Source organism: Mangifera indica, chromosome 10, assembly GCF_011075055.1.
Source record: "Mangifera indica cultivar Alphonso chromosome 10, CATAS_Mindica_2.1, whole genome shotgun sequence".
Taxonomy (NCBI): domain Eukaryota; kingdom Viridiplantae; phylum Streptophyta; class Magnoliopsida; order Sapindales; family Anacardiaceae; genus Mangifera; species Mangifera indica.
This window is the reverse complement of record NC_058146.1, coordinates 16,651,217-16,712,164: the sequence shown is the minus strand read 5'-3', so window position 1 is coordinate 16,712,164 and position 60,948 is coordinate 16,651,217. Positions and strand designations below refer to the sequence as shown.

The following is a 60,948-nucleotide window of genomic DNA, read 5'->3' as shown; positions in this document are numbered from 1 at the left end:
ACACTTCTTTTTAATTAAAGTTAACCTTATAACATGCATGTACCTGTCATTAAACTCATGGAAGAGGTAGATTAATGTTGCTAAACTGAGGCTGTCCCATTGATGGGAGGTTGGCTAGTCAGGTCATCCATTCCTCTTTGTAAATCAAAAGCAATTATCCATAGTTAAATAATATGATATAGGCAAAAGAAAGGTTTAAAAGTATGTGAATGATCACTTAGATTAAAGGCAAAAAAAAATTATTTATGGAATGAATTGAATGTTTATCTAAGTTCATTTTGTTATTTAGAGAATTATATATGGGTATTATCTGTCGGTTAATTGGTAATGTAAAAGCTTCACAAATAGTACCATTTTCAAAAGCTAATCCTACTAGCTTTTGGAATAGGGAAATTATAAAAAATAGCCAAAAGTAAGGGAGTTTAAGCAAAATTGCCCAAAACATTCAGATTAAAGCAAAAATGCTCAACCTTTGTAAAATATCGAAACTACCCTCATATATAAACACGGCAAATTTCCCTGATTCCCACGATAATCTTTGGGCAATTCACTGTTCAACAATAGTGGAAAATTCGAATTTTTTCCCTATCCCATGTTCGCCCAAATTTCTGGCGATTTTCGTGTTTTCTGGCAACTAAAAATGGCAAAGAACACTAGTATATCTTCCGGCCTCTTGTTTGAATCAAGTTATTGTTCATATTATTGAGATTTGAGTGAGAATTTACAATTTATAACTTTAGGGTTTCGATTTTGAACAATGCTTGAAATGTTTTTATTCTTGGTTGTTTTTGTTGAATTGGTTGAGGAGTTTTGTGTTATAGGCTATGTAGTAACGGTGCCCGTATTACTATGTTATAGATTGTAGCAATAATTTGATAAAAGCATAAATGATTCCTCTAGTAAGCCCCTCAATGAATTTATAACCCAGTTTCTTGCCCGTCAAGCCTGTGAATATGAAATATCAATTTTATATCGGTCAACGATGTCCGCAATTATTTCCTTAGGCCGATAAATTCGATCAATCATCACAAACTTTGACCTAATTAATTGACCTAAAGCTCGGGCCCAAGCTTGTTTGTGATGTGGTATGATTTGATCAACTGAACATGTGTGGGTAGGATTCATAAAGTTGATTTGCCACACTTCACCGATTGTAGACTTGGTTGCATGTATATACCACTCACAATTTTCAACCTTGCACTTAATTTCCCATCGTTTCTTGTCAGACTTCTTTACCATGAATTGAAATCCTTTAAGTAAGGCAAATTGCTTCACAACGTCTTTTAATTGAACTTTATTGTAAAAAATATCACCAACTTTTACACCATTCTCCTTTCGGATCGATCTGAAACCACTTGATGATGTTGATGGCTATGAAGGAAAATCAAGAAGCCGTCTAAACAGATCAGTGAGGACATTGTCAAAAAATGGCCCAGAATAATTTTCACCACCTAAAATAGGATCTTCAAGCTACAAACTCTCCATACATTGGTAACTGATGCCATATACTCGGGCTTTACATCTTCTAAAGGAATATCAGACGTATCATTTCCATCAAAGTCACCCTAATCGGGAACTTTATCTTTATCTCCATGAGCCCATGAGTTTGCAATGTACAACAAGTCATTACTAAAATCAATCAAATTTACCAAATCGCATTCTTTTTTGACCCCACTAATTTCTTCTTCATCTTCATCTTCTTCCTCTTGCCCTTCAATTGGGGTACATATAACAAAAACAGGAATACATTCTTATAAGTACTGAGACATATCAATAAGACCCTGGATATCTTCATCATTTTGAATCTATATGGGGTAGTCGAGCTCAATTTTTCTTGGCTTCATTCATAGTTGAAGGTAGTTTTTCATTGGATCAATACCGCAAGACTCTTTCAGAAGCTTAATAAATCCCTTGAATGTTGTTCCATAAGGAATTTTAATCAATTGTTTGGATCCTCCAATATATTTTATTGTGTTGTTGCCACCTTGAATCCATTCTCCATGGTAACAAATCGATGCATAACAATCCATTTTAATTATCAATCCTATAATGACAAATTTTTGAAAATAATTATTTATTTATAACAAAAAAATATGTAATAACTATGTAAACATCTTTGTTTAATATCAAAATACCCCCTATACTTATCTAAAATTTTATTTAACCCCCTATACTTATCTAATATTTTATTAAACATCTTTGTATAATATCTTGTATCAAAACGTATCTATCTATTTTTAATATTTTATTAAAAACGTTCTTACAATGTTTAATATCATAAAACCCCTTATATTTTTTTAATATTTTATTTAACTTCCTATATTTATCTAACAATTTGTTTAACAACCTTTTATGTAACCTTATATCAAAATGTATCTATTTATTTTTAACATTTCATTTAAACCATTCTTACAATGTTAATGTTTCATTTAATACCCTCGTATGTTTCCTATTATCAAAATATATTTATTCATTCTTAACATGTTTTTAAAACCTTCATGATATTATGAAATATCAAAATACCCCCATGTTTTTCTTAACATTTCATATAACCCCCTATAATTATCTAAACTTTCATTCAACAACATTTTATGTTCTCTTATATCAAAAAAATCTATGCACTCAACCTGTTATTTATTTGCTTCATGTATTATGTAATTTCAAAATACCCCTATATTTTTTAAATATTTATTTTGCCCCCAACAATTACCTAACATTGCATTTACCACCCTTTTATGTTGTCTCGTATCAAAATATATCTATCTATTCCTAAAATTTCATTTATAATGCTCTTATAATGTTTAATATCAAAATGCCCCCTATTTTAATAATATTTCATTTGACCCCTCATAATTATCTTTTTATTTTTTAACACCCTTGTATGTTGTCTTGTATCAAAGTATATCTATCTATTCTTAACATGTTATTTAAATCCTTTATATATTGTATACTATCAAAACACCCCCATATTTATCTAACATTACATTTAACCCCCCATATTTATCAATATTACATCTAACCCCTATATTATAACATATAAACTAGATTTAATAAATAAAATTAAGTTTTTAGGCTAATATTGGTATAAATACCTTTTTCCCATGAATAGTCTTTTTTCGAATCGAATTCAGAAATTTGATCTTCTTTCGTCTGAATGAACCCCTACTAATTGATCTTGAATAAAAATGAGAATGAGAGTGAGTGTTTAAGTGATATGAGCAGTGTGTGTAATAAGAGTGAGTGAGGAGGGTTTATATAGATGAGGGGAGGAGTAATTTTGGTATTTTAGAAAAAGCTATGGGCATTTTTGCTTAGGAATAGGGAATTTGGGTATTTCTGCTTAATGGAGGGGTATTTTGGGTATTTTTTATAATTTCCCCTTAATAGGATGAGGGGAGGGGTAATTTCGGTATTTTAGACAAAGCTATGGGTATTTTTGCCTAGGAATAGGAAATTTGGGCATTTTTGCTTGAAAATAGTGAATTTGGACATTTTTGCTTAATGGAGTTGTATTTTGGGCATTTTTTTAATTTCCCTTTGGAATAATTTTTTTTTAAAGATTTATTATAATTTTAAAAGCCCTTTACCAAACACTTTTTTGTTGAAATTGGAAACTACTTCGACAATAAAGCAGCATGAACCGAACATTTCCACTTCCTACTAAGTGATCATTATCATTATCATCGTAAACACTAATTTATGCTCCATCATGTGCTTTGATATGGGTAGTTGAGACAAAAATTAGAATACATTTATCGAAGTAATTAGATAAGTCAATAAGCGATCATTATCATTATCATCGTAAACACTAATTTATGCTCCATCATGTGCTTTGATATGGGTAGTTGAGACAAAAATTAGAATACATTTATCGAAGTAATTAGATAAGTCAATAAGACACTTGACATCTTCATCATTTTGATTTGTACAGGGCATTTGTCATCGTTACATTTTAGTTTATGCATAAATGAATGTTTTTCAGGATTTAATTGGTATGACACTTTTCACTTAACAATTGGATTAATTCCTTAAGTGTTGATTTCTTTGGAATTTTAATTACTTTTCTATCATCTCCAATATATTCTATTATGTTTATTAGAAAATTTCATACTAAATCACCTTTATTTCATGAGCAAAAATTCAATTTACTAGTTTTTTTAGGTAATAGGGTTGTAATGTGTCATACTTTTAGACTTTAAGGGATTTAAATTATATAATTTATATGGTTAAAATATCTATTTATTACACCTATTTTGGTTACAAGTATTTCAAAATTTTACTTGAAATTATATCTAATTATATATAATTTATACCCTACTTCATATCTATTACACTCATTCGATTAATTCTATAATTTATATAATTTATATGGTTAAAATATCTATTTATTACACCTATTTTGGTTACAAGTATTTCAAAATTTTACTAGAAATTGTATCTAATAATATATAATTTATCCCCTACTTCATATCTATTACACTCATTCGATAAATTCTCTATATTTTGTAACTAATAATATCTCACCTAAAAATCAGACTAAATTTGTCAAATATCAATTTAGCCCCAAATTTTTGAGTAAAAATTTCATGTATACCTTACATTAGAAAATATCATTTCACGCCCCACACATTGTCTATTATCTTAGTGCCCCACATTGTAACTGCAATTATAATATCAAAAGAGCAATACTATGTGTACCCACTTTGGGTACATAAATATATACACACTCATATGTGTCATCATATGATTGGTTATTGTTTTATTTTTAATTCAAAATCATCCAATCACATGATAACACATATAAATGTGTATATATTTATGTACCCAAAGTGGGTACATATAGTTTTATTGATATCAAAATACCCTTTATATTTTTCTAACATTGCAAATTTTAAGCATAGTTTTAAGAAAGTATTTAAAACATAACATAATTAACGGATAAATGAATTTTTTGTTAAAATTATATAAATATATCAATATCACAAACCAATTTTCTTCTAATCGAATTCAAAAATATTAACATATTTTCTTCTAAATGAAATCATAATGTCAAATATTGAATGAAAATCAAAATGTCAATGCATTGGTAAAGTTTAGAGTTTATATAGAAGATAGTATAGATATTTCTTATGTTATTTAAAAAATATTTGGATATTTTTTTAAGTAATTTCCATTTTAGGTAATTGGATTTAAGTGCTTCAAAAGTGGACAATTTTCTTTAGGATATGTAAAAATGGGTATTTAATTTAATTTTCTTATAATATATTAATAAAAACTTTATGTGAAATCATTTTTAAAATATTTTATTCACCGATGTGGATTTGCTGCTTATTGCACCCTTACAATACAATTCCGTGTACTTACCGTTACGAAATTTATAACTATAACAAATAAATAGATAAATAAACAAAAACAATAAAATATTAGAACACAACACAAAATAAGATTGGTATCCAGCGGCCGAGCAGGTTGAATTCACAACTTCCCAATGATCATGACCGTTGGATTAAGACTGATTTGCCCATGTGATGACATGTTTTTTGGTGTCCATAATTGCAATACAAGTAGTCCCAATCATCCTTCCAGCACATCCAAGTCGTTTTGCCCCACTTCCAAGACGTTTTGCAAAAGAAGACAATTGAAAGAAACGGTAACATGTCTGTTTCATTTAATTTTTCATTACTCATTCTTGAGATATTTTTTCTCTTTTTAAAGAAACTCTCTCTCCACAAAAGAAGACCGTCTGATTATCAATGACTTCCAAGTCATTATATATTGGACATTGATGTGACTCCAAGGATATCAATGACTTCCAAGGATTATCAATGACTCCACAATTTAAAGAAACCGTTGATGTGATTATTTCCAGAACCCCAACTTGAAGTTGTCTTCATCTCTCTTCTCATCACTGTCTCTATATATTACTCAATTTCTACTAACACTTCCAAGTCATTTTGCACCAGTCCAAGTCCCGTCCAAGACGTTTTGTAAAAGAAGATTTTTTTTCTCTCTCTCTCTACAACACAAGGTGTAATTGAACAATAATTGATGTATTTTGATAGTTTTTATAAATGGCATCTAATTTTGTATTTTTATTTAAAGTGTTAAACCTTAAAAAAAATTTATTATTTTTTATTATTTTTATTAAAAATATCAAACTAATTGGGTTTATTAATACCTTTAATAGAAAATTTGATTTTTGTAGTAAAATTTGAAAGATCGATTCTTTTAATAATAACATTTAAGACTTCAATCTTTTTAATTAAAAAAATTGATCCCCTCAATTAGAAAAAATATGATAATTTAATTTTTTTAAATGTTATTATCTTTGTTAGGATTATTTAATATGTGTGACATTGAGTGTAGTGTCTCTGTAATATTGTTCCATTATTTAAATTTTCTTTTTTATATATAACCAAAAAGTTGAGGAAAACAAACAATGAATTATGTCTAAAATATATAAATAAATTATGAAATTATTTGTGCAATGAATTAAATGTTTATCTAAGTTCATTTTATAATTTAGAGAATTATGTATGGATATATTTGTCATTAGATTTACAAATTTTGAGAATTATTTTTAAAAATTTATCATAAATTTAAAAGCTCCTTAGTAACACTTTAATTTTTGGAATTGGCTGTTGTTTGTTGGTAAAGCAATATGAACACATGTCATGTTTTGCTTGGTTAGTGGAGGCAGCACCTTTGGGCCGTAAACGGTTTGAGTTTATATAATAAGCTGTTTTTATGGAAAAAAAAAAAAAGGAGATATTATTAAATAAAAAAAGAAATATTATTAGATATTTAAATTAAGTAAAAAAAATAACATTAGATATATATATATATATATAAGTAAAAAGATATTGGGGGATTTTTATTTTAAAGGAATTGCTATCTTTCAAGATAAAGAAAAAAACAAAAACATTGCCCCACTTCCAAATCCCTTCCAAGACGTTTTGCCCCTCATTCAAGTCCCTTCCAAAACATTTTGCAAAAGAAGACAAGCAAACATACGACAACAATGCCCTTTGCGTAAAGGAAACGGTGACATTTCATAAAATTAAGATATATTGTCTATTATTTTTCCTATTTTATAAAATTAAGATTTCATTTCAGCTTCTTATTTTATATTTAACCTAACATTTTCACTCCCAGCTCAGCCATCATTATTATCAATATTGTAAACACTGATTTTTGCTCCACCATATACTTCGATACGAGTAGTTGTAACAAAAACAACAATACATTTATCGAAATAAATAAGTCAATAAGACACTTGACATCTTCATTATTTTTTATTTGTACAAGGCATTTGTCATTAATACATTTTGGTTTTATACACAATTGAATATTTTTTAGGGTTTGATCGATATGACATTTTTGACTCAACAATTGAATTAATTCCTTAAGTGTTGATATCTTTGGAATTTTAACTGTTTTTCTATCATCTCAAATATATTCTATTATGTTTTCATCACTTTCGATTCATTCTCCTCCATATTGAATTAAAGTATAACCTACCATTATTGATCCTATAATGACAATATTGATAACAAAATTTATTAGAAAATTTCATATTAAACTGGATCAACATGATCATCTTTATTTTGCGAGCAAAAATTTAATTTATTAGTTGTTTTTAGATAATAGGGGTTGTAATGTTTTACACTTTTGGACTTTAAGGGATTTGAATTATATGATTTACATGGTTAAAATATCTATTTATTACAACTATTTTGGTTGCAAGTATTTTAAAATTCTACTTGGAATCATACGTAATAATATATAATTTATCCTCTATTTCATAGCTATTACACTCATTCGATCAATTCTCTATATTTCATAACTAATAATATCTCACCTAAAAAGCAGACTAAATTTATCAAATATCAATTTAACCCCCAATTTTTGAGAAAAATTTCATGTATGCCTTACATTGGAAAATATCATTTCACCCCCCACACATTGTTTAATATATTAATACCCCCACATTGCAAAATGTCATTTCATGCCTATAATTGTAATATCAAAATACCCTCTATATTCTTCTCATATTGCAAATTTTAAGCATATTTCTAAGTAAGTACTTAAAATATGACATAATTAACGAATAAATAAAATTCTTGGTTAAGATTATATAAATACCTCGATATCATGAACCGATTTCCTTTAAATCAAATTTAGAAATATTAACTTGTTTTCTTTTGAATGAAATCATAGTGTCGGATATTAAGTGAAAATCAAAATGTTAATACATTGGTAAGGGTTAGGGTTTATATAGAAGATATGAAAAATTTTTTCAATATTATTTAAAAATATTTGGATATTTTCATTTAGGTAATTTCAGTTTTGGGTAGTTGGATTTAAGTTCTTCAAAAGTGGACAATTTTCTTTAGGATATGCAAAAATGGGTATTTAATTTAATTTTCTTATAATATATTAATAAAAACCCTATGTGAAACCTTTTTAAAAATATTTTATTCACCGTTGTGGATTTACACCGTATTGTACCCTTACAATTCCGTGTACTTATCGTTACGGAAATAATGGAGTCAAAAGAGAAAGCTGCACATGTTTTTAATTTCTTTCACGTTGTGAGAAAATAATACTATTGGAAACTTGGCTTTGAAGTTTCCAATATATAGACTCCAGTTAACTCGTTGGCAGGATGAATGAGACAAGTCTCACATCAGACACAAATACATATAAAGGACAATGACCCTGTAACTGACTCAGACTTTCAAAGTTTAAGAATTTCCACAGTGGAAGCCCCTCAGAAGCACATGAAGGCCAATGGTGGGTGGCTTAATGACTTAATCAGCAATTCACAGGACTCTACATAATCCTTTCCATCTTAAGAGTCTAAAGAAGAAAAAAAATTATATCAGAAAGAAAAAGAAACAGAGCAAAATGTTGACTATGGGAGAGTTATGGACCACTCTAGGCTCAGTTATAGCCAGTTTTATGTTTGCATCAGCTATTTTCAAGCAATACTTCCCTTGATCTGATTCCATTTTCTGCCAGATATCTAACAGCAACAGGTTCCTAGGCAACTTTCTGTAACGCGTGGCTTACTTTAGATTTTCATGGTTGGTGGAATAAAAGTAATGCCACTTGCATAAGAATAACATGTTGTTCAAAGATGGCAGGCTGGAAATAAGTTTATATACTTGACTTAGGACGGGATGAATAGACAACAAAGGCGATGACAGAAAAAGAAATGAAACGGTGACATCCCAGTACCGTTTCAAAGACAATTGAAGGAAACGGTGACATCTTTGTTTCATTTAATTTTTCATTACTCTTCGCATGGCTTGGTGGAAATATATTGACTCATTCTTCAGATATTTTTTCTCTGGTAATAAGAAGTTTTTGAGGAATTTAATAATAGGCTTGTGGCTGTTTAAAAAATAAACATATAATAACACCAGTCTCTTTCATAAAATTGCACTTTATAAATAAGACACTAATTACTACACCGTAAAAAGTCTAATATAGCGGTTGATTTTCGTTATCAAATGCATATATAAACTGTGACTTTTATATTTACTACACCATAAATATTGGCATTGCATTAGGTCATAGGCAATGGTTTGTATTCAATTAGTAAACAGTAAAAGTAATCGCTGCATTAATAACCCAAATACAACAAATTGGGTGTGATCTAAGCCAATGGTTTGTTTAGTGATATATTTTTATATTTTAATCCCCAATGCAATCGTTTAAATTACTAAAAGCAACGATTATCAGAAATATTAGACAACTATTTGCACTAATTTAAGTAATGGATTATTTTGTTTTTAAGCGATGATTATTTAACTAAGGTAGTAGTTATTAAGAACATTAGAAAACCGTTTTAAATGTTTTAAGTAACAAATTGTGTTATTTTTAAATGATAACTATTTAGCTAATATAAAGGTTTATAATAATGCAAAGACAATGATTTTAATAGTTAAAACAATAATGGTATATTTTTGTTATATCGATGGTAAGTATTAATACAACGGTTTTGTTTTGTTTTTTTGCTTAATTTTAAATAAACAATAAATGCCTAAAGAAATTAAAATAGATAATCAAACAAGAAATAGAAGAATAAAAAACAAAGTCATATATTACAACAAAAAAATTTTTAATTCAAAGTTAAAAAACCAAATTTGTATAATAAATACTCAACATAAACAATTTTAACACACCTCATCATATTCCAATAAGATAATTTATGTTTTCGATGAAATATATCCTCAAAAGCCTGTTAAATCACAAGCCTTACCAGCAATCATAAAGTAAAATGCTCACTCTTCTTTCTACCTATAATCTACCTACTAAAAAGAATTCCTTAAAGATATTCATACTATCTGCTTACTCTTTTTACCTGTAATCTACTTTAAGCCTATTTTTGTTACAGATGTTCAATTTCTGTAAAATGACTATAAATTGCTCTAGATGCTTCTTGGACTGCATGGTTATTTAAGTGACAATTCTTTTCACAGCCTTCTTTTGAATTACCTGTTAGACTGGGTAATCAGACCTTGATTTTATCCTCAGCGTTTTGGCCCAGAAGAATTGGAAAAACTGAGGCCAATTATTAATTGCTGCAGTCAGGATCATTAAGTTTCTGATTACTGTTGCATGTCAATTATTTTTTGAAGATGTAAATCTGTTTAGTGGTTTCAGTGAAGGACACATTAGATTTGAGGAATTTTCCCGATTCCCATGTCACCACGTGCATCTCAGTTAGAAGTTCCTAATTTTTCGTTTTGGTACTGCCTTTACTGTTCGGAGACTTTGGTAATCAATTATGGAAACTAGTGATTCTAATTCTGACAGGGTTTTTGATTTTTTGACTTGGACAATCTAGAAACTTTTAATATGCAATATTTTGATGGGAAATTATAAAAAATGGGCAAAAATAAGGAGGTTCAAGTAAAATTATCTAAAAAATTCAGATTAAAGTAAAAATGTCTAACTTTTGTAAAATATCAAAACTGCCCATATATAAACACAACAAATTCCCTTTGTCCCCATTGTAAGTTTATTGTTCAGAAATAGGGGAAAATTCGAAATTTTTCCCTGTCCCACTGTCGGCCTGATTTTTGACGATTTTCGTCGTTTTTGACCACCGAAAATTGCACAAAACACTAACATATCTTTCGTCATCTTGTTTGAATCAAGTTATTGTTCATATTATTGAGATTTAAGTGAGATTTTGCGGTTTGAAACTTTAGGGTTTCGATTTTGAACAATGCTTAAAATGTTTTGATTCTTGGTTGATTTCGTTGAATTGTTTGAGGGTTTTGTGTTATAGCCAATGTAGATTTGATTTGTGTTGAAATTGGAGGCCAAAACGACGAATTTTGACGGGAAATCCCTTTCAAAATGTTCGGTAGTCCGACAATAGGAACAATGTTTCCCACTGTCGGACGATTTCTCCTACTGTTGAAAGTGGGTTAGGGGGCTTAATTAGTGTTTTCAAAATATTGGAGAGCTGTGTGAGAGTCCTCATTCCACTGTGGACGTTTTTGAAATTAGCCACGTGACAGTAGGCTATTACGACGCTGTCGTGGGATGGGGGGAAATTTAACGTTTTCAAAATTTTAAGGGGAAGGGGAACAGGGGGAGATCTACGGGGGTCCATCTGAAATTTTACACTGAACAGTGGGCAGGGCTTGAAAACCGTGGGTTGGGTGGAAATTAACTTTTTTAAAACTATAAGGTTTATATGAGACCGACTTTGAACGGCCATAACTTTTGATCCGGGAGGAGTTACGGGGCCTGTGATATATCAACGTGAAGCTTGTTTTGAGCTCTATAACGACAACTAGCTTTGCTGGTTGCACCGAATTTGGAGGCCAAAATAAAATTATTTCAATATGTATTATGCAGTTTTATTATTTTATCAAATTTAAGATTTTCGGTTTTTATGATTTTGAGTTTGTTTGTGACCGGACTAGACTTTTTTCATATGACATTTTCAAATTTAATATTTGTAATTATGATGTGCTTTTCTAGACATGTTTTATGATGTAATTACGAAATTTTTGATCAATTTTTTGGTTTTATCATTCATAAGCTATTTGAATGTGTAGTTTTATAAATTTAGATCTGTTTTTTAGATTTTCGAGTAATTTTTTTATTATTGACATTCTAAGGTATTTCAATATATCTATTTATTTATAACTTGTTATTTTCAATATAGTTTTCACAAATTGATTTTTTCGATTCGAATTTAGAAATAAGAATTTCTTCTTTCCGAATGAACCTGTAGTAATTAATATTAAATAAAAATGAGAGTGAAAGTAAGTATTTAAGTGATATAAAAAATGCATGTAATGAGAGTGAGAGTGAGGGGGTGATGTACTTTATGTGCAAATGTGTATGATGTACTTTATTTAATTTTCTTTTTTATTGTTTTCTATTTCTTTACTATCAAACGTTAGATGAAATAAAGAAATACTCAAACAACTCATTCTAACAAATATAAAATGAAGAAATAATTTGTACTAAAGTTATTATATCACATATCATTACAATTACACATTTGAAATAACAATAAAAATATATCGGTTACATGTAACTGAAGTATAATAATGATGAATCATATAACTAACAAAACTGATTCCACTGAATGTCAAGATCTTGTCTTTTTGTCTTTTTTAGATAAACGCTATGGGGCAGAGGTCAGCACGGGTATTGGGCTTTTACATTGGGTTTGTACGTGTCCATGGCAACGGCTACAAATCCTCGGTGTCACATTTTCTCTCTGTGAAGGACATCGATTTCTGTTAGAGGGATGACCCCGACGACGACTATTGAGGAGGGGGAACAAAATAACCATTCCTTCTAGTGAATGCAACCAATCAGATTGATTTCCAAGAGGATTGACAAGTTCTTGATATATTGCACAGTAGATATCGATCTGAAAAAATGGATGGACCCATGCATTGACTTTCGTGAGCCTCATATGTCGTGCAACGGTGATGACATGCTTACACGGAATACGTGAAATGGTGATCCTGTCTAGACACAACAATTTTTTTGTTTTTTTTTCAAATTTTAATGGGTGTGCTACAGTTTTGTACTGGGTCGGGCTGGTACACATCTAACCTAATTTTTCAATCTCTCTCTACATTTTCTTTCAATCCTTTTCTACATTTTTTTTTCATTCAATATTTCTATTTCAATCTCAATTTCTCTCTACATTTTCTTTACTCAATTTTTGTGTTTGGTTTTTTAATTAAAAATATAAAATTAAAAAAATAATTATTAAAATTTACTAATATAAATTTTTTTTAAATTAATACAACTGAATGTCGTAAATTATAGGTCGATTTTCCAAATCAAATTTTATTTATATTTTCAAATAATGTAAAATTATTTTTTATTACTAATTGTTATCTCTAATTAAAAGGAAACTCTTTTTTATAGGTGATGTCGCGTTGAACTTATTTTCTCTAACTAGATTTTCTTGGCTTACTCCGACGCTTAAAATTTGAGACAATTGTTGATTGTACATTATACCAACAAGAATTGATAAACTCATGTGCATACCCCTGAATACTGCAGTTTCATAATTTTTGTTATACCTGTTACTTACACCATTCCCTCAATGTTTATTAATAATATAGTTTCTTTTTTGTTTTTCTAATTTTGTTCATTATTATTTCTATTTAAAATATTTTAATAATTAAAAAACTTAATTTGCTCTAAACAGAAAATGTGTGCAAGCGATTGGGACGACTTCTCTTTGTAGACTCAATTGACCAGGAACAAGCGCAATATAAACACTATAAGAGAAACAATGTATTTATTATAGTCTTTGCATTAAATCCATTCACAGTTAATTGAATTTACAAAAGTGAAGTTGTCCCAATTGTTTAAACACCTTTTTTGTTTAAAACATATTAAATTTTTTTATTATATTTTTTAAAAAACTAATAATTAACAAAATTATAAAAACAAAAAAAAAAACTAAGTTGTTAATTGATAATAACACAATGGTTGCAATAGTGTATGAAAAATAGTTGTCCCGGCTCAAACGTTAGGTAAGCCAAGAAGACATAGTTAGAGAAAACAAGTCCATCACAACGTCACCAATAAAATAAAAATTTTTTTTAATTAGATATGACAATTAGTAATAAAAAATGATTTTATATCATTTGTTAATATAAAAAAAATGTTATTTGGAGGATTGACTTGCAATTTATAGTCTTTAGTTATATTAATTTGGAAAGAAATTTATATTAGTAAATTTAAATAATTATTTTTTTTAAATTTATTTTTTTATTAATATAATTAATGGCCAAACCGCCTAGCATCATATAGGGCCATGCCATAGGCTTCACATGATGTGTAGGCTGGCCTGACACTAAGACCCATTATCATGTGGGTCTTGGGCCTGACATGATTTATTGTCGTGTCTAATCTTGTTGCATGAATCATGTGATTTTTGGTTTTATTGCTTGTTCTTTCCTTATCAACTTAGCATTCCTACATGTTTGAAATTCAATCTTTGGCTATAACCATTTGAAAGCTCACATGTTAAAATTTTGGTTTCATGTTTATCAACTTCTACAGAAGCATAACAAAGTGGACTTCGTCTCTAGATGAAGACGTGGTATTCATCTCTAGATGAAGAGAAGAAGACGATTCATCTTCTTTCAATGATGAAGATCATTTTGCTATGGTTTTCGGTATCGACAAGGAGAGGGAGAGGCAAGCCAGCTGGTGAAGACACCAGAAAATAGATGGAAGAAAGATAAAGAAACCTTAGAGAGGGAAATGTAATATTTCAAAATTTAATTTAGAGGGAAAATAAATAACATTATATTATTTTTAATATATTTTCACCTAAAAAAATAATTTTACCTCTGAAACTTAGCTGGTTCAGTTAGTTTTAACTACCCACAGGTGGGTGTTTAAGTTTTTAATACTTAAAGGGTATTGATTTGGGAATGCAACAAGCTTTGGGTGGGAATAATCCTTTGGCCTTAATTCAAAGTTGAACATATAAAAATTTATTTTAGCTTCATTGGCGGACCCACTTATATTTGATTTTTACTTCTTAAATGGTGAAGAATTGATCATCTCCTATTTGCCGTTTGGTGAGTTGTATTGGATTGTTTTTTTCTTCTTTGACTGTATTGGAGTGACTTTTTCGTCCCCACCACCAGTTTACTCTCATGGTCTCCCCCATCTCCATGCACCATGTGTTGAATATTCTCCAAATTGTAGAATATCCATCAGAGAAAATCTCATCATCAACAATAAACGCACTCCTTAATTAAAATCCAAATAAACTCAAAATAAAAACCTCTACCACAACATAACAAAGTTGTAAAAAAACAAAAAGAATCTTTTCAGATCTTTTGTTAACGACCTCTGGTCATCTCTTCCCATGGTCAGTCTTGCTAGATGCATTAGCGTTCCTCATGCTTCTACTTCTAAGACTTATTTGTCATATAAACTTTTGCTTTCTTTTGTTTTTATGAAATTTTGAATTAATGAGCAATGGTTTGATGGGTTACAGTTGTTTATGGCAATGGTTAGGGTTCTAGAATTTCAAATGCATGGATTGAATTATAAATTTTAAATTTGTAAAATGATCATAAAATTGTGTTTAAAATGCTAAGATGAGACCTGGAAAGTGTTGTTCTTTTTTTTTTAAAAAAAAATTTTTTGTATTAAATTACTATGTTGCCCTTGTAACATTAATTTATTTAACTGAGTTTGTTTTAGAAGAAAAATATAATTAAAAAAATTATCTTTAGGCTAAAACTTGGGTGGGATTATGTCAATCACTCAATTTAAGTATGATTATTTAAATAAAACTTTAATTATACAAAAATCTAAAAAATTAAATATATGAAAGTTAAATTTTTAATTAAATTTTAATAATTAAAAAAAATTCAAAATAATTGCCAATGTCAATGATTTATGGAGTTGTCTTTGATAAAGCATTTGATAACATTGCTAACATTGTGCAAGTATCACATACTTATATTAAATATCATTTAATCTCTCGCTTTTACTTGATCATATCATGCATGACTCGTATATTAGATCCTAACCATGCATGGAGGAAATTTTTTATAAACAACTGGATTTAACTATTAATTGATTATGACCCTATTCAATCATAATAAAATTCACACAACTCATAAAAAATGTGATCAATTCAATCTATTTTACAAATTAAACTTAGAACTGCATAAATTCAATTGCACACTTACGACATCTTCATTTTTAATGTAACGTAAGTAAATCTATACACTTCTTGAGTGGTAAAATAAAGATGAACATTTATCAACTTTTTTGCTATTTTTTTTGTGAAAAACTAAGTAGACTGCTTGAGATCAATGACTATAAGATGGTATATACGATGACTGTTTTATATAGAGGGAGTATATGGATTTTGAAATATGTTGAACTGAATAAAAGACAATTTTTATAAAAGAAGATAATTTCATCCAGCATTCATCTTTTGACTACAAAAAAAATATGCCAATTGATTTTGAGATTATTGTTATATAAACACATTAAATAATAATTATTTTAATTAATTACCTCAATTTAAACCATCTTAATTTAAATTTTATCTATGAATATTGTACTTTTATTTTGGTCCTAAAAAGAAGGCCAAAAGACTTATTTTTACCCAAGGTTTGATAAAATCTTAAACACTTATTCGTTAATTTTTAAAAAATCTAATATCTACTATTCTGTTAAAATTTATTGCTAAATTTAAGGATAAAATTATTATTTAACTAAAAATATTTAAAAAAATTAAAAATTTATCATATTTCTCTCTTTTGTTTAAAAATCTAATAATTTTTCCTACTTAAAGTTTAAAAAATGACAATTTCTCTCATAAGGTTTAGAAACTGTCATTGGAGACAACGAACTTCGTCATCTCTAGTTACGTTCTTTCTCTCTCAACTTCTCTCTTCCTTTCAATCTCTCTCTGACAAAGACGACTAGGGATGGGAGGGAGAGAGTAGTGGTTTCAAAACCTTAAGGGGGCATTTGGTTTGAGTTTTTTAAGATTATCTTGGTAATTTATCTTTTATTCCTTTATTTGGTTTGTCATTAATAAAATATTACAGTAACCTTCTATTACCAATGTTGACGTGACAAGTAATATAAGTGGTAATCTGATTACCACATTCACCTTAGGTATTTAAAGATTAGCGAGGTAATCTTGATTTTATTATAATTATATTATTATTTATTAATTTTTTGAAACAAAAATAAATTTATTTTTAATTAATATGAAAAATAATATAAAAATATTTAAAAATAATTATATTCAAATACATTTAAGTAAAATAATTTACTGATAATCTTTTATTACCTTTAACCAAACACAATAATTATTTATACCTACCAAATTTTATCAAATATAGTAATCATTTATACTCAGTAATCTTCTAAATAATCTATCTTTAAAGTAATATTTATATTTTGGAAATAAAACATTACCCAAACCAAACGTCCCTTAAGAAAGAAATGATTACTTTTCAAATTTTGGGTGAAAGAAATTATTAGATTTTTAAATTAATAAGAAAAAAATATAATAAATTTTTAGTTTTTAAAATTATTTTTAGCTAAATGATATTTTTACCATTACCTTCAAAAACAAATTTTAATATAAAAATTAATTGATAGAAATTTGAGATTTCACCAAATATTGAGTGAAAATAAATTTTTGACCTAAAAAGAATTATGTTCAGGGACTTCTGATAACTTGTAAAAACATGTCCATTTAATGATAATTATAATCTTAAGGATTTGGAAGGGAATTGACATTAAATCATTTTCATATAACCAAGAATGTTTTGGAATGGAAAGAAAAGGCAGGAGAGTTTGTACGTAATTATTTTTACTAAAAATTCAAAATATATTAACCAACAAATGAATCGGGACAAAAAAATTTATTTAAATTTATGAATAAATTTTCTTGAAACACTCAACCAATCATGTATCGACAGCAATAATCCATTTCCGCAAAGTAAGAGAGCTTTAGGCCTAGTCCAAGTCCCTTTTTTCCTGCCCCTTCGCTTCTCTTTTGAAACGCCAAAAATGTTCAGAAAGCCTCTTAACTTTGAAACCATACACCATGTCGTCACCAAGGAAAATCATCCTCCGGAGCTCTGACGGCGAGCCGTTTCAGGTCGACGAGGCCGTGGCTCTCGAGTCTCAGACGATCAAACATATGATTGAAGATGACTGTGCTGATAACGGCATCCGTTACCTAATGTCACCAGCAGGATCCTCGCTAAGGTTATCGAGTACAGCAAGAAGCACGTGGAGTCCAGGCTCACCGAAGCTGCCAACAATATGATTAACCATCAACTCAACAGTATCGCCGCTGCTGAGGAAGACCTCAAGAACTGGGACGCTCAGTTCGTGAAGGTCGACCAGGCCACTCTCTTTGACCTCATTCTGGTCAGTACCCCTTTATTCCCGCGATCTGTTTATCTTTTTTGAAATTAGGGTTCATCTTCCAAGTTAGGGTTTCTTGATTTTTGTTCCCTGACTTAATGGAGTAATTTTTGTGTTCTGTATTGCCGTTTATGGAAAAATTTTCTTGATTTAGATATATGTTTTAAATTACTCTTCTGGTGTGTTGTATCTTTTTGTTGTTATGGGGGCTTTTAGTGAGTTTTATTCAATAGTTTGATTAAACTTTTGAAAGCTGAAATATATCCTTTGGACAATTTGTTGTTGTTCGCGGGAGTTGCAGTTACACTGTTTTACGTGTGTGATTCTCTGGTGTTTATGAAGAGAAGTAGTGGTTGGTCTTTTGTTTCTTTAGCTGCTTGAGCCTGAAATTTTGATTTGATGCTGAAAAGACATTTGGGGCCTGGGAGTTTAGTGGGGAGAGAACCTGCATTGCCGTTCAATCAGGTTGGAGAAATTATTTTGCAGATGGTATTGCATTGTAAATGTAGTTGCGTTGTGCCAGACTTGATTACTCTACCTTCTTGTATAACATTGTGTCTACAATTTTCTTGGTGTTTTTAGGGTGTGTTTGAGGTCACTTATGGGTATTGGCACAGCTATGTTCTGCTTCAGTTTTGTTTGATTTAATGCTTTGAGGTTTTGTGACAATTCCTATATGTTTGATTTGTTTTGTTCTGCAGGCTGGGTTCTTATGAATATGTTTTAGTAATATGTCACTGGATGCTTTTCTGTTTTATTAGCTAGTAGTTCAAATGCTTTCTCTGTGCCATAGACGTATATAACAAACTTACAAACTTCTTAAGTTGTAAATAATAGTTCAATCCAATCTGGTCTAGCAGTGTTTGGACTTAATGCCTTTCTGCTAATCTGACCTAGGGATTGTGTTGTTTGATGATTTCCTCTAGGAAAAATGTTAAATATACTCTTTCTGAAATGTTTGTTGCTTTAATAACCCCTTCTATAGTTGAAGTTGGTTTGAGGTTATTAATCATATCTGACGGTGCAGGGGTGATGAGAAGTAGTAACTTATTGAAAGTGTCATTTTTAACTTGGTTGAGAAATAGTAGAATTATATGAGCTAATTTATTATTAAATTAAGAATAAATTTAATCAACAAGAAGATGAAATTACTGAACAAAAATTGACTTAGCATTAGCCACCATCTTGTCAAAAAATTGGACTGACTTCAACTTGTTGAAACATGTGAATGATGATTACTGAACTCTTCAAATTTTGTTGAGGACACTCATCTGGGGAAGGACTGCACCCATTAGCCCCACCAAAATTGTAATTCTTATTCGGAACTTCTACATGACACTGCATCCTTCAATCAATCACTCTGTAATGAAATGTGTAGATACATAAATAATGCTGTTTAGTGATGTATCCTATATCCTTACTTGAATTGGTTTTGATGCTAACTTCCCATCTCTTTCTCACGCAGTTGTGGCTGCTCTGAGACAACAGTCACCAAGTTTGATTTCTGCATGATGACCTCCCCTTCGTTTCCCTGTCACTCGCAAAAGAGCATTCCAGTTTCAACTTGTGAACAATTTCTTTCAAGTCTACAAGACTACATCCGGGTATTCTTCCCATCCTTCTTTCTTTCATTTGCTCTTTCACCATAGCAACATCCTCCTTTCGACCTGCTACATCATAGACATTCAGTAGCAACTGATAGTAAGAGAAATCATGAGGATCCATGTCTATCAAAGTTTTTGCTATTCTTTCCCCTAAAGCCACATCTCCTTGGAAACGACATGAGCTGAGTACATTGACCCACACCAATGATTCTGATGGCAATTCCTTGTCTTCAAGCATCTTCCTTGAGATTTCCTCAACCCTTTCTGTAAGCCCTGAACCAGAGTAAAGGTTTGCCAGACACCAATAATGTGCAAAATTTGGTTTTATCTTATACAAATCAATCATCTGATTGAAATAACTTCTTCCTTCTGTCAATAGTTCTGCTTGTGCACAAGCACAAAGAACACCAATGAAAGTGATTTCATCTGGAGAAATGCTCTTTCCTTCTGCTCTGGTTTAAGCTACCAATGCTGTAAATAATTTAAGCCCAGCCTCTAGTTTTTTATGAATACAATGCCCAAAAATCATTGCATTCTAGCAAACTAAATTCTTAATTTCGTCCTATCAAACACTCTTTGTGCTGCGTCTACCTTATGGCATTTACTATACATATCAATCAGTGATGTATCAAGAATCCGATTAGATTTTTCTGAAGTCCTTATGATAAAGCCGTGCACTGCACCTTCTTCCTTCAATCGTGCTAACTTACCACAGGCAGTGAGCACACTAACCATTGTAGTATCACTTTCTCGAAACCCCTACTCTTAAACATTTCCCTAAACAACTTCAACGGGCCGCCAGGGTTTCCACTCTTTGAATAAACATTGTTCAAGATATTCTAAAAAGTCACATTTCACTTAGTCATCGCATCAAACGGTTGATGTGCAACTTACAAATTTCCCACTCTTACAAACCCATCAACCATTGAATTCCACAACTCAAGTCCTTCTAGGATATTTCAGCAAAAACCTTTGCAGCACAATCTATAAGTCCAAAACAACCATACATATGAATCAAATAGTTCCGCACTGGCCAAACAAAATCAGTCCCATTCTTCATGGCCAAACCATGACACATTTTCCCTCTTCCAATACATTCCACCTTCGAGCAGGAGCTCAAGAGAGGAACAAAGCTATAACTATTTGGCACAAACCCATTTTTAATGATATTAAAATAAAAAAACCATAGCTTGTCCGGCATATTACTATTGGAGTATGCTTTAATAACAACATTAACACAAAAAGTAGCAGGGTTGACAATGCATTAAAAAAGCAAAATAGTGTAATCTCTATTTCCAAAATCTAAAGAATATTTTAGAACTCTGATTGGCCAAAATGGGTTGCTGGAAAAAAGACCAGAAATAATCAAGGGAAATTAAAATTTTTATCACCATTTTATTTCGTGTATACAAAAATGTCACATTTTAAAACTTTAACAAATATATCACAACAGTAATCATCTTCTTCAAAATACCATTTTTTAATCTTTCATGCACAAATTCTTACTCTTCTTCTCTGTAACTTTTTTTTCTCTTCTTCCTTTTTTTCAAAGTGATAAAGAAATAAATCATGCAGAGAGATCCTTACTCTCTTCATCCTCATCATCAAAAATAAAAAGAGGAAGAAAAAAATTGAATTCTTCGGATTAAGAGTTCTTCTAAGTGAGGATATAAAAAAAAAAAGAGCAACCTACAAAAAAACTCAATCACATCCATTTTATACCCTGGAAGAAATGACCATCGAAGAAGATCACATTTAGTAGGATTTAACTGAAAAAAAATTAGCATTTAAGGATTAAAACTGAAAAAAAAATTTGCGTTTAATCAAAAAAAAAGGGAAATTGAAATTTTTACTACTATTTTATTCTGTGTATACAAAAGTGCCACCTATTCTAAAACGTTAACAAATATACCATAACAGTAATCACCTTCCCTAAAATACCCCTCTTTAATCTTTTATGCACAAATTCTCTCTCTTTTTCTCTGCAACTTTTTTCTCTCTTCTTTCAAAGTGATAAAGGAATCACTTTCTCTTCTTTCTCATCTTTAAAATCAAAAGTAGGAAGGAAAATATTGAATTCTTTAGATTAAGAATTCTTTAAAGTAAGGATTTAAAAAAAAAAAGAGCAACCTACAAAAAAACTCAACCACATCCACTTTATACCCTGGAAGAAATGACCATCGAAGAAGATCACATTTAGTAAGATTTAACTAGAAAAAAAAAAAAGCATTTAAGGATTAAAACTGAAAAAAAAATTTACGTTTAATCGAAAAAAAAAAAAATGTTGGCGTGAAATTCTGGGAATTAACGGTCGGCGTTAACGCTAACCCTGACGTGTACATATAAGGGCGCCAACATTTATATGTATATAATATATTTATATTAATATATATTATTATATTAATATATTAATTTTATATATTATTATATTATTATATTATATATATAATATATAATATTATAATAATATATATAATATATAATATTATAATAATATATATAATATATTATATTATTATAATATTATATAATATAATATATGTATATATTATGTTGCCGCCAACCCTGGCATTATATATTATATATTAAAATATATAATATATATATATATATATATATATATATATATATATATATATATATATATATATATTATAATATCAACTTTTACCCTTTATATGTATATATTATTATAATATTAATATTAATATTATAATATATAATATTAAATAATATTATTATTTAATTTTATATATAATATAATATATATATAATATGTTATTATATATTATATATAATTTGAAGAATTCTTAATATTATAAAATTATATAATAATATATTATTATATTTATATTATATTTTTAATTAGAATATTATAATTATATTATAGTATAATTAAATGATTGACGCTCCTGAAGTGACATATGCAGAGAATCTCTGTAATTTTATCTTCTTCATCTGAGGAAGAAATCTCAATAGCATGAAAATAAAATATTAGTATTAATGGAAGGAATAAGATATGTGATTGAACAATAAAACCTGTGAGAATCCATTATAAAAGATTCAAATTGCACATAAGGGAAGAAGAGACCAAAATTGTTAAATTTATTAAGAGAATTAACATCTGCTGTAAAAAATTCATAGCAAAATCATCCACGTCCAGGGTAGTGTTGACTTAACCCCGTATGTTATTTGTTTTCTTTATAAATAACTGAAAATTAAATAAGTATGATATTTTCATGTTCATGTAAAATTTAACTTTATTATGATTTTATGTTGTTAGATTGTTTAATGCTATTATTTCATGTTTCTATTGTTTAAAGTTGTTATTATTGTTTAATGTTGTTGTGATGGCTATAAAAAACCAAAATACAGCTGAAAAAATTCCAGATTAATGATGAACAACGCCAACCCTTGGCGTTGTTGGCGTTTAACGCCAACCAGATGTGCCCCACTGAATTTATTTAATTTTTCTCTGTTTTCTTCTATTGCACACAATTTCTTTACTTTTTATGCTTGTTTTTTCATGTTTTCTTTTATTGCATGATGTGTTGTTTTCCTTGTATTGACAGAGAGTTAGATAATATATTATGAAATTGCCACTGTTATTTTTTTCATGTGTTGCCTTGATACATTTTTGTACATCAGTTGATGATATGATAGTTAAATACGTATATATGAAGTTTGATTTCATTGGTATTGTATTTGAGGCTTAATTTGAAAAAATGGTAGCATAGTGTAATTTGAAGTTTATGTTTTTTAGGTTTATTTTTAGTTAGGATGAAAAAAGCTACATTTAAGATTCGATATGGACGTCGATGGGTTGAAGGTGATGATAATGTCACAAGATATGTTGGTGCGAATGAGAAAGGGATTTGTATTGACACAAATGTTGATTTTGATGGATTCATTGCAAGAATCAACTCGTCTAAGATTTGATCAAAGACAGTCAACTGTGCGTGTATTTATAGTAGGTGATATGGGTTCAATAGAGATTGTAGACGATGATGATGTGGAGTTTTTGATGGTTGTAGCAAGAAATTCACAAAGTTACACAAAACTTTTTGTTACCGAGAGTCAAAATGATGGAAAGGCCAATCAACAAAGCGAAGATGTTCATGATGAAGAAACGGCAAATCATTCGACAGATGAGTGGGCACATCCACAAAGTTTTCAAAAGTTTGGAGGGAATTATAGTGTTGATTTTGTAATGATGAGAACATGGATGAGGATTATGATGTAGAAGGTAATGAGGAGGAGGATGATGATGATGAAGACAGAATTCTCGGAGTTTGATGACGACATATAGGTGTTTCGAGCCAAGACGCTGGCAGAAGTCAAAGTCATGCTTGCTATAATGAAGCTGAATGTAGCATAAGACGTCATAACTTTATGAATATTAGAGCATATCCAAGTCACATCCATACGCCACACACCCAATGTTGGTTGTCAAAGTTGATCGGAATAAATATCTGTAGACCAATGAAGAGAAATAAATACTAATAATTAATTTATCGTAAACAACTTACAGTTGTACACTATTTTGTTAACACTATTTTATGGTCGAAAGAATTCTTTTGTCTGAAGGTGCGAGATGCCATTGATTTGATTTAGAAAAAACGTAGGGCACTCTATATTTGCACCCAATTGTTTAAACTAACTATAACACTGTGGGAGAACAACAAATTGGGTGGAAACAGTTGTCCAGTTATCATCTGGATAAGATTTACAGAGTATACCTATAAAAGTTTCAATATGTTGTGTTCACAGATTAATTACATCATAAGTTGAACGTGATAACTAATAGAAACAAATACAAAGGAAGGGTACATATCGTGTTTTCCAACCATTACCCTAGTGTTACAATTTGGGTCCACCATAGTTTGGGCATATAGGAGGTCGTTTCGATTGGCCCCCCGAGGAAGACGCGTTGACTGTCATTATCAAACGTTTGATTGTACCATAATGTAAATTCTGAATAACACCCAGCCAACTTCAGGTCTAAATCACAACTCGAAGTTACTGGTTGTTTGTTTTTTTTTCTTTTTCTGGATTTGTGAATAGACTGACCAACTGTTTCCCTTTTTGCAGTACACGTTCGAAAGTTGACACTTTTTTAGTTGTTGGCAGCTTCTGAGTAGTTGTTGGTTGGTTTTGCACTTGTTGTCGGACTTTCTCGTCTGATGATTCATTTAACTAGAAAAAAGTTAAAAAATTTATGTTTATCATAATTTTATAATTAAGCAATTGAAAATAGAAATTAAATAATACAACTAATTAAAAATAAAAATTAAGTATGGGGGATAATGACATGTACTGATTCGGATGTCTGAATATAAGAACCCTCAAGTCTTGTAATTTGATTATTTAATTGTATTTTTTCCTGCATCTCCCCTTGAAGCATCGATGTTTGTTGTCATTGGTCGTGCATCTCCCCCGAAACATCAATGCTTGTTGCCATTGGTCTTGTAGCGCCCTTCGAAATATCGATGTTTGTTGTTACTATTGCTCTTGTAACTCCCCCTAAAACATTGATGCTTATTGTTGTCATAGGTCCTGCAACTCCCCTCGAAACATCGATTGTTGTTGTTGTCATTGGTCTTGCATCTCCCTTCGAAACATCGATGCTTGTTGTTGCCAATAGGACTGCATATCCTCATGAAACGCTGACAACTGTCGCTCCCACTCCGCGCGCATCATTACACCGTATTGGTCCAATTGTTGTTGTATCTGAGAGCTGATGTCTCTTTCATGTTCTATTAATATTTGTTGAAGACGGTCGTATGAAACACTATTGTATGATGTCCCATGGACCGAGTGTCTTGCAGACTTGTTTACAGGATGCTCATGAGAATGGGGGGCGCGAAAAGTAGACCCTCATGGTGGGGAAGCAGGTACATAATTCTATTCTACAATACCTACAGAATTATGTATAAATTATACTCATAAAACAAATCATGTATAGCTTTACAGGGAAATATTGTCCGATTTACTTGGGTCTTTCTATTAATATAACTTGATGAGAAATCACTAACAAATTTTGAATATTTATCTCTTATAATTTTTAATCTCTTTGTTTTACATTTTAAATTAAATGTAAATTATGCTAGATTACATAAACTAACCCACCAAAAATTGTTAAATGTTTTATACATAAAAAAAGATAAAAATTGTTAAATTATGCTAAACTACATAATACAACCCTAATGACGAGAAAAAAAAATCTTTGATCATATTATTAATTTAACCCAAAAATAAAAAATTTGAAAAGATATATTATTAAATTTGATAAAACAAAATCTAATCTGTCTTCCTATTATTACGTTGTAATTATCGCTATTAGATGAAACTATATATTAGATTTTCTTCTGAACGAGAAAATCATTGACAAAGTCAACATCTCTCTCTGTTTTTCCAAATCAACGAAGTGCGAGGCATGCAGGCTATTACAAACATTATAATAACTTTATCTTAGATAAAGTTACTTCTAACATTGTTAGAGATACAGAAAATGTCTTTTCTCAATTTGATTGGTGGAGATCGAATCCATATAAATATAGAGAGCGTTTGGTTATAAAGATGTCCTATTTTAAATCGTACAAATCTCAACCTTGTGAACTTCTTGCTACAACCATAAAAAACTCTACATCATCATCATCTACAATCTTCATTGGACCCATATCACCTACTGTAAATACACACACAGTTGACTGTCTTTGATCAAGTCTTAGACGAGAGCTGATTCTTGCAATGAATCCATCAAAATCAACATTTGTGTCAATACAAATCCCTCTCTCATTCCTACCAACATATCTTGTGACATTATCATCACCTTCAACCCATTGGCCTCCATATCGAATCTTAAATACAGTTTTTTTCATCCTAATTAAAAATAAACCTAAAAAACATAAAAACTCTAAATTACACTATGTTCCATTTTTTCAAATTAAGCCCCAAATGCAATACCAATAGAATCAAACTTCATATATGCGTATTTAACTATCATATCATCAACTGATGTATAAAAATATATCAAGGTAAAACATGAAAAAAATGACAGTGGCAATTTCGTAATATATTATCTAACTCTCTGTCAATACAAGGAAGACAACACATCATGCAATAGAAGAAAACAGGAAAAAACAAGCATAAAAAGTAAAGAAATTGCATGCAATAAAAGAAAACAGGGAAAAATTAAATAAATTCAGTGGGGCACATCTGGTTGGCGTTAACGCCAAGGCTTGACGGAAACGCCAGGGGTTGGCGTTAACGCCAACTTGTTCATCATTAATCTGAAATTTTTTTTCAGCTGTATTTTGGTTTTTTATAGCCATCACAACAACATTAAATAATAATAACAACTTTAAACAATAGAAACAATATGAAATAATAGCATTAAACAATCTAATAACATGAAATCATAATAAAATTAAATTTTACATGAACATAAAAATACCATACTTATTTAATTTTCAATTATTTATAAAGAAAACAAATAACATACAGGGTTAAGTCAACACTAACCTAGACGTGGATGATTTTACTATGAATTTTTTGCAGCAGATGTTAATTCTCGTAATAAATTTAGCAATTTTTGTCTTTCCTTCCCTTATGTCCAATTTGAATATTTTATAATGGATTCTCATGGGTTTTATTGTTTAATCACATGTTTTTTCCCTTCCATTAATACTAATATTTTATTTTCATGCTATTGAGATTTCTTCCTCAGATGAGAAAGAAGATAGAATTACAGAGATTCTCTGTATGGATCACTTCAGGAGCGTCAATCATTTAATTGTACTATAATATAATTATAATATTCTAATTAAAAATATAATATAAATATAATAATATATTATTATATAATATTATAATATTAAGAATTCTTCATATTATATATAATATATAATAACATATTATATATATTATATTATATATAAAATTAAATAATAATATTATTTATTATTATATATTATAATTATAATATTAATATTATAATAATATATACATATAAGGGTTGGCGTTGGCAAGGCTAACCCTTATACATATATTAAATAAAATATAATATATAATATTATAATATATATATATATATTATATATTTTAATATATAATATATAATGTCAGGGTTGGCGTTGCCGCCAACCCTGGCTAATAATATATGTGGCTAATAATATATATATATATATATATATTATATTATATAATATTATAATAATATAATATATATTATTATAATAATATATTAATATTATTATATATTATATTATAATATTATAATAATATATAATGATATAATATATTATATATATTATTATAATATTTTATAATATAATATAATTATAATATATAAAATTAATATATTAATATAATAATATATATTAATATAAATATATTATATACATATAAGGGTTGGCGTTGCTAACGCTAAGGGTTGGCGTTAACGTTAACTGTTAATTCCCAGAATTTCACGCCAGCGTTTTTTTTTTTCGTTTAAATGTAATTTTTTTTTTTAGTTTTAATCTTTAAATGCTAATTTTTTTTCTAGTTAAATCCTACTAAATGCGATCTTCTTTGATGGTCATTTCTTCCAGGGTATAAAGTGGATGTGGTTGAGTTTTTTTATGAATTGTTCTTTTTTTTTTTTAAATCCTTACTTTGAAGAATTCTTAATCTGAAAAATTCAATATTTTCCTTCCTGTTTTTTATTTTGAAGATGAGAAAGAAGAGAGAGTGATTCCTTTATCACTTTGGAAGAAGAGAGAAAAAAGTTGCAGAGAAGAAGAGAGAGAATTTGTGCATGAAAGATTAAAGAGGGGTATTTTAGGAAAAGTGATTACTGTTGTGGTATATTTGTTAAAGCTTTAGGATAAATGACGCTTTTGTATACACGGAATAAAATAGTGGTAAAAATTTCAATTTCCCAATAATCAAATGGGCTTGGATCTGAAATAGTTGTTTTATGTTTTGGCACGCTTTGAAGAGAGAAATCGTTCTATCTCCAGCATAAACAAAAGAAGAAGAAGACAATGAAGAGAAATTGTAAGGGTTGCTGGAGGGTAGTAGAGATCTAAGTCTAAAGAGTTGTGTTAAAATTCTTGTCATTCATTTGCAATTTCGTTACTAGAACTGACACTTGGTAATCGCCAGTAACACATTCCACTATTTCTCGTTAGCTTAGATTTGATATTGATTCAGTTCAACTTCAGCAAATTAGAAAACAAAAAAATAGATGTAAAAATTACATTGAAGGTTAGTTTTATAAATTTTCTAACTACTTCAGTCCATGAATGCCATCAACTGATCAACATATATTATTAAGGCCAAATAACTCTTAATTTTTTTAAATGACCATATAAATGGCTAGCCAAAGGACTTATTCCCACCTAAAATTCATTGCATTCTGAAATTAATATCTGTTAAATATTAAAAACTTAAACACCCATCTATTATGGGTTAAAATTAACAGAATTAGTTTAGTTTTATAAGTAAAATTATCATTTAACCAACAATATATTAAAAATAATAAAACATTATATATTTCTCTTTAGGTTTAGAAAACTAATAATTTCTTCAAAATTAAACTTTAAAATGTTATATTTTCGCCTTACGGTTTTCTTTTTTTTTTCTCCCTCATATTTTCAACATTGTCAACGACTAACTTCTCTCTCCCTCATTTTTTTCGGTGTTGGTAATTGGATGAAGAACGTCCTCGTCACTATACAAAGATGAATCGTTGTCATCCATAATTGAAGACGATTGTCTACGTCTTTGGAGGTCCAATGACGAAGACACTCTTCATCTGGTTATTGGCATTGGAAAAAGGGTGGGAAAGAGAAGCTGCCTAGTGACGACGGTAGAGAAGGAAGGAACAAAAAGAAAGAAACCATAAGAGGGAAAATATAATATTTCAAAATTTAACTCTAGGAGAAAATTATTAGTTTTTTAAATCTTGGAGAGAAATAGATATGTTAACTAGTTTTGTGTATTTTAACAATCTACGAATGAATATTTGAGTTTTCAATAATTAACCAGACACTAATTTAGGAATGTAATGAACTTTGCGTGGGAAGAAGTCCTTTGGCCTAAACGGCTTGACAGAGACTTATTTCAGTGTAATTTATTACACACTACTCTAATTCAGTTTTCTATATTGCAACAAAAAGAAAAACCCTCTAGATAAATTTGCAGACGGTGTGTTTTATACAACATCGAAACGACTATATTTTAGATAAACAATTGGTTGAGTCAGACTCTATTTTTAATTGTTAGTTTTGACGCTACAATCGAATCGATTGAGTAAAAAATGAAATGGTGAGGGTAGGCAAAACCCTTTTGAAAGATACAGGGAGTGGACTCAGGAAAACACTCTCAGAAATTCTAGTTTGCCCACTTTCCAAACAACCCCTTAGGTGATTTATCTTTTCTCTTTTTATTCATTGTCAAAACTACTTGTTATGTTGAAACCTTTATTTATTTGTTTATTTATCTTTGGTAGGGTATGTGAACAAATTGGTTCAATCATCAGTGATTCCATTGGTGTTTTTTTCCTGTGAGTTTTAATACTGTTGTTTTTTATATCAAGTTGATTATACTTGTTTATGATGTAAGTCTAGTTTTGAGATAGTTTTGTGAAATTAGACATGACTTTGGGTTTTCTAGGATTAGGTTAGCTAATTGTTTTTTAATTTTTGTAAACTCTAAATTAAAAACTTCCCATCTAGGCAAACACTCATTTTTGTTAAAAAATATTGAGTGTGGTAATAGTTAAGTTTATTAAATTTTAATCTGTTAGTATTAAATATAGCATATGAAGTTCTTAGGGAATGCCATTTGATTTCGTGAAAGATGTTAAAGAACTGAGTTTTAAGCTAGTTGATATGATGCGACGGTTGAGACTAAATGCTGATCTATATTCCCTGCCTGTCACTACTTTATTATTGTTGCTGCCCAATCCTTCACACTCTTCACACACTTGACTCTCTTTCTTCTGTTGTCTTCTTCCTCTCTTTTGTAGATTCTCTAAGTTTGATCACCTGGTAATTTCCAAATGTAGCAAAAACAATATTTCACATTTCACAGGTGCCACATCCCTCATAGTAGCTCTACCCGTCATTCGACCCACCCAATTGCACAGCCTAGGTGATTTGTCTAATTTTGGTTTGATAAATATAAGAAATCTGTGTTAATTTTTGTTTGCTTGTTACAAGAGATCTGGATTTGTGTTTCATTGTTGCTACTATAGATGTGTGCGTTTAGTGGTGGTGGTGGCTTTGTGTGATTTTAGAACTGCTTTTTTAATCTAATTTTTTAGTTTACTGATCTAGTTTTCTTCTAGAAAACTTGAATGTTGATTGACTAGAAATTTGGGTGTTATATCTTGGGAACTTTATATAGGTTTTTGTGTTTGGTTGCTAAAGAAAATCTAGAAGCAGTTGAAAGAACCAAAACCCATTTGGTTGCTAAGAAACTCTACAAAAGTATTTGAGAATGTTGAAAGAAAAAGAGAGACGAAGTGATGAAAGAGTACAATGACAGTGTCTGTACATTTTTAAACTATACACTATATTTTTCTAAGCATTTATGTCATTTACTGTAAACATTGGATTTGCACTAATCTTTGTTATTTCCAGGGTGCAATTTCCTAAAATTCGAAACTGCAGGACCTATACTCTAGTGGACTAAAAGCCAAAGGGTTGATAAAAGTATTTCTTTCTTTATGCTTGATGTTTATTGCGGTCATGTATTTGATAGATAAAGGATGAAATTCCCTGCTTGGTGCCAAGGGATGGAAAAATATACTTGATTCTGACGATGACATGCTAAAAGATAATGCTGGTGCTTCAGATGCTACAACAAACAAGGAATGAGATATCATGTAGCACAAAGGTTACTAGTTTTTGATGAAATTTAATGTCTTATTAAGGGTCATAAGATGTTGAAACTTTCTTGTTTCCGCTATAACTATCGTTGAAACTTCCATATATACATCAATTTCAACTACTCAACCGTTTCCACGACATGTTATTCTTATGGTTATTGAAAAAACTTGTGAAAGAGCTCGCGAGATCAATGAAATATGACCCTTATTTATGGCAAATACTTGGATGTTCAACATCAATTGAAGCTTGTGTATGTATTGAATTCCTGTCGGATAGACTCACTATGTAATTGTTAGTAGAAACAACACATGATAAACCAGTCTTAATATATTATGCTACACGCTTTAAGTAAAATATCTAACCTACATATTAATCTGTCATTGAGTAAGCTTCTCTCTGCCTTGGTCGAAATGAGTCAAACCAATGGTAGAAAATTTCATTGAATAGATGTTTAATCTATTAAGTGCTTTGTCGAGGTAGCTAGGATAATGTTTAACTAAATTTTTATAAAGAAAGGAGATTCAGATGATAATGTATAAATCTAGGCTGTAATGCAGAGATAATAGAAAATAATGAAATTTGTGATGAGACAATAAGTACTGAACCTCTATTTATATGATAAATAGTTTTGAAAGGTCAAGAGTAATTCTCTTATTTAGGTGCAACTGCTTTGTGTTAAAATCTCCCATTCAGCTACTTTTCCAAAACCATTCAATATAACTGAGCAACAAAAGACTTTGGCCCTTTGACATTCTAACTTCAACTACAAATCTGCTTATTAACTATCTACTACAAATGTTATGTCTTCCTCTAAACCAAATGGTTCTCAATAAGTTAATCTCCTTTATCTACAATTTGGTCATTCCTGGAAGGCAGCCAAGAAGCAAAGCTGCATCATCATATCAAGTGATTGCATTTGAATATTTGATGCTCAAGAGAAGGCCAAGGATGCTACTTCAACCCCTCTGGCCACTGCAAGCTTAGCTGTGAAGATAATGAATGTGAGTTGTGGTGTTAATCTTTGTTAGGATTGAAGGAAGGAGAGGACTATAATGTTCTCCCTTGCTTGCATAAGTTTCACAAGGCATGCATGAATAGGTGGTTCAGAGCATACTAAAAGACTAATCCCATATGGCGGTTTTCTATGAATGAAGATGAGAAGTTACACTTGAGGGAGGAGCTGAGCTTACTGAGGAGATGGTGATATGATTTCTTCCTTCCATGTTGCTGATTTTTAAGTTATGAAACTTCATTCATTTTCAATGAATTTAGAGCGCAGATATTATGGCACAACCTCATTGATTTTCAATGAATTCACAACATTTGGAAGATAAATGTAAATATACACATTTTCCCACAATTTTGCTTTCATTGAGGATAAACTAACACATATCAAAATGAAAAATCTTGTGCGGTAAAGTTTTGTTGTCAGGAATTTCGATGAATCGAACTCAGATATCCTGAGCGAAAGCCAAACACCTTAACCGCTGTAAGACAGTAGAACTCAGAGCGATTGCACATCAAATTTTATATATAATGTTCTAAGAAGCAAGTGATTTCTACTTGGGCTAACTAGAATAAGAGGCCCATATAGTTACTCAAAAGTCCAGAAAACAGAATCATATAGAACACGGATGAGGCCCACTACTCATCTGTATTGCTAAAGTGAATATGGTCAGGGCCACATGAACTGTTTGTGGTCAGTATTTATTTTCAAAGAAAGAGTGACACTTATAGTCCCATGCTTTTACCTCGTCAAGCTCATTTCTTAACTTTTTTATGCCAAAACAAGCCTCATCCATGTTCAAAGAATATTTAAAATTCATTTTTCTCTTAAATTGAAAATCAATTTAAGAGACCGCTATGTATATTGTAGGTAAAAATTAGGATAAAAAATATTTAAAGTAGCAAAGAAATAGCTCAGCACTGGCTGAATTACAAGACAATGCACATCTTTTTTTAAAAAAAAAGCAATAATGAATGAGCAATTCATGTGAACACATAAAAGCCCACCTGGTTTTAGTGTCTGTATGCAAAAACTGTCATTTAAAGTTTCAACATTGCATTTGGAAGGTTAGACATGACTTCTATGTTTACTACAACAAAAAACTCAAGAGACAAGTTCAATTCACAATGTTGGAAGTGGAATTGCTTCAAGGTAAAAGAAGATCACAAAGAACAATCAAAAGGCTGGAGTCCATTTGATCTTAGTGTATGAAACAAAAGGCTGGAATCCATGAAGTTTCCCAATCAAAATCAAACAAATGATGTTAAGTGTCCAACAAGTACTTTTATGAAAGATAATTGTATGCTCACATGTTATTTTGCTGATAAGAATTTGAGCTTTCTTAGCATGTTTCAGATTCTTGTGTGCTCTTCTACCATACAATATTGACTTTCATCCTATGGATACAAGAAAGGAGAAAAAAAAAAGAACGAAATGAATAGAGTAGCAATTTACTACCTTCAAATACATAAGTACTTCAACAAATATTTCTACAACACGAGTTCAAATGCTGTTAAAAAGAGAAAAAGGAGTACAAATGGTTCAACTCTATGTGAAGATTAATTTATTAAGTTCACTCTCTAAAATTTTACTAATTCTAGAATAATACTACATGTTCCAATTTGATGCATCGCCAAATATCATTTAACTTATATTCAATTTTCTGAGATACTAAAACATTCAAATGATCCTTCATGTCAATATAAATTCGCCATTAGTAGTCTATAAACTAATAGACCAACCATATTGCACTAACACATAATATAAATAGTTTATTAATGCTAATACTGAATTTGATCCACCCATAATGGGTTGATCCGATCCATTCGGATTGAAATGTCTAATTAACCCTAACAGAGAAAATTGTCTTTCTGCTATAGGAGTTAATAACAGTTGAGATTTCAAAGTTTGAATTATTAACTACTGCTTAATATTAAAAACAGAAGTTACGTAACTTTTGGAGAAATGAACTCTAGAACGCTCTCTACTTTTTCTTCTCCCTTGAAAATAACCAAAAAACTAAGATCAAAGAATACAGAAAGAACAAGGGCAAATTGTGTTGTGGATTAATAATCCCAATGGGTGGATCATCAAACATTATCAAAGAACATACATATTGAATCCGGGTATGAATTTTCTTGAATCCAGGAACTATTTATTTCCGCTTTCAGCTAATTACCTTTTTATATTCATCAAGCCACTTTCTGCATCACTATCTACATCCATATGAACCCCTCTGTAGATTTCTTCAAGCTCATGTTGCCTCTTGAATACCAACTCTTTCATCTTGCTGGCTTTCAGATTATTTAATCGTTCTACCTCAACCTCCGCCTAGCAACAATATAGAACACAGTGGCATAAAATACTACAATGGAACAAATAAAAAACATTACCTACATTCTACAGCTTCCAAACACAAATTAAAGACAATAATAATCACTTGCTCAATAACATCTAGAGCAAGACATCCTTGTCTCACAACTTCATCTTCATCAACTGAGGAAGAAACTAAACTAGTAACATGGTCAAATTTTCATTGCTCAATGACAGGTGTCTCCAAGAGGTTTCGCAGCTTTATGAATGCACTAGCTAGACTTTGAGGCTATCCCAAACAAAAATATCCAAAACAGGGGAAAGACTTATAGTGTTATCTGATAATTTGTAATTACAAAAGCAGAAATACACTATCTGAATAGAAAAGACGGTGAAAAAGCAAAGGAAACAAATAAATAAGCAAAATAAGCAAAGGAAACATGAGCAGGGAAGAGTCAGAAATTGAAGGGAAAACAACAGCAAAATAATGCTCAATATAAGAAGTTGCAAGACAATAAAGCTATAACTCAAGACACAGAAATTATCACTTCAGAACCCAAAATATTAATCAAAAAGCCCAAAAATTTCACACAGTTCATGCTGTGAAACACAACAAATATATTATCTTTTCTTCTTTGGAAATTAATGTTGAAGTATTTATCAAGTGAATGAACTGCCACAAATCTCCTATCAACTAATCCAATCAGAATGCCAAGCAAATAACTCATAGAATGTAAGAGAGACTTTTAGGAATACGGAAATGGGAATATTAAAAAGTACCATTTCATCAGTACCACTTGAATCACCATCAAGTGGTACTGTGAAAAGCGCCTGCCTGAAATGCAAGTAGTTCAAAAAGCTATAACTCAGATGTAGCAGGCAACATCTAAGTGTTGTTATCTGAATTTGTGAAAAATGTTTATGATGTCAGCTAATAATATTAAACAGATGTGGGCATATGTGCACCTGCCTGGAATGCGCCCATGAGTTGCGGTGGAGCATTGGAAAGTGTCCCATATGTCGCGTTCCAATAGAAGATGTTGTGCGTGCATATATGGATTCATAGACGACCCCATGAACGGCCGTCATTCCAAAAACTTGATACAAAAAGCAGGAAATTTCAGGTGGATTTTCATTTTGCCCACAGTTCCAATCAATATGTCACATCCCAATTCTTTTCAACACACGAAGGGGGTCATCATACTTCTAATTGGACATTATATATATCGAAGTTCTTCTTCTTTGTTTTGTACATATAAATAACAACAAAACCTTAACTTTATACATAGATATAAATAACAACAGTCACTTCCATACAAGCAAGTGCCAAAAACATTTTCCTTCTGGAAGTATCCTCTGCTTGATATAGTACATAAATTTTAGGCTATCCCTTAGGATATATAATTTTGTATAAGGATAACAACATTTGTAGTTATCGAATAATTACCTTTTCTATATGAAACATTTTTTTTTTAAAGGATTGAACTTTTACAATTTTCTATTGAGTGAATTAAATTTTTATTTTTTTTCTATTGAAGGAACTCAATTTTCATAATTCTTATTAAAGATATCAAAGTAATCATCTTACTTCCAAAACAAAATAAAACAAATGCTCATAATTGTGTTTATTAGTACTTTCAATAGAAAATATTGCAAATTTGATCCCCTCTATAAGAAAATTCAAAAATTTGGTCCCTTTAATAGAAAAAATGTGATAATTTGATATATTCAAGTATTGTTATGTTTTCTTTAGATATGTTGTTTGAATAATTTGAGGTGTGTAACATTGAGTGAGGTGCCTCTGTAATATTGTTCCATTATTTAAATTTTTTTTTTTTTTAATACATGGCCAAAGGTGAGGAAAACAAGTAATGAATTGTGTCAATAATTTATGAAATTAAATTAATTAAATGTTTATCAAAGTTCATTTTGCAATTCAGAGAATTATGTATGGGTATATTTGTCATTTTGTAATGTAAATTAGCTTTACAAATAATCCCAATTTCAAAAGCTAATCCTACCAGTCTTTAAAACTATTTTTCAAAAGCTCTTTACCAAAAACTTTTATTGCTTGAACTGACAACTACTTCGTCAATAAAGCGCATGAACACATCTCATGTTGTATGGTTAGTGAACGGGGCCCTACTCGCTGATGAGAATTGTGGAAAGGATCAGGAGGCTAGTTAGAGATAGAGGGGCTGACCTCTCAAACTTCCCACCTCCAATTGCCAATAAAGCCATCGCTTGAAATTGGGGCCTGCTGAACTGCAACTTCAAGTGTTGAGGCTTCGGCTCTTTGGAGGTGGCATGTAATACCCTCAGGTATATTCCAGGGGTAATTATGTCTTTTGACCCTGTTTTGAAATTTTTCTCATTTTAAATATATATATATATATATATATATATATATATATATATATATATATATATATATATATATATATATATATATATATATATATATATATATATATATAAATGCAAAAAAGGGCAAAAAGGGAAAAGAAAAAAAAAAAAAAGAAAGACAAGGTTTATATATAAAGGGAGAGTAAAGTCAACAAAGGCATATCATCTCATTTTTTTTTCTATCATCTTCTTCTCCCGTAAGAAGCTCCAGCAGCCAGCCTCCTTTCATGTTCCTTTCTTTGCTTTCTTGAAGCCAAAGGAAGAAGTTGAAGGAATATTAGAAGATAAAATAAGAAGAAAAGAAAAGGAAGCACTTGGAAGCTTTGGTAACCAAAGATCTCCTTCCTTCTTCTTTCATCTATGTTTATATGCATGTTATGTGAATATGTTAGAGTGTTTTGGTATTGATTTAAAGTGATCTTGGTGATAAAGGAAGCAAAACAAAGAGGAGGAAGCTAACTTTCAAAGATTTGGCTTAAATCAAGGTAAGGGGTTTCCTCCTTGTTATGTGATATGTTTTAGGGTTTTGGTTCCTTAGATCTATATTATATATGTTGATTTTGATGTTGAGGAATGTTGTTTTGCCATTTGGGATGCCTATGTATGTGATTTTGTTCATGGCAGAAAGTTACAGAATATTTACAGTTTTTGCCACTGAGTTCGTCCCATGTTTTGGCTGCCTTATTGAATGAATTATGAGTGCTATTATATCTTGTTGGAAAGCTCTTTGAATCCTCTTTCCAATGATATATAGATTGTATGAATTAGAGATCATTTGGACTGTTAAAGATTGTATAAACCGAAAGGACTGTTTTACTAAAGAAAAACAGGGGAGGCAGTTTTTGCCACTGACTTTATCTGCTGTTTTGACTGCCTGATTGAATGAATTATGAGTGCTATTATAGCTTGTTGGAAAGATCTTGGAATCCTCTTTTCAACGATATATAGTTTGTATGAATTAGAAACCATTTGGGCTGTTAAATTGTATAAAAAGTATGCTGCCCTGCTAAATGTCTGTTCTGTGAACAGTATTTCGTAATTTTATCACTGAGTTTAGCTCACGTTTTGACTGCCTTATCTATTGAATTATGAGTGCTATTATAGGTCGTTGGAAAGCTCTTTGAATCCTCTTTCCAATGATATATAGCTTGTATGAATTAGAAACCGTTTGGGATGTTAAATTGTATGAAAAAGAAGGTTGCTCTGTTAAATGACTGTTCTGTGAACAGTGTTTTGCAATTTTGGGCAGGAAAGAAAGAAGGAAAGAAGGAAAGAAGGAAAGAAAGAAAGAAAGAAAGAAAAGGAAGAAGAAAGGAAAGAAAGGAAAGGAAAGGAAAGAAAAGAAGGAAAGAAAAAGAAAGAAAAATAAGAAAAAGAATTTAGGACTCAAGATTTAGGGGTCGTCCCAAGAGTAATGTCTGGTGAGTTATGAATAAAATTAAATGGAAGCAAATTTAGTAAAATATAAGACCCGTATGTATGCTATAAACTATGAGGGGGCACTTTACACTACACCGCCCGTAGTAGGGCACGTCCGCAGTAGGACACGTCCGTAGTAGGACATAGACCCCTAGTAGGGTCCGCTCGCAGTAGAGCATGCTCGCAGTAGAGCTTAATTTAGAGTCAGAAATAGTGTAGTGAAAGAAAAAGAGCTTGAGTTTAAAAAAAAAAAGTGCCAAATCCCTATAGTTAGCTTCCAGAAAGTATTAAATAGACACCAGATGGGACAAAGTATAACCCAAATAGTAAAGAGTGAACTAAATTACCCCCTCAATCTCTTATAGAGGTTAGGATGTGGGGTTGAGTCCCAAAAATGAGTTTGAACAGGAAAAAAAGGATAGTTTACTTAATTTTTCCCCTTACTGAGTGTTCTTATCACTCATTCCCTTTTCTTTCCTGACTGCAGGTACAAGTGATCGAGGTAGCTGCGAGGCAGGGTCAGGTCAGCGTAGGTAGATCCAGCTGGAGCAGGTTATCTCTGGTTTTTATTACATGCATACAGTGGCATGTTTTTATCGATTTTTGACTTTTTGAGATTATGGTATAGTTGCATATGATTACTCCTTGTTTTCAGATGCTTTCAGATGAGTTTTCATATGAGTATATACATCTTTTGTTCGCTTCCAGATTTTCAGTTTTCTTGGAATACTTTCTAAACACTTTTAAAGATGCGTTTATTGTAAAGAATTTTTTAAAAGAAAAAAATAGACGCTACGAATATTAATTCGTAACATTCCTCCTTTGGTGGGTAGTACTTCTAGGGAGGGATGTTACATGGCAGCCTTTTTGCTAACAGGGTATTTTTTTGCAGGTGCTTCTCTTTTCCTTTTGCTGGTTCCAACTTGGGTGGTTTGGTGCGGGTTGCTCTGGTCTTTTTGAATGAATGTTCCTCTCCACCGCCTCATCTCTTCTGCTGCTGGACTTTTTATGGCTTCTTCATCCCTGCGTTCTCTGTTTCCGGCCTGTTTCCATCTCATGGTGTGTTTTCAGCCTTTTCTCTGTAACTCCCTGGTGGTCTCTGGCTCTCTGCGGTTCTCCTCTGCATCGGCCGAACTTCTTCCAATGTGTTCTTGGGCCCTGTGGAGGCGCCGTTATGCTACTGGTCTATTTTGGCTCGGGTTGGCTCTCTGCGGCTGCTTTAGTGCTGGAATTCTCTCATGTTCTTTTGCCTTTCTCCTTCTCTGGAGTCGCTGATCCCTGCATCCCTCTCCCCTGTTGGTTTTCTCCTGCATTGGAGTTCATTGGATATGTTGGCCTTTGTCTGCCTTACTGCTGCCGAATTTGTGTTCTTAGCTGCCAGTTCTGCTGGCACCTTCCTATCCTTTCTCTCCTGGAGTCTTTCTTGTCTGTCCTGCAGCGTTCCAGCAGTGTTTTGCGTGGATGGTTCTTGGTTGTGGTTCCACCTGGTGGTTTGCTGTCCTGTGCCTAGTTCAGCTTCGCTGTCTGAGTTGGTGTCCTCCATACCCGTTGCTGTGCTATCCTGATGTTTTCTGCTCTGTTCTTGCTAGAGCTCCCATCCCTGGTTCTGTTTGTTTCGGCTGCTGCATCTGTCCTTCCACTTGTACCTTCTGCAATTTTTGCAAGCGGCTCTTTTTGGCTTCTGGTGGGCTCTTGTGGTGGATTTCTTGGCTGCCTGGTGTGTGAAGGCGTTGGTGTTTCAGTGGCTTCCAAGCCATAGAGGATTGTTGTGTAAGTGAAGTGTGTGGATCCAGTGGGCTCTCTGTAGGATAGGTTGGAAGTGTTGTCTCATCGTGATTGTGTTGATCTTTATGTTGGTTCTCTAAATGTATATATATGTATATTTAAGTGTCAAAATAATAATTATAATAGATACTATAATTCATCTCTAGTGAAAATAGGAAAATTTCAAAATGCCTATACTTTATCATGACTACATTAAGATCCATCAAATTTAAAAATTCATTACAAGAACTTCTTTTTAATCAAACTTGACCTTATAACATGCATATACTTGTCATCAAACACATGACAAATGTAGTTAGTTGCCAAACTCAGGCTGTCTCATTGATAGGACATTGGCTAGCTAGTTCTTCCATTCCTATCTGCAAATCAAAAGCAATTATCTATAGTTAAATAACATAACATAGACAAAAGAAAGGTCTAAAGATATGTGACTGATCACCTAGATTACAACTTTATTCTCATTGAAAATAGAAAGAAGTTAGCCTAAATTCAAAACCCATTTGTCTTTTCTTGTTTCGATTTCTGCAAGTTGGGCTCTGGTTTTCATGAGTCTTGTCACTACTTCTTTCATAGTGATCCTATCCAGAGGTGATTCTTTTGTACACTCCATAGCCAAGCTTAAGATACATGACACACATTCTTCCTTGCTTGAGAAATGTTCATCATCCCTTGTAAGCAAATTTGTGTCCACGACTTGCATCACTGTGTTGCATAATGATTCACTAACCCACCTCCTCAAGTTTATTTCTTCTGTAAACATTTCATTTGTTGGCTTCTTCTTGGTAAATGTTTCCATTAGCATGACACCATAGCTGTACACATCCCCTTGTCTAGATACCTTTCCTTCTCTCCCATATTCTGATCACAGTTTTTATACATGTACACTTTTATTGCTACACATAAATAGTAACGAATCGAAGTTTTAATAAAAAATTACAACAAATGGATGTATCGAACTACCATATATTTTTATTGAAAGAACTAAACTTTGTATTTTTTTAATTAATATAATTGAACTTTCAATTTTTTTCTATTGAAAAACCAAAATTTCAAATTTTCTTATTACATGACTAAACCTTTACTATTTCCTATTAAGATTACCAAACTGGCTACCTTGTTTCCAAAATAAAACAAAACAAAATAAATTTAATTGTGTTTGTGTAATACATTTAATAGAAAATATTGAAGTTTGGTTTTTTATATAGGAAAATTTAAAAGTTTGGATCTTTCAATGTAAAAATTTGAAAGTTAAGTCTTTCAAATAGAAAAAACAAAATTTGATCGTTTCAATAAAATAAGTTGATAGTTTAATATCTCCATATATTATCTTCTAAAGAAAAATGAAACAATTACCTGGTGCCATATAACCAATGGTGGCAAGGGTCTTTGTTTGTGTCATGGAGTTTTCTTCACCTAAGAGCTTTGCAATACCAAAATCACTCAAATGTGCGACCATATGTTTGTCTAGTAGAACATTGCTTGGCTTTATGTCACAATGAATGATTGGGATTGAATAGCCAAAAAGAAGATATTCCAAAGCTAAAGCAACATCGATCATTATATTCAATCTATGAGAAATGTCCAAAACATTCTTCTCATAAAACAACAATTTCTCCAGGCTCCCATTAGACATGTATTCAAGTATCAAAGATTTAAAATCATCATTTGAATAGCTGCTGATGATTTTGACAAAATTTCGATGACGAACAACTCTTATCACTTCACATTCAGTTTCAAAACTTGTAAGAGCTCCTTCAAAATCCAAGTGGAATACTTTTACTGCAACCTCCATTCCCTCATCTAATCTTCCTTTGTAAACTGAACCGTAACTTCCTTTGCCAAGTAGGTTGTTCTCACTAAATCCATCCGTTGCTCTCACAAGTTCCTGATAAGAAATTTTTCTCCATGTTCCTCCAGGGCAAAAATCAACATTGGTAGTTGGCCTTGTTCTTCTTTTTTGGATCAACAAAGACATAAGAACTAGGACAACTAATGAGACTACAATGCACGTTGGCAAAAGAATCAATAGGAAAACCTTTTTAGTCCTTGATTTTCCATGAGTGTTTCTTTTGCATGGTGGAACTTGTAGTTGAGGAGGCCCACACAATGCAAGATTCCCCATAAACGATTCAGCTGAGAAATTTTTGAAGGACCCTCCTCTAGGAATTTCCCCACTTAGTTGGTTGAAAGATAAATTTAGATATTTGACGTACATGAGATCCTCCAAAGACTTAGGAATCACACCAGAAAGGTTGTTTCCAGACAAATCCAATAATTCCAGGCTTTTCATGTTGCCAAATGTTTCAAGAATGGAGTCTTGCAATCTGTTGTATCCCAAGGAGAGAGATTGTAGATTTTCTAGGCTTCCAATAGTAATTGGAATCTCTCCTGAAAATAGATTCCTTGACAAATCTATAGCTATTGTAACCTTAAGGTTTCCAATATCTAATGGAAGATACCCATCAAGAAAATTTGATGAAAAATCTAAGTACAAGAGATCCTGTAGGCTCCACAAAGTTGAGGGTATTAAAGAAGTTAACCTATTTGAACCTAAAAACAATTTTCTTAGTGCAGTGAGATTGCCAATACATGTAGGTATGGCTCCATTGAACTTGTTTCCCATAAAATTCAACTCATCCAATTCATGTAAATGACAAAGTATATCTGGGATGAGTCCTTCCAATTTATTATTTTGAAGATATAAACCTTGGAGATTCTGCAATCCAACCAAGGTAACTGGAACTGGTCCAATCAATTCATTATCTTGTAATTCTAGACCTATCAAGTTTTTCAAGTTTCCAATTTCTTTGGGAAGTTTGCCACTAATGTTGCAATCATCTATCCAAAAATGTTCCAAAGAAAAAGAAAGATTCCCTATGGAACCTGGAAGCATGCTATTTAGTGGATTTCCGCTTAAGCTTAGATATCTTAAAGTCTTGCAATTTGTCAAATTGGAAAGAAAGCTTAGATCAGGAGTAGATGTGAAGTAATTATGTTGTAAATAAAATCTTTCAAGATTTTTTAAATTACCAATTGTGTCAGGAATAAAGCCTGAGAATGAGTTTTCTGCGATATCTATAATGGAGAGCTTGGAAGCATTGGTGATGAAATTGGGAAATGGCCCAGTGAAATTGTTTCCCCACAAGTAAAGACCCTCAAGGTTTGGAAGCTCTGCAATTGATGGAATAATTCCGGAGAGTTGATTGTTGTACAATGAAAGTATTTGCATTGTTGAAATGTTGAATATAGTAGCTGGGACAGGGCCAACTAGGTGGTTTAGTGCAAGATTCAACAGCTCAAGACTATGGAGATTGCCAATTTCATACAGTATCTCACCTAAAAATATGATAGCTCAAATTAGTGAATTGGATTATTATAACAAAATGAAATTAATTCATTTTAACATGTTAATTTGAGAGAGTTTTATTATTTACCTCTCTCAAATTCAAAGCTGTTACTCGAAGGTGATGAGTTCCATAGCTCATAATAACATGAAGTTTAGAGAGAGGTTTATTATTTACCTGATAATTTGTTCGAGCTTAGATATAGATACTTGATTAATGTCAAGTTCCCAATTTCTCTTGGAATTGTTCCTGTTAAGTAATTTTTTAGCAGCGATAATCGCTCCAGTTTTGCAAGATTACCAAGCTCTTTTGGAATTTCTCCTACAAAATCATTATATATAAGCAATATATAAATTAGTAATATATTACTGAATGACAAGGAATATAAAAAGAATATCTGTAGCATACCTTGTAGTTTGTTGTATCCAAGATAGATCTCTCTAAGTTGAGTCAAGTTTCCAATTTCTTTCGGAATGGCTCCTGTGAAATTATTGAATGACAAGGATAAGTTTTGCAGGCTTCTGCATTTTGATAAGATCGATGGTATTTTTCCTTCGAACATGTTAAAATGCAAATAAAGCAACTGCAAATTGGGAAGATTATCAAAAATACTTGCAGGGAGTTCAGCCGACAATCTATTATGACTCAAATCAAGGTATTTCAGTCTACGTAATTGAGCATATTCCTCAGGGAGAGAGCCATAAAAGCTGTTGTTTGTGATGTCTAGCCTTGCAAGGAAAGATAAATTTCCCAGTTGAGGAGGAAGGGTGGCTGTGAGACCCAAGTGAGAAATATTCAAAGCTGTTACTCGAAGGTGACGAGCACCACAAGTTATGCCCATCCAATGACAAACAGAAGAACTTGTGGACCAATTGCTGGCCAACAAATTGCTTGGATCATGGCTTATACTAGCTTTCAAGGCAAGAAGAGCTTGTTTGTCCGTGAAAATGTCGGTTACTTGTGCATGAACGAAGGGAAGTGTCAAAAAATGAACTGAGAAAGCTAACAAAATGCTGAGAAATAGAGATTTCTCCATGAGAGCACAACTTAGATTTGTCGAGTGTGGGCTTGTTGACAGCTATTATAAAGCACTATGAACAGATGTCATGTTACTTGGTTAGTGGACGGCCTGCTCCCAAGTGAATAGGTTCCCCCCATTGATCAAGACATAAAATGCTACTTGCATTAAATTATTCTTAAAAGTCAGATATGTATCAAAATAATTCTATGCAAACAATCCAACCAAAAAGACAAAACCTTTTCCTTGAAAAAATAATCAATGATCATATACAAATAAATAATGATAAAGATTAAGTAAACCTTACACAATCGTAATAAAACAAAGGAAATGTAGACAAAATAAAAAATCAACATCTTTCTCTATATAAATATTAGGAATCAAATAAATATGTGAAGATGATAAAGATAAATTACAGTGAACACAATTCGATTGCTTTTGACTTTATTGTGAATGATTTATCTGTGGAAGTTCCACCAAATTCAATTGATTTCTTCTTTAAAATATTCAATAATTAAATACAAACAAAATACAAAACCTTGGGGGCAACGAACAAAAATTATTTAAAACAAAATGTGTATATCAAGAACAATCCAAAAGAAAAAAGTCAACAATTTTTTCTATATGAATAATAAGTATCAAATAAATAAGTGAAAATCCGATAATCCACCTGATTATGCCGGTCAAGTTGTAATATAATAATCCTTAGGCAACTTTCATGACCAGTCTTAACATAAAGAAACGAATGAGTTAGGGCCATCCAAGTAAAGGGACAAGCAACTAAAAATTCTAGTTACTTAATGATAGGATTAGAAAATAATGCAATTGAAATCATAATTCAATTGAAATAATAATTAAAGATTATGATAAGATTATGACAGGATGACGATATAATGGAATTGAAATCAAAATTAAAGGTTATGATAATATTATGATCGAATTAATTAGAAAAAAATCAAAGAATTTAATAAGTTTGAATCAGAATAAGATTTTAGGTTATGAGGGAATAAAAGAGGCAACAACAGACGTAATAAGAGACAGAAGAAAATTATTGTCTTTTAGGCTGTAAATCGTGTCAACTTGATATAATATGAGAAATATTTTGTGTATATATTTTTATATATAAATATTAATATGTTTTTATGTAATTAGATATTATTTTATTATTAATTTAAATTTATTTAATTATATTATGATACATTCAAATTGTGTATATTTAAATATCAAAATATCCATACAAAATTTTATTGATATAATATTCTATTTTTATGAAAAATAAAAGATATTATTAGATAAATAAAAATAAAAAAATATTATTAAATATTTAAATTAAATAAAAAAAGATTTGATGAACATATATACGTAAAAAGATATTGAGGGATTTTTATTATAAAGGAATTGTTATCTTTCAAGATAAAAAAAAAAAAGAAATGAAAAATATTAATTTTATATAATAGAAAAATAATAAAATTATGTGTATCTATTTTAGGTATACAAATATATGTACACTTAAATGTGTCATTATATGATTGAATACTCTTAAATTATGTATATATTTGTGTATCCAAAATAGATACGTATAGTATTACTTAATAGAAAAAATAATAATAACAAATCAAAATTAAATCAAATATATGGATATCTTCAATAATATAGGAGCTCGAACATGTCTTATATTATGAACAAACTTAGCCAATTTTCAAATGCACTCTCACAGCTGTCGTGGCAGGCTTCTGAGAGAGTTTTGAGATATTGTGATACCCCTAGGCGAATCCCACATCGACAAAGCACAGGAGAGATGTTGAGTCTGTATCCCACATTGGTTAGTGGTGGGCGAATTTGATTGGTTAAATAGTCTGTGAGCTCTTTAATTATTAAAACGCGTTTTGGGTTGCAAAGCCCAGAAGCAAACCCATGGTGGACTATGTGTCCAAAGTGGACAATCTCTTAACAGTGGGCCGGGTTATTGGACCAGGGTTGTTACAAATGGTATCAGAGCAACTCCGCGTGTCCTCTTGAACGATGGTGGGGCAAACCTCAACGAGGACGCTGAGTCCTGTAAGGGGGGGTGTATATGATACCCCTAGGCGAATCCCACATCGACAAAGCACGGGAGAGATGCTGGGTCTGTATCCCACATTGGTTAGTGGTGGGAGAATTTAGTTGGTTAAATAGCCTGTGAGTTCTTTAACTGTTAAGATGCGTTTTGGTTTGCAAAGCCCAGAAGCAAACCCATGATGGACTGTGTGTCCAAAATGGACAATCTCTTAACAGTGGACCGGGTTATTGGACCAGGGTTGTTACAGATACATTAAGGATACTTTGGATTATGGATTTACTTTCAAACCAAATTTAGATTTGATATGGAAGCATAAACTAACGTTGATCGGGCTATCTCAGAGTGGTTTTTGTGTGTTTTAAGGTAATAAATTGATTCAATGGACTTTTGGAAAACAGATTCTGAGCATAGAGCATTAACCCAAGTAGCTGCAGAAGTGGCTTGCATCAGGAATCTATTGGAAGAAATTCAGTTTCCTTGTGTTAAGCAAGATGTTTTGTGGCGTGATAATTTCAGTGTTAAGAGTAACTGTTATCTAGTATGTTACATTTGAGTATCAGAATTCATGAGTAACAAATATTCTTACTATACCACAGACCACTGACGGATTTGTAATGGTTAGAAATAAATTGAACATTATAAATGTGCCTTGGATTATTTGAGGTGTGTGACATTGAGTGTGGTGTCTTTGTAATGGTGCTGAATCAACTCACTCTTATCTCTAGGAACATCTCGCTGCTCCCTCAGTACTTAATAGACGATATTCCAGTTGTCCTCAACACTCCGTGAAGGGGGCAGTTATCCCTAAATTCTGTGCCTCAAGTTTCTAGCAATTCTTCTTGTCCTCGTTCTCAATCTATAAAACCCATAATCTCATAAATTGTATAATCAATTCTATTTGTAGGAATTTTAAATCTTACTTACAGTGACAAGCTGACAAGGGCAATTCGTGTGGCATGCAGGACTCATTTTAATTTCTTAGTAGACAATCATAATCTAGATGTTTGGGTTCCTAAAACCTAGACTTTGATACTATCTGTAACATCTCACTTGAGAAGTGCTATCTTTTGGGGGTAAAATGCTACTACATATAGTCATGCTTGTTTCATAATCTCAATGTACATTTGTAACACCCCACCTTGAATATCCTATTCTTTGGGGTTATAATGCTACTAAAATCTATTATGCATGGATAACCATCTCAATTTAAATGTCCCTCACCTTTTATGAATGTGAAAGAGGATTCTGGCTTGAACTTTATTAAATAATGTATTATTACTCAATATGCTTATTAGAAGAACTATGATCGGTTTATGAGTTGGTTATTAGTCTTTATAAGTGAAAGAATGTTTAGTTTTTATTCCAAAATGTAATACTTCTAATGAGATTAGTTCTTAAAGTTGGAATGGGAATTAGTGTACCATGCAAATACCAGCACAAATATTAATTCTGTAGAAAAAATGAGACATAATGTCCTTAAGAACACAAGTCTAAATAGTATTCAACCATCCATGGGGAGTATGCCAATTGTGTGGGAAGAAATCAAAATCAGGTTACTCCCAGTAATAGTGAGGCTACTTTCCACTTTGATATTTAATCATTGGTTTCAGAAAGCACAGCAGTGTTTTCAATTCAATGGTTTCTTCCCAAGTTGAATCCGCTTCGTCTTCGCTGTTTTATTGTGTTTTGAGAGACTCTTAACAGCAGGGTAGATGGATGCCGAGAAAGCAATGCCAGAGCCGCTGAGTTTCCAAAGAATCTTAAAGAGCTTGTCCGGGGTCATTTTCAGAATCATATTGGAGGTTTTTGTCAGTTTCAGAAGTCCCCAAGTGTTGGAAAATCTGGCACTTCTTCTCTTGTTCAGATGTGGGAGGCCAGCTTAATCAATCCAACAGTGTGAAAATGAACCAGGGCTCAGAATCAAACTTGAGCAGGACATCTTCAGGAGAAAACATCATTGAAATTGGTGAAAATCCTGAAAATGTTGAGAAAAATGTTGAAAATAAAGCTGAGAATGCATCTTCTGGTGTTGATGAACCAATACAGCAATCTGAAACCAGGGATACTTCGACTGGTTCAGAGCAGCAATCTGATAAAAGAGCCACGAATAAAACTGGCTGCTGGAATTGCTTTGAATGCTGGAGAGAGGGAAAGGCTTCGAGTGGCCGATATTGTTAAGAAATTGTCAAGTGGTACTGATGAAAACAATGGCGAAACACTTGCCAATGCAAGCGAATCATCATCGAAAGAGCAAAAGGGCATTTCACTGCCAGATCAGGCAGAGCAAAAAGTGAAAAAGTCCTTTCAGTGTCTGCGAAATGCACCATCGTTTGCATTCAGGACAGTGTTTCGCCATCGTTTTCATCATGACCACTTGAATCATCATCAAGTGTTACTATGAAATGCGGCTGCCTGAAATGCAAGTAGTTCAAAAAGCTGTAACTCAGATGCAGCAGGCAACATCTAAGTGTTATCTGAATCTGTGAAAAATGTTTATGATGTCAGTTTCTAATATTAAACAGATGTGGGCAATTTCCTATTAAGTGAACTAAATTTTCAATTTTTTTAATTGGAGGAACTCAATTTTCACGATTCATATTAAAGATACCAAAGTAATCATCTTGCTTCCAAAACAAAATAAAACAAATGATCTTAATTGTGTTTATTATTACTTTCAATAGAAAATATTGAAAATCTAAAAATTTGGTTCCCTTGATAGAAAAATTTGGGAGTTTAGTCTCTTTAGTTGGAAAAAAACCAAATTCGATCCCATCAATTGAAAAAAAAGTGATAATTTGATACATTCAAATGTTGTTATCCCTTCTTTAGATATGTTATTTCAATTATTTGAGGTGTGTGATATTGAGTAAAGTGTCTCTGCAATATTGTTCTATTATTAAATTTTTTTTTTTTTATACATGGCCAAAGTTGAGGAAAATAGGTAATGAATAGTGTCTATAATTTATAAATAATTTATGAAATTATTTATGCAATGAATTAAATGTTTATCCAAGTTCATTTTGCAATTCACAGAATTATTTATGGGTATATTTGTCATTTTATAATGTAAATTAACTTAACAAATAATCCTAATTTCAAAAGCTAATCCTACTAGTCTTTAAAACAATTTTTCAAAATTTATTATAATTTTAAAAGTTTTTTACCAAAAACTTTTAAGCCTGAACACATGTCATGTTGCATAGTTAGTGGACGAGGCCCTACTCCCGGATGAGATTTGTGGAAAGGATCAGGAGGCTAGTTAGAGATAGAAGGGCAGACCTCTCAAACTTCTCACCGCTGAATGCCAATAAAGCCATTGGTTGGAATTAGGGTCTGTTGAACTGCATCTACAAGTGTTGAGGCTTCAGCTCTTTGGAGGTGTCAGCCTTTTTGCTAACTGGGTATTTTTTTGCAGGTGCTTCTCCTTTCCTTTTGCTGGTTCCAACTTGAGTGGTTTGGTGCGAATTTTAACTTAAAATTTATTTAAATTCCCACACACTGCATAGTTGTCCTTATAATTTAAACAAGCCAGATTCTTTCTTAGGCTCTTCTACTAAAATTCATAAAGCAGCAACTCCCCTTCAATCTCTTCGGATTTAACACTCAGAAGACTTTCAAGGATTTTAGTTCTTAAACTCAAAATTTATACAAACATAAGTAGGGAAGAGTCAGAAATTGAAGGGAAAACAACAGCAAAATAATGCTTAATGTAAGAAGTTGCAAGACAATAAAGCTATAACTCAAGACACAGAAATTATCACTTCAGAACCCAAAATATATTTTTTTTCTTCTTTGGAAGTTAATGTTGAAGTATTTATCAAGTGAATGGATTGCCACAAATCTCCTATCGACTAATCCAATCAGAATGCCAAGCATATAACTCATTGAATGTAAGAGAGACTTTTAGGAAAACGGAAATGGGAATATTAAAAATTTGAAATTATTCTCCATCCAGATAGATTTGACCAATATAGAAAGTTTCATAAGCTGGGAACTGAGTCAATAATATATGCAACCGATTAACCATAGATGACCAATCAATACTATTTGTTTTAGAACATCAGTTCTGTATATATTAAACCATGAGTATAGTTTATTTTAATGAACTTTTCAATAATTTATCCTACAAATTAAGATGAATAGAATATTAAAACAATGAACTGGGTAAAAGATGGTTGCAGTTCACAACCTGGCATGTTTGAGACAAAGCCGCTCCTATTCTCAATGCTTTCAGAAATGAATGCAAGACAAAGAAACTTTTAAGTCAAGTCTAATATATTTGAGCTATATGCATCTGTCATTGCCAGAGAGGAAGCAACATCAGTATTCACAAATCAAAGAGGTTGTAGATAGTTTTAAATTTTGGGTGTAAAAGTAGTGAATACCTAATCCAAACAAAACATTCATTTTTAATACCCTAAAAATCGATACCTTTGCCATTGAGCCAAAAGTAAACCTAACAAAAAGCATTAAACAATTCATTCAAAAAAAAAAAAAAGGCAAATCAGGAAGAAAGATAAAGAACTGCTATAAAGCACCAACACAACTATGGTGTAAATTCAAATCAAAATTAAAAGGAAACGAACGTCGCACAATTGTTGGATTATTGGAACAAGTAAGAACAGATGCAAATGATATATTGGAAGCAAGTGAAATTGAGACTGAATGTTCTGGTCTTTATTCATCCATAGCAAGCTATTTACACATGTCTGAGATAACAAATTAGCCTAAATTTGATGCAAAAATCAAGGATTGTAACAGCAAAAAATATAAACAAATTATAGCTAAAAATAAGAAAAAGCATTTCAACAGTTTGATGACCAAGTCTCTTGAAATCTGCATATTCTCATCTTATTTTTTTTTTAAATTATATTTGACTTGGTCTTCTAGCACCTAAAATGCCATGACTTCAACACTCCTCCTTGGCGTCTAGGTGACAAACACCTATCTTTTGCTTAAGATTTTCAAATCTTTCCTTAGGTGACGACTTAATAAAGATATCTGCAAGTTGATCTTCAAAATTGCAGTGAACAAATAACATTTCATTTGATTGTTGAACTTCTCTGACAAAATGAAACTTAATTTTGATTTGTCTTGTTTGACCATGGAACATTGGATTTCTTGAAATTGATACTGCTGAAATGTTGTCCACCATGATCTTAGTTGCTTCTGTTTTTTCTTTCCTAAGTCTTCAAGAAGTTTCCTGAACCAAATAGCCTGATTTATGGCAGATGTTGCAACTATGTATTATGCCTCTGTTGTTGCTTGGGCTGTGGTTTCTTGTTTCTTAGAACTACATGTGAAACTTCCAGAACCTAATGAGAATATGTATCCTGAAGTGCTTCTAGAGTCATCAACACTGCCTCCCCAATCACTATTAGAATAGCTTAACATCTCTACCTTATTTTCAGCAAACTTAGAGTACATGGCACCAAGGGCAACAGTCCCTTTGATATATCTTAATACTCTTTTGGCTGCGGTGTAGTTTTCTCACTTGGAGAGTGCATGAACCTAGAAAGCACATTCACAACATATAATATATCAGGTGTAATGGCTGTGAGGTATAGGAGGCTACTTATTAAACTTTTATGCATACTTGTGTCTGCCTTACTTGAGTTGTCTTCTTTACTCAACTTATCACCTATTGTCATAGAAGTGTATACTAGTTTGCAGTCTTACATTATGAACTTTTTAAGAATATCCATGGCCTACTTATGTTGACAAATGAAATTCCAAAATTAGATTGCATAACTTCCATTCCTAGAAATTACCTTATGATGCCAAGTTCTGTCATCCCAAAGACTTTCTTCATTTCATCTTTGAACTCTTGTATAAGCTGAGAATGACTTCCTATTACAAGCATATCATCCACATAAATGAAGACTATCAATTGATATGTTTTATCATTTTTCACATATAAGGTAGCTTTACGTGGCTTTTGTTGAAACCAAGTTGAATCAAGTGTTCATCTATTCTTTCATACCAAGCCCTTAGGACTTGTTTAAGGCCATACAGGGCCTTTTTTAGATGATACACACAATCCTCCTTCCCTGGTATTACATATCCATTTGGTTGTTCTACATATATTTCCTCATTGAGAAATCTATTCAAAAAGGTTAATTTAACATCTAGCTACTAAATTTGACAAGGGTTATGAGCGGCAAAGGCAATAAGTAGCCTTATAGTGTCATGTCTTGCAACAGAGGCAAAAGTCTCATGATAGTCGATACCATGTTATTAAGCATAGCCTTTCACCACTAACCTAGCTTTATGTTTGCATATTGAGACATCAGGGTTGAGTTTTGTCTTGAAAATCCATTTGACTCCTATGACTTTGTGGTTTTTTGGTCTTTCCACCAATTGTCATGTCTCATTCTTATTGATCATCTCCGATTTATCTTGCATTGGTTTCATCCAAGCTTGAGAGTTATTTTCTTCATAAAAACTTGTAAGTTTAGAGACTGCCAAATTGCACCTCTGAAGAATGTCTTTCAATGATCTTGTGCCTCTCACTGGTGTTTCATCAATGTTGTTTCTAAGATCTTGATCATCAAAGGAGAAATTTGGTTGCACATTTATGTGTTCTTCACAATCCTAAGTTGATGCCTCATCAATCTTTACATCTCTGCTCAAAATAATTTTTTTATCTTAAGGGGAGAAAATTTTGTACCCTTCAATTGAAGTGTCATAGCCAACTAGTATGCCTTTATTAGCTCTGTTGTTTAGCTTGCTTTGTTTAGACTTTGGAACAATGAAGTAACATATACTTCTAGAGACCTTTAAATGTTTCATAGAGAGTTTGATATCATGCTAGACTTTATACAGTGTTCTATTTCTCAAGGCTTTTGTTGGTAGTCTATTCAATAAGTAAATCGCAGTATTGGCAGTTTCTACTTAGAACTTGCTTGGCATCTTCTTTTCTAAAAAGAGACATCTAGCCATTTCCATGATGGATCTTATTTTTCTTTTAGAAACACCATTTTGTTGTGGTGTATGGTGTGGTCAACTGTTGTTCAATACTAACCATCTTACAAAACTCAGTAAATGGGTTAGAAGTAAATTCACTGCTATTGTATGACCTTAAAGATTTGATGGTTTGACCACTTTTGTTTTCAACCAAAGCATTGAAGTCCTTGAAAATAGAAAGAACTTCACTCTTGAGCATAATAAAATACACCTAACACATCCTAGCATAATCATCAACAAACAATAGAAAATATTTGTTGCCATTCAAGGATTATGTTCTCATTGGTCCGCATACATCAGTGTGGATTAGTTGTAGTTTTTCTAAGGCTCTCTAGGCTTGGTTTTTTGGAAATAGAAAGTTAGTTTGCCTTCCTTGTTGACGTGCTTCATAGACTTGAGTTGTTTGGCTTGCTAAAAGAGACAAGGATAGTGTGATTAAGTGACCAAACCTTTTGTGCCATAGTGTTGTGTCTCCAACTTATATTCCAAGATTGATAGACTCTTCTTCATTCCAATCAAGGGTAAATGTTTTCCCTTTCATCTTGACATTCAATAATGTAGCACCATTAGGTTCAAATATGGTGCATACATAATTTTTGAACTCCAAGGAATAAATTTTTTCTAGCATTTGTCCAACACTTAACAAATTTTGGCTAAAGTTAGGCACATACAACATATCAAAGATCAATTTGATGCCCTTGTGAATTGTGACAACAATTGTGCCCTTTCCTTTTACTTGCACATGATCTCTATTGCCAATTTTTACCATGGAGCAATAAGTTTCATTAATCCCTCTGAAAAAACTTGCATTAAATGTCATGTGATGTGTACAACCACTGTTAGTAAGCCAGGTATTATTGTTAGTTATGTTCTATGAGCATGAGGTAACAAAGAGTTGCTCCTCTTGTTTTCCTACTTCTACAGTTTGTGTTTGTTGATTATTTGAAGAGTCTTTATTTTTGTACCTATACACTTTAGAGATATGTCCCAATTGCTTGTAGTTGTTACAGAGCACATCTCGTCTCCACCAATTTTTTGCCATATGTGTAGTCTTCTTACAATGTGTGCAAGGTGGGAATTTCTTCTGTTTGGCCATTCTTTACCACTTTTCTCTTCAATTTTATCTTTGTTGCTTGGTTGACTTCTACTCTTGACAAAATGTTGCATTTGAAAAGCTCCTTCTGTGATTCTGTGTTAGAGCAAAGGTGTATATTAAAAGGAAACTAAAGAAGGAAAGAGGAAGAATGACAAGTGGTAGCCAACCAAGGAAAGCACAAGATGATTAAACAATCCAGAAAAGGATTATTAGTCAAAAGCAGCAGGTAACTGAGGCGAGGAGCATGTACCAGATCTTGAGGAATTTAAAAGATGAGGTGGCAACCCTTGAGTGGAGAAGGAAATGTGAAGGAATGGGAGAGCAGTATAAAGACTTAAAGGAAAGAGAAAAAACAAGAAGCATTCAGATAAACAAGTAGGAGCAGGGAGAGTCAGCCTCTTGAGGAGCTGGAGTTTTGTTCGTGGATTGCATTTTGTGTAATGTGCTCTGTTTTTGGAAATATTTCTTGTTATGGAAATGTAATTGACAATCTGGAACCTTAGTATCAATTGTAAAATGTTCTACTGATGAATGAAATGAATACAAGAGAATTATTTGCTTGGTGGAATGAATTACCATTGAGTTTTTACAATGAATAAATTATATTGAGCTGTTACATTTAGAATGACAATAACTGCACTGTGTTGACTGTTGTGCGTTTGTCTCTCTTGGGGAGTCTTTTGCTGCAAGGGTCTTCCAACCACCTAGAGAAGTGAATTACCCTGGAGTAAGATATTGCCACTTCTCTTGGTTTGTATCACTCTGCCATGTCTTAAAATCCTTATTCTTTCTTACATTTGAAGTGAGCTCATCAACTCTTCAAGTGATATGGTTGAAAGATCCTTGGTTTATTCTAAAGAAGAAATCTTTAATTCAAATCTTTTTGGTACTATTACAAGTACCTTTTCCACAATCTTGTTGTCAGGTAAATCCTCTCCTAATAGCCTAATTTCATTAGCTATTGAGGATATTCTATCTGAATATTTAGCAATGGTTTCATCTTCCTGCATGCAAAGAGCTTCAAAGTCTCTTTTCAAGCTCAAAACCTTCATTTGTCCAGTTTTTTCACTTCCTTGATACTCCATCCTAAGCTTGTCCCAAGCTTCCTTTGTAGTTTTGCATGTCATTATCTTAGCAAAAACAAAATTAGAGACTAAATTCTGAATTATTGTTTTTGCCATAGATCTTTTGGTCTTTTCCTCTGTGTTGGCTTTGATTTGAGCTAGAGTTAGATCTCTAGAAAGTGGAGAAACAGGTCTATCTTCAACTATAACCTTCCAAAGATCAAAAGACTCAAAATATGATTGCATTTTCACTAACCAAATGGTGTATTTCTCACCAGTGAAGACTGGAGGTGTGACTAAAGAAAGATTGTTGCTAGCCATTTGCTTGAGTGAAGTTGTGCTTGGGTTTTTATAAGTCCTGTAAGACCAATTAGGCTCTGATACCAAACTGTTGGATTACTGGAATACGTAAGAACAGACGCAAATGATATAATGGGAGCAAGTGAAATTGAGACTGAATGTTCTGGTCTTTATTCATTCACAACTAGCTTTTTATACATGTCTGAGATAACAGATTAGCAAAAATCGAGGATTGTAACAGCAAAAAATGCAAACAAATTATAGCTAAAAATAAGAAAAAGCAACTCAACAGTTTGATGACTAAGTCTCTTGAAATCTGCAAATTCAAATCTGATTCTTTCTTTTTTAATTATATTTGACCTGATCTTTTGACATCTAAAATGCCATGACTTCAACAACGATAAGGGTCTTATGGATTGAAATTCTTGGAGTGAAACGCAGCATTGCAGTATTAGGGCATTGTCGTCATTTTGAGTCTAAGATGCAGGATAGAAGCAATGTCGTATTGTTATTCTGATCTTTATTTTCATTTCCATTTTTGGTTTTCTTAGAGTGCAGTTTGTTATGAGAAATAAGTTAATCTATGCTGACATAGCATAAAAGGGATCAGACTTTATGTAGTTGTCTAGAATGAATTAAATAAGAATTTTTCTTCTTCTTTACGACTTTGTGATGTTCTCTCTTTCTCTCTGAAATTCTTTTGCTTACATTCTTCGCTCATATGAACTTTGTGAGTCGAAACAGTTTAGGTTATGTCAAAGTGGTAACAGAGTAGTGATTCTAGCCATGGTAGAAGCAACGCGACTCCAAGAGTTAAAACATGAGTTGATGTAAGCAGTATAAGAAGTTGAGAGTCGGTAACAGAAATGGTTGAAGGAATCTAAGAAAGAGATCAAAGGGTTGAAGGAATCCATGGAAGTAATCAAATGGATGATCGGAGGACTCAACGTACAACAATCTGAGATTCTTCACAAGCAAAAGATGGTGGACTTAATGGAAGGGGAAGGTTCGGTCAGAGTTGTAAACAGAAGCTGTCATGGGGAGGCCAAGCTCGACTGGAGTTCCCTAAATTCAATGGAGAAGGATTCGACAATTGGCTCTTGAGAGCTGAATACTTTCTTGAAGTTGATGGTGCAGCAAGAGAAAGTTGGGTGAAAATCACTGCCTTACACCTAAAAGGCGAGGCAATATAGCGGCAACAAGGGTTCATAAGGGTGAGAAATGATTAGCCAGCGACATGGGGAGTATGTACAATGTATGGGGGCTCAGTTTGGAGTGCAAGCCTACGAAGATCAACTATCAGACCTAAGAAATTTGAAGCAGGTAGAATCTCTTCAAGACTACTTAGATTCATTTGATGAACTCTAGCCTCGTGTTGAAATCCATGAGGATTAAGCATTTAGTTTCTTCCTATCAGGATTAATCGATGTATTACATATGCCTGTTTGTATGTTTAAGCCAAGGTCCCTAATTGAAGCCTACGCCTTAGCCAAATTACAAGAAATCACTGTTGCAGCTCTTAAGGAACAACCTAGACCAACTACTAAAACTCTTTCTACCAGAACTATTTAAAAGTCTTAAAGTTATTACCACATTCCAACAACAACTATAAACATTCCAGCCCCCAAGCAACCCAGCCATACAGGGTTACTACTAGCTCCAAACATACCTAAATTACAATCAGCAAACTTCCCTAGAAATAATAAAACACTATCTAGCCGGGAAATAGATGAGAAGAGAGCTAAGAGGCTTTGTTTTGGGTGCAATGAGAAATACTCATTTGGGCATAAATGTAAAAGGAAACGGTTGTACAGTTTGCAAGCAGACATAGGCACAGGAGAAAATGCAGAAGTTGAAGGACTTAAGGAAGAAGAAGGAGAGTCAAGCTTGATGAAATTGTCACTTTGTGCCCTTAATGGGGCAACCAACCCTTGAATAATGAGGTTGACAGGCATGTATGGGAGGAAATAGTTGTTCATCTTGATTGCTTCGGGAAGTACACATAATTTTTTGAATGAAAGGATAGCCAAGAAGTTAGGATGTATAACCGAAAGTGTAAAGGGAAAATGGAGAGGAATTGTAGTGTAAGCTTAGCTGGGAAGGCTTTGAATGGAGGATGTAGGGGCAAGTATTCAAAGCAGATGTTTATCTTCTTCCGTTAGACAATTATGATCTGATCTTAGGCATTCAATGGCTCACTACATTGGGTGACATACTCTGGAACTTTGATGAACTCAAGATAACTTTTATTTGTGAAGGGCAGCAACAGATGATCAAGGGACTTGAGAATAGAGGAATGCTGTTTATTGGCAGTAGCAAAATGCAGAAACTACTGGGGAAAAACTCTCAGGTAGTTGCAACTCAATTACTTTGGTCACAACCAGAGATAGATTTGAAAATGTTACAGATTATAGAAGTCAATTTGGGACTTGAATGGGGAGAGCTGCAGCTATTGTTAGATCAATTTGAAGACATATTTCAAGAGGAAGGTTACGACCCACTAGGTCACATGATCGAAAGATAGTACTCAAGGAAGAAACACAACCAATTAACTTGAGGCCTCACAGATACAATAGTATGCAAAAAGACATTATAGAAATAATGATCAGTAAGACGGTGGAGGCTGGCATCATTTGAGCTAGTTCTAGTGCTTACTCTAGTTCAATTGTGTTAGTAAAGAAAAAGGATGGTACATAAAGATTATGTGTTGACTATAGGGAGCTCAACAAAATCACTATTAAAAATAAATATCCCATTCCCATCATTGAAGAGTTATTGGATAAGTTGGGAGGATTGACCTTATTTTCTAAAATAGATCTTAAATCAGGATATTTGCAAATACGGATGCATCCATCTTTGATCGACAAAACTGCCTTCAAAACACACGAAGGCCACTACAAGTTCTTGGTTATGTCCTTTGGGCTAACCAACACCCTATCAACCTTTCAAGACCTAATGAACTCCATTTTTAAAGCTTTTTTGAGAAAGTTTGTGTTGGTTTTTTTTTTGATGATATACTTGTTTACAGCAAGGGCAAGGAGGATCATATTCAACACCTTAGGATGGTATTCCAAGTGTGGAGAGAAAATAAATTATTTGCCGAGAAAAGCAAAATGTAGTTTCAGGTGTGCACAGATTTCCTATTTAATCTCTAATAAAGGTGTTCAAACCGACCCTAGTAAAATAAAGGCTATTTTGGAATGCCCTACACCAAAAAATCTCAAGCAGTTGAGGGGTTTTTTTGGGCTCATAGGATACTATAAGAAGTTTGTAAAAGGGTATGGGAATATGGCTAGACCCTTGACGGAACTACTTAAAAAAGATGCTTTCCAGTGGAGTGAAAATACACAAGAAGCATTTGAAGCACTCAAGGCAGCCATGACTTTTTCCCCTATTTTGGCGCTGCCCAAGTTCTCCAAGACATTCCTCATAGAAACCGACGCCTGTGGGAATGGGATAGGTGTTCTTATGATGAAAGAGGGCCATCCCATTGCATATATAAGTAGAATTCTCTCACCAAAGAACCAATTGCTATCTGTACATGAGAAGGAAATGTTGGCTATACTATTTGCAATAAAAAAATGGGAGTCGTATCTTGTGAATCAGAGGTTCATCATAAAAACTGATTAAGTATTTGCTGGAGCAGAGAGTGACGACTCCATCAGAACAAGCATGGTTTGGCAAGCTCATGCAATTCAATTACGAAATGCAATTCAAAAAGGGAAACGAAAATAAGGTGGCTGATGCTTTATCAAGGGCACCAGGAATGGAACAACACGGACTCACTGCAACAATCCTACCTTCAGAACCTATGCAAAGGATTGACCAGTCATGGGAAGCTGACAGTCACCTCCAGGGCATAATCGTTGCAAAAACAAAAGACCAGAATGCTTATAATAACTACTCTTGGGATCAGAAAAGGCTGCTGAAGAAAGGCAAGTAGTTGTGGGAAGAGACTCGGAATTGCTGCAGGACCTCATTTCATTATTTCATAGCTCATCGGTAGGGGGAGGGGGGCATTCAGCTCTTAATTTGACTGCAAAAAGGTTAGTTTCGTTGGTGCACTGGAAGGGTATTTGGCACGATGTCAGAAATTATATACGGGAGTGTCAGGTTTGCCAAAAATACAAACCTGAAAATACTGCAACACCAAGACTTCTGCAACCACTGCCTGTTCCAACAGAGTATCAAATTCTTGAAATAGGGTCAACAGACATCATTATTAAAAAGGATAATAGATTTACA

The 60,948-nt window shown here is 32.1% G+C and overlaps 2 protein-coding genes, 1 long non-coding RNA gene and 1 pseudogene across 3 annotated transcripts; 2 read left to right on the top strand and 2 right to left on the bottom strand.

The window, feature by feature from the left end:
- Window positions 1–17,942: 17,942 nt before the first annotated feature.
- On the top strand, window positions 17,943–20,404 carry LOC123227979 (annotated as a pseudogene).
- On the bottom strand, window positions 19,930–20,780 carry LOC123226812 (pentatricopeptide repeat-containing protein At3g51320-like). Its single transcript, XM_044651327.1, has 2 exons — window positions 20,617–20,780; window positions 19,930–20,497 (listed from the first exon to the last, which is right to left on the bottom strand). Exons 1-2 carry the CDS (start codon window positions 20,778–20,780, stop codon window positions 19,930–19,932), a joined length of 732 nt encoding a protein of 243 aa, XP_044507262.1.
- Window positions 20,781–29,651: 8,871 nt separating this feature from the next.
- Window positions 29,652–32,145, top strand: LOC123227980. The gene is made up of 2 exons (XR_006504580.1): window positions 29,652–30,597; window positions 31,679–32,145. It is a non-coding gene; the product is annotated as an uncharacterized LOC123227980 (long non-coding RNA).
- A 10,196-nt stretch (window positions 32,146–42,341) lies between these two features.
- Window positions 42,342–45,268, bottom strand: LOC123226811 (receptor kinase-like protein Xa21). Its single transcript, XM_044651326.1, has 4 exons — window positions 44,609–45,268; window positions 44,378–44,521; window positions 42,445–44,192; window positions 42,342–42,395 (listed from the first exon to the last, which is right to left on the bottom strand). Exons 1-4 carry the CDS (start codon window positions 45,234–45,236, stop codon window positions 42,342–42,344), a joined length of 2,574 nt encoding a protein of 857 aa, XP_044507261.1. The 5' UTR covers window positions 45,237–45,268.
- Between the last annotated feature and the right edge of the window lie 15,680 nt (window positions 45,269–60,948).

Coding starts and splice junctions, on each gene's coding strand:
- LOC123226811 (XM_044651326.1), bottom strand. CDS start 45,236: ATGGAGAAATCTCTATTTCTCAGCATTTTGTTAGCTTTCTCAGTTCAT. Junction 44,522..44,608: donor TGGATACAACAAACTACAAG/GTATGCTACAGA, acceptor ATGATTTTGTAG/GAGAAATTCCAAAAGAGCTT. Junction 42,396..42,444: donor TGTTGTTTTATGAGAAGAAT/GTTTTGGACATT, acceptor ATGTTGCTTTAG/CTTTGGAATATCTTCTTTTT.
- LOC123226812 (XM_044651327.1), bottom strand. CDS start 20,780: ATGGTTAGTGTGCTCACTGCCTGTGGTAAGTTAGCACGATTGAAGGAA. Junction 20,498..20,616: donor GTAGACGCAGCACAAAGAGT/GTTTGATAGGAC, acceptor AGCTTAAACCAG/AGCAGAAGGAAAGAGCATTT.